The sequence below is a fragment of the Nicotiana tabacum genome, chromosome 10 (genome assembly GCF_000715075.1).
Source record: "Nicotiana tabacum cultivar K326 chromosome 10, ASM71507v2, whole genome shotgun sequence".
In the NCBI taxonomy this organism is placed as follows: domain Eukaryota; kingdom Viridiplantae; phylum Streptophyta; class Magnoliopsida; order Solanales; family Solanaceae; genus Nicotiana; species Nicotiana tabacum.
This window is the reverse complement of record NC_134089.1, coordinates 126826410-126895945: the sequence shown is the minus strand read 5'-3', so window position 1 is coordinate 126895945 and position 69536 is coordinate 126826410. Positions and strand designations below refer to the sequence as shown.

Genomic DNA, 69536 nt, shown 5'->3' with positions numbered 1-69536 from the left:
AAGGAAAATTCAGTTTAGGGTTTAAAACCCTAATGTTGATTAAAGGAAAAATTCATTTTAGAGTTTAAAACCCTAATGCTGATTAAAGGAAAAATTCAGTTTAGGGTTTAAAACCCTAATGCTGATTGCATGGAAAAGCTCAGTTTAGGGTTTAAAACCCTAATGCTGGCTGAATGGAAAAAAGTTCAGTTTAGGGTTTAAAACCCTAATGCTGACTAAAGGAAAAATTCAGTTTAGGGTTTAAAACCCTAATGCTGATTAAAGGAAAAATTCAGTTTAGGGTTTAAAACACTAATGTTGATTGCATGGAAAAGCTCAGTTTAGGGTTTACAACCCTAATGCTGGTTGAATGGAAAAAAGTTCAGTTTAGGGTTTAAAACCCTAATGCTGACTAAAGGAAAAATTCAGTTTAGGGTTTAAAACCCTAATGCTGATTAAAGGAATAATTCAAGTTTAGGGTTTAAAACCCTAATGCTGATTGCATGGAAAAGCTCAGTTTAGGGTTTAAAACCCTAATGCTGGCTGAATGAAAAAAGGTTCAGTTTAGGGTTTAAAACCCTAATGCTGACTAAAGGAAAAATTCAGTTTAGGGTTTAAAACCCTAATGCTGATTAAAGGAAAAATTCAGTTTAGGGTTTAAAACCCTAATGCTGATTGCATGGAAAAGCTCAGTTTAGGGTTTAAAACCCTAATGCTGGCTGAATGGAAAAAAGTTCAGTTTAGGGTTTAAAACCCTAATGCTAACTAAAGGAAAAATTCAGTTTAGGGTTTAAAACCCTAATGCTGACCAAAGGAAAAATTCATTTTAGGGTTTAAAACCCTAATGCTGATTGCATGGAAAAGCTTAGTTTAGGGTTTAAAACCCTAATGCTGGCTGAATGGAAAAAGTTCAGTTTAGGGTTTAAAACCCTAATGCTGACTAAATGAAAAATTCAGTTTAGGGTTTAAAACCCTAATGCTGATTGCATGGAAAAGCTTAGTTTAGGGTTTAAAACCCTAATGCTGGCTGAATGGAAAACGTTCAGTTTAGGGTTTAAAACCCTAATGCTGACTAAAGGAAAATTCAGTTTAGGGTTCAAAACCCTAATGCTGACTGCATGGAAGAGCTCAATTTAGGGTTTAAAACCCTAATGCTGGCTGAATGGAAAAAGTTCAGTTTAGGGTTTAAAACCCTAATGCTGACTAAAGGAAAAATTCAGTTTAGGGTTTAAAACCCTAATGCTGACCAAAGGAAAAATTCAGTTTAGGGTTTAAAACCCTAATGCTGATTGCATGGAAAAGCTCAGTTTAGTGTTTAAAACCCTAATGCTGGCTGAATGGAAAAAGTTCAGTTTAGGGTTTAAAACCCTAATGCTGACTAAAGGAAAATTCCATTTAAGGTTTAAAACCCTAATGCTGACTAAAGGAAAAATTCAGTTTAGGGTTTAAAACCCTAATGCTGATTGCATAGAAAAGCTCAGTTTAGGGTTTAAAACCCTAATGCTGGCTGAAAGGAAAAACTCAGTTTAGGGTTTAAAACCCTAATGCTGACTAAAAGGAAAATTCAGTTTAGGGTTTAAAACCATAATGCTGATTAAAAGGGAAAATTTCAGTATTAGGGTTTAAAACCCTAAAGCGAATTAGATTCTGATGCATGCCCCGTAATGCCTTGAACTGTCTTGGGTTAAACTTTACCATGACCATGTCCCCAACTCTATAGTCTGTGGGACACCGCTTGCGGTTAGCAAACTTCTTCATCTTCTTAGCTGCCTTATCCAAGTAGGACTTAGCAGTGTCGAGCTGCTCTTCCCATCCTTTGGCCATATGATAAGCCCCCAAACTCTTTCCCTCGGACGCGGCTGGTAATGAATGTGGAGTTTGGGGTTGTTGGCCTGTGGCTAGCTCAAATGGTGTCTGCCCCGTGGACTCACTCCGCTGCAAGTTATAAGAGAATTGGGCGATGTCTAGGAGCCTTGTCCAATATTTCTGGCGCGCGCTTACATAATGCCTCAAGTAGTATTCTAGTAAGGCATTGACCCGTTCCGTTTGTCCATCCGTCTATGGGTGGAAACTAGTAGAAAAGTGCAATTCCGTGCCAAGTATGTCGAACAACTCTCTCCAAAAGTTCTCAGTGAAGCGGGGGTCTCGATCACTGATGATATGCCTTGGTAAGCCCCAATATTTTACCACGTTCTTAAAGAATAGCTTGGCGGCTTCCTTAGCTGTGCAACCTGGTGAGGCGGGAATGAAGGTGACATATTTGGAAAATCTATCCACGACCACTATAATAGTACCATAACCTTTAGACTTTGGTATGCAAGTGATAAAGTCCATAGTCACGCTCTCCTATGGACGCTCTGGAACTGGTAGTGGCTCCAAAAGTCCTTCGGGTTATTGTTGTTCAACCTTGTCCTGTTGACAGAAAAGACAAGTCTGCACATAGCACTCTATGTCACCACGCATGTGTGGTCAATAGTAGACTGACTCAACCAGGGCCCTAGTGCGACGTTAACCTGGATGACCAGCCCACATTGTGTCATGACTCTCCCTTATGATTCGTCGTCTAATGTCTCCAAATTTAGGCACGTAGACCCGCCGACCTGTGGTTAAGTAGTAGGCCGTCTTCTATCCAAAACCGTCTCGTCTTGCCTTTGTTGGCTAACTCGATAAGCTGTTTGGCTACTGGATCATACTGCATGCCTTCTTTTATAGCCTCCCGAATGTCCCATCTCGTTGAAGTGATTGCAGCAAGCTCGGCTTTCTGGCTCGAGGCATCAGCTACAACATTACCTTTTCCCGGCTTATACTCCAGCGCATAATCAAACTCGGCCAAGAAAATACTGCCACCTAGCCTGCCTTGGTGTGATCTTCTTCTGTGTCTGGAAGTAGCTAGTAGTCACATTATCAGTCTTGACCACAAACCTCGATCCGAGCAGATAATGTCTCCATGTACGAAGGCAATGCACAATGGCAGTCATTTTTTTCTCTTGTACCGTGTAACGCCGCTCCGTCTCATTTAACTTGCGGCTCCCAAATGCTATGGGATGCTTATCCTGCATCAGGACACCCCCAATGGCGAAGTCTGAGGCATCTGTGTGCACCTCAAATGTTTTGGCAAAGTCAGGTAATGCCAAGACTGGCTCCTATGTTACAGTTGTCTTAAGACATTCAAATTCCTTTTGACAATGCTCCGTCCAAACCCATGGCTTGTTCTTCTTTAACAACTCAGTCAATGGTGCGGCCTTTGCTGAGTATCCATTGATGAACCGACGATAGTAGTTAACAAGGCCAAGGAAGGATCTCAACTCAGTTACCTTTATAGGTGCCTCCCACTCCTGGATAGCACGTACCTTAGCCTCGTCCATGCTTAGCTCTCCATTGCTAATGACATGGCCCAATAAGTGCACCTTTGATTGTGCAAACTCACATTTATCCCTCTTGATGTATAGCTCGTTCTCTCACAAGACTTGGAAAACCTTCCTTAAGTGCTCCATGTACTCCTCCAAGGTGTTGCTATAGATGACTATGTTGTCTAGGTAGATTACCACGAACTGATCAAGGTAGGGATGGAAGATCTTGTTCAAAAGGGTGCAAAATGTGGCTAGTGCATTGGTTAAGCCGAAGGGCATCACCAACCACTCAAAGGCTCCATATCTTGTCATACATGCTGTCTTTGGCTCATCCCCTTCCGCAATGCGAACCTGGTAGTAGCCCTTTCGAAGATCCACCTTGGTAAAGTACTTGGCTTGCCCAAGTCTATCGAACAAGTCAGCAATGAGCGGGATCGGGTACTTATTCTTCACGGTGACCTTATTAAGTGCTCGGTAGTCTATGCACAAACGCAACGATCCATCCTTCTTCTTATGGAACAATACCGGTGCGCCAAAAGGTGCTTTTGATGGGCGAATGTGACCAGCATCTAGCAGCTCCTTCAATTGTTTCCTGAGCTCCTCTAGCTCGGGAAGTGCCATACGATATAAGGCAAATGCAAGTGGCTTAGCCTCTGGCTCCAACTCAATCTGTGATCCACTTCTCGCCTAGGTGGCAGGTGCTTAGGCAACTCCTCGGGCATGACATCTTTGTTTTCCTCAAGAAACTTCTCTATGCAAGGCGACAGTATCTCTTGAAAACTTTTGTTTTCCTCCAGACTTGTGATGGTTGCCACGAACGTCGGGTCCCCCTTCTTGATCCCCTTGACAACCTGCATAGCTGAGAGTTGTGCTTGGCTCTGTCCGTGTGGCATAGTTATTGTAGGTACCATGCAAGCTCCTTCTCGCTCCATAACCAAGAGACGTTGGAGGTAGGGGTCGATTAAAGTATGACAATGTCTAAAGAACTCTTGCCCCAGTATGATGTCAAAGATATCCATAGCGGTTACGGTAAAGTTTGTCATACCTTCCCAAGCTCCCAATTTGACACCAACTCCATTAGCTACCCCACGAGCATTCTGTATCTCGGCATTCACGGTCTTGACGCGAGAGTTGGTTGGAGCAAGCTTCAATTCTAGTCTCTTTGCGGCAGCCTCAGTCACAAAATTATGAGTTGCTCCAGTATCCACCATTGCACGAGCGGGCTTGTTGTTGATGGTAAGATCCACGTACTGATTTCCATTCTTGGTAGGTTGGATAGCTTGCTTCGTGACAGCACCACATAATCCGATCATACCCAACTGTGTGATTCCCGGACTCTCTCCTTATGGCTGCTCCTTCCGCTCACGTACCATGGCACTGAGGCTCTTAAGGTCAAGATAATTCCTGAAGTCATGCGGCCCTCCGCATATATAACATCCCTTCTTCTCGACCTGCGCCTTCTTCTCGGCGTAGCCCTGACGGCCACTCGACTTTTTGAAATCTTGAGTCTTGGAGTATTGTTGTTGTATCTCCTTGCCTTTGCCACGGTCTCCCCCACCTTTGACATTGTTAACCTTTGACTCCTTGCCATTGCCTTTATCGTACTTGTTATGCCTGAAATCCATCAATGATTCGGCCTCCACTATGGCTTGGTCTATATCAGTGACTTGTCGGCGTTGCAACTCCTGCTTAGCCAATTTTGCAACCCATCCATGAAGTGGAACAACAAGTCATCATTGGTCAGGTTGGGGATTTGAAGCATAAGGGTGGTGAACTCTTTGACATAGTTACGTATGCTCCCTGTTTGCTTCAATTCCCTAAGCTTGCGCCTTGCCTCGTACAAGACATTGTTTGGAAAGAACTGTCGCTTGAACTCCGCTTTGAACTGATCCCATGTGCTAATAGTACATAGACCTTTATCCATGTCGACCATCTTCCGTCTCCATCATAGCATGGAAGTCTTTGAGAGGTACAATACCGCAGTGTTGATCTTGGCCTCGTCGTCCCTCACTTTGCCGTGCCTGAAGTAGTTCTCCAAGTGCCAAAGGAAGTTTTCCACTTCTTCTGCATCACGAACACCTTTGAACACCGGGGGTTTGAGAGCCTCGATCTTGGCCTCCCTCGTCACCACAACATTGCTGGATACCTCGGTCATGCCAGCATTGACATGCCCCTCGAGTGACTCTATCTTTGCCTTCATAGCATCGATAGTACTCAAAGCCTCCATGAGTCTGCACTCTAAGGCAGTGATGGTTTGCCTTAGTTCCATATCAGTATGTGTACGTCCCTCCAAGTCATTTTGGATACTCTCAATCTCTTCAAGAGTGTGCCCCTCAAGAACGTTAAGGGTGCCTTCCACCTTCCCTAAGCGTTGGCCAAAGATCTCCACGACGTCCATCCTCGCGTTCATCTTCATCACCCACTCTTACCGAGCGAGACGTCCTCTAGAAGGACCTCCACTTCATCCTCGCTCACCTCAGTGGCAGATGGTTTTTGGGATGTAAGCCCTTCGTTTGACACAACCTCAGGTGGCACCTCCTAGCTCTTGTTGGTGGCATTCCTCTTTTTTGTTACGGCCGCTCTTGCCAGCAACATCCTGGATGACGTTGGCTTGGGTGTTGGCAGCGTTAATTTCTCCGTTGTTCGCCATTCCCTTAGTTGAAACCTTCGCTCTGATACCACGTTGTCACGTCCTTAGTTGTTAACTAAGTACACGTGCGACACTTGACAACTCGCTCACGATCTTGCACAACTTGCTCACGTTCTTGCTATGCCAAGTCAGCTTTACTATACTCAAGATCACTAAGAGAATGGAAGAAAGAACACAAGAGAATTGTTAAAGGAAGCTTTGTATTAGAGAGAACTTGAATTGCTTGCTTGATGAATTGCAAATGAATGACCCCCTTTATATACTAGTCTCCTAGGGGCTAGTGCGTAAATATTAATTATTACACAAGTCCTTGATATTTACAAGATAAGGGTTTTTTCTAGAATTCTCTACAAGCCTATAAGATTCCAAGGATTTTCCTAGAAAATCCATAAGGATCTAGGTTCTTCCTAAGGAAATGTCCTAATACCGACTAGCTGGGGAGAAGTTCATCTTAGGGTTTAAAACCCAAATGCTAATTGCAAGGAAAAGCTCAGTATAAGGTTTAAAACCCTGATGCTGGCTGAAAGGAAAAAGTTCAGTTTAGGGTTTAAAACCCTAATGCTGACTAAAAGAAAATTTAGTTTAGGGTTTAAAACCCTAATGCTGATTGCATGGAAAGCTCAGTTTAGGGTTTAAAACCCTAATGCTGGCTGAATGGAAAAAAGTTCAGTTTAGGGTTTAAAACCCTAATGCTGACTAAAGGAAAAATTCAGTTTAAGGTTTAAAACCCTAATGCTGACTAAAGGAAAAATTCAGTTTAGGGTTTAAAACCCTAATGCTGATTGCATGGAAAAGCTCAGTTTAGGGTTTAAAACCCTAATGCTGGCTGAATGGAAAAAAGTTCAGTTTAGGGTTTAAAACCCTAATGCTGGCTATAGGAAAAATTCAGTTTAGGGTTTAAAACCCTAATGCTGATTAAAGGAAAATTTCATTTTAGGGTTTAAAACCCTAATGCAGACTAAAGGAAAAATTCAGTTTAAGGTTTAAAACCCTAATGCTGATTGCATGGAAAAGCTCAGTTTAGGGTTTAAAACCCTAATGCTGGCTGAATGGAAAAAAGTTCAGTTTAGGGTTTAAAACCCTAATGCTGACTAAATGAAAAATTCAGTTTAGGGTTTAAAACACTAATGCTGATTAAAGGAAAAATTCAGTTTAGGGTTTAAAACACTAATGCTGATTGCATGGAAAAGCTCAGTTTAGGGTTTACAACCCTAATGCTGGTTGAATGGAAAAAAGTTCAATTTAGGGTTTAAAACCCTAATGCTGACTAAAGGAAAAATTCAGTTTAGGGTTTAAAATCCTAATGCTGATTAAAGGAATAATTCAGTTTAGGGTTTAAAACCCTAATGCTGATTGCATGGAAAAGCTCAGTTTAGGGTTTAAAACCCTAATGCTGGCTGAATGGAAAACCCTAATGCTGACTAAAGGAAAAATTCAGTTTAGGGTTTAAAACCCTAATGCTGATTGCATGGAAAAGCTCAGTTTAGGGTTTAAAACCCTAATGCTGGCTGAATGGAAAAAAGTTCAGTTTAGGGTTTAAAACCCTAATGCTGACTAAAGGAAAAATTCAGTTTAGTGTTTAAAACCCTAATGCTGATTAAAGGAAAAATTCAGTTTAGGGTTTAAAACCCTAATGCTGATTGCATGGAAAAGCTCAGTTTAGGGTTTAAAACCCTAATGCTGGCTGAATGGAAAAAAGTTCAGTTTAGGGTTTAAAACCCTAATGCTGACTAAAAGAAAAATTTAGTTTAGGGTTTAAAACCCTAATGCTGATTAAAGGAAAAATTCTGTTTAGAGTTTAAAACCCTAATGCTGATTGCATGGAAAAGCTCAGTTTAGGGTTTAAAACCCTAATGCTGACTGAATGGGAAAGAGTTCAGTTTAGGGTTTAAAACCCTAATGCTGATTAAAGGAAAATTCAGTTTAGGGTTTAAAACCCTAATGCTGACTGCATGGAAGAGCTCAGTTAAGGGTTTACAACCCTAATGTTGGCTGAATGAAAAAAGTTCAGTTTAGGGTTTAAAACCCTAATGCTGACTAACGGGAAAGGTTCAGTTTAGGGTTTAAAACCCTAATGCTAATTAAAGGAAAAATTCAGTTTAGGGTTTAAAACCCTAATGTTGACAAAAGGAAAAATTCAGTTTATGGTTTAAAACCCTAATGCTGATTGCATGGAAAAGCTCAGTTTAGGGTTTAAACCCCTAATGCTGGCTGAATGGAAAAAGTTCAGTTTAGGGTTTAAAACCCTAATGTTGACTAAAGGAAAATTCAGTTTAGGGTTTGAAACCATAATGCTGACTGCATGGAAGAGCTCAGTTTAGGGTTTAAAACCCTAATGCTGGCTGAATGGAAAAAGTTCAGTTTAGGGTTTAAAACCCTAATGCTGACTAAAGGAAAAATTCAGTTTAGGGTTTAAAACCCTAATGCTGACCAAAGGAAAAATTCAGTTTAGGGTTTAAAACCCTAATGCTGATTGCATGGAAAAGCTTAGTTTAGGGTTTAAAACCCTAATGCTGGCTGAATGGAAAAAGTTCAGTTTAGGGTTTAAAACCCTAATGCTGACTAAATGAAAAATTCAGTTTAGGGTTTAAAACCCTAATGCTGATTGCATGGAAAAGCTTAGTTTAGGGTTTAAAACCCTAATGCTGGCTGAATGGAAAACGTTCAGTTTAGGGTTTAAAACCCTAATGCTGACTAAAGGAAAATTCAGTTTAGGGTTTAAAACCCTAATGCTGACTGCATGGAAGAGCTCAATTTAGGGTTTAAAACCCTAATGCTGGCTGAATGGAAAAAGTTCAGTTTAGGGTTTAAAACCCTAATGCTGACTAAAGGAAAAATTCAGTTTAGGGTTTAAAACCCTAATGCTGACCAAAGGAAAAATTCAGTTTAGGGTTTAAAACCCTAATGCTGATTGCATGGAAAAGCTCAGTTTAGTGTTTAAAACCCTAATGCTGGCTGAATGGAAAAAGTTCAGTTTAGGGTTTAAAACCCTAATGCTGACTAAAGGAAAATTCAATTTAGGGTTTAAAACCCTAATGCTGACTAAAGGAAAAATTCAGTTTAGGGTTTAAAACCCTAATGCTGATTGCATAGAAAAGCTCAGTTTAGGGTTTAAAACCCTAATGCTGGCTGAAAGGAAAAACTCAGTTTAGGGTTTAAAACCCTAATGCTGACTAAAAGGAAAATTCAGTTTAGGGTTTAAAACCATAATGCTGATTAAAAGGAAAAATTTCAGCATTAGGGTTTAAAACCCTAAAGCGAATTAGATTCTGATGCATGCCCCGTAATGCCTTGAACTGTCTTGGGTTAAACTTTACCATGACCATGTCCCCAACTCTATAGTCTGTGGGACACCGCTTGCGGTTAGCAAACTTCTTCATCTTCTTAGCTGCCTTATCCAAGTAGGACTTAGCAGTGTCGAGCTGCTCTTCCCATCCTTTGGCCATATGATAAGCCCCCAAACTCTTTCCCTCGGACGCGGCTGGTAATGAATGTGGAGTTTGGGGTTGTTGGCCTGTGGCTAGCTCAAATGGTGTCTGCCCCGTGGACTCACTCCGCTGCAAGTTATAAGAGAATTGGGCGATGTCTAAGAGCCTTGTCCAATATTTCTGGCGCGCGCTTACATAATGCCTCAAGTAGTATTCTAGTAAGGCATTGACCCGTTCCGTTTGTCCATCCGTCTATGGGTGGAAACTAGTAGAAAAGTGCAATTCCGTGCCAAGTATGTCGAACAACTCTCTCCAAAAGTTCTCAGTGAAGCGGGGGTCTCGATCACTGATGATATGCCTTGGTAAGCCCCAATATTTTACCACGTTCTTAAAGAATAGCTTGGCGGCTTCCTTAGCTGTGCAACCTGGTGAGGCGGGAATGAAGGTGACATATTTGGAAAATCTATCCACGACCACTATAATAGTACCATAACCTTTAGACTTTGGGATGCAAGTGATAAAGTCCATAGTCACGCTCTCCCATGGACGCTCTGGAACTGGTAGTGGCTCCAAAAGTCCTTCGGGTTATTGTTGTTCAACCTTGTCCTGTTGACAGAAAAGACAAGTCTGCACATAGCACTCTATGTCACCACGCATGTGTGGTCAATAGTAGACTGACTCAACCAGGGCCCTAGTGCGACGTTAACCTGGATGACCAGCCCACATTGTGTCATGACTCTCCCTTATGATTCGTCGTCTAATGTCTCCAAATTTAGGCACGTAGACCCGCCGACCTGTGGTAAGTAGTAGGCCGTCTTCTATCCAAAACCGTCTCGTCTTGCCTTTGTTGGCTAACTCGATAAGCTGTTTGGCTACTGGATCATACTGCATGCCTTCTTTTATAGCCTCCCGAATGTCCCATCTCGTTGAAGTGATTGCAGCAAGCTCGGCTTTCTGGCTCGAGGCATCAGCTACAACATTACCTTTTCCCGGCTTATACTCCAGCGCATAATCAAACTCGGCCAAGAAATACTGCCACCTAGCCTGCCTTGGTGTGATCTTCTTCTGTGTCTGGAAGTAGCTAGTAGTCACATTATCAGTCTTGACCACAAACCTCGATCCGAGCAGATAATGTCTCCATGTACGAAGGCAATGCACAATGGCAGTCATTTTTTTCTCTTGTACCGTGTAACGCCGCTCCGTCTCATTTAACTTGCGGCTCCCAAATGCTATGGGATGCTTATCCTGCATCAGGACACCCCCAATGGCGAAGTCTGAGGCATCTGTGTGCACCTCAAATGTTTTGGCAAAGTCAGGTAATGCCAAGACTGGCTCCTATGTTACAGTTGTCTTAAGACATTCAAATTCCTTTTGACAATGCTCCGTCCAAACCCATGGCTTGTTCTTCTTTAACAACTCAGTCAATGGTGCGGCCTTTGCTGAGTATCCATTGATGAACCGATGATAGTAGTTAACAAGGCCAAGGAAGGATCTCAACTCAGTTACCTTTATAGGTGCCTCCCACTCCTGGATAGCACGTACCTTAGCCTCGTCCATGCTTAGCTCTCCATTGCTAATGACATGGCCCAATAAGTGCACCTTTGATTGTGCAAACTCACATTTCTCCCTCTTGATGTATATCTCGTTCTCTCACAAGACTTGGAAAACCTTCCTTAAGTGCTCCATGTACTCCTCCAAGGTGTTGCTATAGATGACTATGTTGTCTAGGTAGATTACCACGAACTGATCAAGGTAGGGATGGAAGATCTTGTTCAAAAGGGTGCAAAATGTGGCTAGTGCATTGGTTAAGCCGAAGGGCATCACCAACCACTCAAAGGCTCCATATCTTGTCATACATGCTGTCTTTGGCTCATCCCCTTCCGCAATGCGAACCTGGTAGTAGCCCTTTCGAAGATCCACCTTGGTAAAGTACTTGGCTTGCCCAAGTCTATCGAACAAGTCAGCAATGAGCGGGATCGGGTACTTATTCTTCACGGTGACCTTATTAAGTGCTCGGTAGTCTATGCACAAACGCAACGATCCATCCTTCTTCTTATGGAACAATACCGGTGCGCCAAAAGGTGTTTTTGATGGGCGAATGTGACCAGCATCTAGCAGCTCCTTCAATTGTTTCCTGAGCTCCTCTAGCTCGGGAAGTGCCATACGATATGGGGCAAATGCAAGTGGCTTAGCCTCTGGCTCCAACTCAATCTGTGATCCACTTCTCGCCTAGGTGGCAGGTGCTTAGGCAACTCCTCGGGCATGACATCTTTGTTTTCCTCAAGAAACTTCTCTATGCAAGGCGACAGTATCTCTTGAAAACTTTTGTTTTCCTCCAGACTTGTGATGGTTGCCACGAACGTCGGGTCCCCCTTCTTGATCCCCTTGACAACCTGCATAGCTGAGAGTTGTGCTTGGCTCTGTCCGTGTGGCATAGTTATTGTAGGTACCATGCAAGCTCCTTCTCGCTCCATAACCAAGAGACGTTGGAGGTAGGGGTCGATTAAAGTATGACAATGTCTAAAGAACTCTTGCCCCAGAATGATGTCAAAGATATCCATAGCGGTTACGGTAAAGTTTGTCATACCTTCCCAAGCTCCCAATTTGACACCAACTCCATTAGCTACCCCACGAGCATTCTGTATCTCGGCATTCACGGTCTTGACGCGAGAGTTGGTTGGAGCAAGCTTCAATTCTAGTCTCTTTGCGGCAGCCTCAGTCACAAAATTATGAGTTGCTCCAGTATCCACCATTGCACGAGCGGGCTTGTTGTTGATGGTAAGATCCACGTACTGATTTCCATTCTCGGTAGGTTGGATAGCTTGCTTCGTGACAGCACTACATAATCCGATCATACCCAACTGTGTGATTCCCGGACTCTCTCCTTATGGCTGCTCCTTCCGCTCACGTACCATGGCACTGAGGCTCTTAAGGTCAAGATAATTCCTGAAGTCATGCGGCCCTCCGCATATATAACATCCCTTCTTCTCGACCTGCGCCTTCTTCTCGGCGTAGCCCTGACGGCCACTCGACTTTTTGAAATCTTGAGTCTTGGAGTATTGTTGTTGTATCTCCTTGCCTTTGCCACGGTCTCCCCCACCTTTGACATTGTTAACCTTTGACTCCTTGCCATTGCCTTTATCATACTTGTTATGCCTGAAATCCATCAATGATTCGGCCTCCACTATGGCTTGGTCTATATCAGTGACTTGTCGGCGTTGCAACTCCTGCTTAGCCAATTTTGCAACCCATCCATGAAGTGGAACAACAAGTCATCATTGGTCAGGTTGGGGATTTGAAGCATAAGGGTGGTGAACTCTTTGACATAGTTACGTATGCTCCCTGTTTGCTTCAATTCCCTAAGCTTGCGCCTTGCCTCGTACAAGACATTGTTTGGAAAGAACTGTCGCTTGAACTCCGCTTTGAACTGATCCCATGTGCTAATAGTACATAGACCTTTATCCATGTCGACCATCTTCCGTCTCCATCATAGCATGGAAGTCTTTGAGAGGTACAATACCGCAGTGTTGATCTTGGCCTCGTCGTCCCTCACTTTGCCGTGCCTGAAGTAGTTCTCCAAGTGCCAAAGGAAGTTTTCCACTTCTTCTGCATCACGAACACCTTTGAACACCGGGGGTTTGAGAGCCTCGATCTTGGCCTCCCTCGTCACCACAACATTGCTGGCTACCTCGGTCATGCCAGCATTGACATGCCCCTCGAGTGACTCTATCTTTGCCTTCATAGCATCGATAGTACTCAAAGCCTCCATGAGTCTGCACTCTAAGGCAGTGATGGTTTGCCTTAGTTCCATATCAGTATGTGTACGTCCCTCCAAGTCATTTTGGATACTCTCAATCTCTTCAAGAGTGTGCCCCTCAAGAACGTTAAGGGTGCCTTCCACCTTCCCTAAGCGTTGGCCAAAGATCTCCACGACGTCCATCCTCGCGTTCATCTTCATCACCCACTCTTACCGAGCGAGACGTCCTCTAGAAGGACCTCCACTTCATCCTTCGCTCGCCTCAGTGGCAGATGGTTTTTGGGATGTAAGCCCTTCGTTTGACACAACCTCAGGTGGCACCTCCTAGCTCTTGTTGGTGGCATTCCTCTTTTTTGTTACGGCCGCTCTTGCCAGCAACATCCTGGATGACGTTGGCTTGGGTGTTGGCAGCGTTAATTTCTCTGTTGTTCGCCATTCCCTTAGTTGAAACCTTCGCTCTGATACCACGTTGTCACGTCCTTAGTTGTTAACTAAGTACACGTGCGACACTTGACAACTCGCTCACGATCTTGCACAACTTGCTCACGTTCTTGCTATGCCAAGTCAGCTTTACTATACTCAAGATCACTAAGAGAATGGAAGAAAGAACACAAGAGAATTGTTAAAGGAAGCTTTGTATTAGAGAGAACTTGAATTGCTTGCTTGATGAATTGCAAATGAATGACCCCCTTTATATACTAGTCTCCTAGGGGCTAGTGCGTAAATATTAATTATTACACAAGTCCTTGATATTTACAAGATAAGGGTTTTTTCTAGAATTCTCTACAAGCCTATAAGATTCCAAGGATTTTCCTAGCAAATCCATAAGGATCTAGGTTCTTCCTAAGGAAATGTCCTAATACCGACTAGCTGGGGAGAAGTTCATCTTAGGGTTTAAAACCCAAATGCTAATTGCAAGGAAAAGCTCAGTATAAGGTTTAAAACCCTGATGCTGGCTGAAAGGAAAAAGTTCAGTTTAGGGTTTAAAACCCTAATGCTGACTAAAAGAAAATTTAGTTTAGGGTTTAAAACCCTAATGCTGATTGCATGGAAAGCTCAGTTTAGGGTTTAAAACCCTAATGCTGGCTGAATGGAAAAAAGTTCAGTTTAGGGTTTAAAACCCTAATGCTGACTAAAGGAAAAATTCAGTTTAAGGTTTAAAACCCTAATGCTGACTAAAGGAAAAATTCAGTTTAGGGTTTAAAACCCTAATGCTGATTGCATGGAAAAGCTCAGTTTAGGGTTTAAAACCCTAATGCTGGCTGAATGGAAAAAAGTTCAGTTTAGGGTTTAAAACCCTAATGCTGGCTATAGGAAAAATTCAGTTTAGGGTTTAAAACCCTAATGCTGATTAAAGGAAAAATTCATTTTAGGGTTTAAAACCCTAACGCTGATTAAAGGAAAAATTCAGTTTAGGGTTTAAAACCCTAATGCTGATTGCATGGAAAAGCTCAGTTTAGGGTTTAAAACCCTAATGCTGGCTGAATGGAAAACCCTAATGCTGACTAAAGGAAAAATTCAGTTTAGGGTTTAAAACCCTAATGCTGATTGCATGGAAAAGCTCAGTTTAGGGTTTAAAACCCTAATGCTGGCTGAATGGAAAACCCTAATGCTGACTAAAGGAAAAATTCAGTTTAGGGTTTAAAACCCTAATGCTGATTGCATGGAAAAGCTCAGTTTAGGGTTTAAAACCCTAATGCTGGCTGAATGGAAAAAAGTTCAGTTTAGGGTTTAAAACCCTAATGCTGACTAAAGGAAAAATTCAGTTTAGGGTTTAAAACCCTAATGCTGATTAAAGGAAAAATTCAGTTTAGGGTTTAAAACCCTAATGCTGATTGCATGGAAAAGCTCAGTTTAGGGTTTAAAACCCTAATGCTGGCTGAATGAAAAAAGGTTCAGTTTAGGGTTTAAAATCCTAATGCTGGCTGAATAGAAAAAAGTTCAGTTTAGGGTTTAAAACCCTAATGCTGACTAAAGGAAAAATTCAGTTTAGGGTTTAAAATCCTAATGCTGATTGCATGGAAAAGCTCAGTTTAGGGTTTAAAACCCTAATGCTGGCTGAATGGAAAAAAGTTCAGTTTAGGGTTTAAAACCCTAATGCTGACTAAAGGGAAAATTCAGTTTAGGGTTTAAAACCCTAATGCTGACTAAAGGAAAAATTCAGTTTAGGGTTTAAAACCCTAATGCTGATTGCATGGAAAAGCTCAGTTTAGGGTTTAAAACCCTAATGCTGGCTAAATGGAAAAAAGTTCAGTTTAGGGTTTAAAACCCTAATGCTGACTAAAGGAAAAATTCAGTTTAGGGTTTAAAACCCTAATGCTGACTAAAGGAAAAATTCAGTTTAGGGTTTAAAACCCTAATGCTGATTAAAGGAAAAATTCAGTTTAGGGTTTAAAACCCTAATGCTGATTGCATGGAAAAGCTCAGTTTAGGGTTTAAAACCCTAATGCTGGCTGAATGGAAAAAAGTTCAGTTTAGGGTTTAAAACCCTAATGCTGACTAAATGAAAAATTCAGTTTAGGGTTTAAAACACTAATGCTGATTAAAGGAAAAATTCAGTTTAGGGTTTAAAACACTAATGCTGATTGCATGGAAAAGCTCAGTTTAGGGTTTACAACCCTAATGCTGGTTGAATGGAAAAAAGTTCAATTTAGGGTTTAAAACCCTAATGCTGACTAAAGGAAAAATTCAGTTTAGGGTTTAAAATCCTAATGCTGATTAAAGGAATAATTCAGTTTAGGGTTTAAAACCCTAATGCTGATTACATGGAAAAGCTCAGTTTAGGGTTTAAAACCCTAATGCTGGCTCAATGAAAAAAGGTTCAGTTTAGGGTTTAAAACCCTAATGCTGACTAAAGGAAAAATTCAGTTTAGGGTTTAAAACCCTAATGCTGATTAAAGGAAAAATTCAGTTTAGGGTTTAAAACCCTAATGCTGATTGCATGGAAAAGCTCAGTTTAGGGTTTAAAACCCTAATGCTGGCTGAATGGAAAAAAGTTCAGTTTAGGGTTTAAAACCCTAATGCTGGCTGAATGGAAAAAAGTTCAGTTTAGGGTTTAAAACCCTAATGCTGACTAAAGGAAAAATTCAGTTTAGGGTTTAAAACCCTAATGCTGATTGCATGGAAAAACTCAGTTTAGGGTTTAAAACCCTAATGCTGATTGCATGGAAAAGCTCAGTTTAGGGTTTAAAACCCTAATGCTGGCTGAATGGAAATAAGTTCAGTTTAGGGTTTAAAACCCTAATGCTGACTAAAGGAAAAATTCAGTTTAGGGTTTAAAACCCTAATGCTGATTAAAGGAAAAATTCAGTTTAGGGTTTAAAACCCTAATGCTGATTGCATGGAAAAGCTCAGTTTAGGGTTTAAAACCCTAATGCTGGCTGAATGGAAAAAGTTCAGTTTAGGGTTTAAAACCCTAATGCTGACTAAAGGAAAAATTCAGTTTAGGGTTTAAAACCCTAATGCTGACTGCATGGAAGAGCTCAGTTTAGGGTTTAAAACCCTAATGCTGGCTGAATGGAAAAAGTTCAGTTTAGGGTTTAAAACCCTAATGCTGACTAACGGGAAAGGTTCAGTTTAGGGTTTAAAACCCTAATGCTAATTAAAGGAAAAATTCAGTTTAGGGTTTAAAACCCTAATGCTGACCAAAGGAAAAATTCAGTTTAGGGTTTAAAACCCTAATGCTGATTGCATGGAAAAGCTCAGTTTAGGGTTTAAAACCCTTAATGCTGGCTGAATGGAAAAAGTTCAGTTTAGGGTTTAAAACCCTAATGCTGACTAAAGGAAAATTCAGTTTAGGGTTTAAAACCCTAATGCTGACTGCATGGAAGAGCTCAGTTTAGGGTTTAAAACCCTAATGCTGGCTGAATGGAAAAAGTTCAGATTAGGGTTTAAAACCTTAATGCTGACTAAAGGAAAAATTCAGTTTAGGGTTTAAAACCCTAATGCTGACCAAAGGAAAAATTCAGTTTAGGGTTTAAAACCCTAATGCTGATTGCATGGAAAAGCTTAGTTTAGGGTTTAAAACCCTAATGCTGGCTGAATGGAAAAAGTTCAGTTTAGGGTTTAAAACCCTAATGCTGACTAAATGAAAAATTCAGTTTAGGGTTTAAAACCCTAATGCTGATTGCATGAAAAAGCTTAGTTTAGGGTTTAAAACCCTAATGCTGGCTGAATGGAAAACGTTCAGTTTAGGGTTTAAAACCCTAATGCTGACTAAAGGAAAATTCAGTTTAGGGTTTAAAACCCTAATGCTGACTGCATGGAAGAGCTCAGTTTAGGGTTTAAAACCTTAATGCTGGCTGAATGGAAAAAGTTCAGTTTAGGGTTTAAAACCCTAATGCTGACTAAAGGAAAAATTCAGTTTAGGGTTTAAAACCCTAATGCTGACCAAAGGAAAAATTCAGTTTAGGGTTTAAAACCCTAATGCTGATTGCATGGAAAAGCTTAGTTTAGGGTTTAAAACCCTAATGCTGGCTGAATGGAAAAAGTTCAGTTTAGGGTTTAAAACCCTAATGCTGACTAAATGAAAAATTCAGTTTAGGGTTTAAAACCCTAATGCTGACTAAAGGAAAAATTCAGTTTAGGGTTTAAAACCCTAATGCTGATTGCATGGAAAAGCTCAGTTTAGGGTTTAAAACCCTAATGTTGGCTGAAAGGAAAAACTCAGTTTAGGGTTTAAAACCCTAATGCTGACTAAAAGGAAAATTCAGTTTAGGGTTTAAAACCCTAATGCTGATTAAAAGGAAAAAATTCAGCATTAGGGTTTAAAACCCTAAAGCGAATTAGATTCTGATGCATGCCCCGTAATGCCTTGAACTGTCTTGGGTTAAACTTTACCATGACCATGTCCCCAACTCTATAGTCTGTGGGACACCGCTTGCGGTCAGCAAACTTCTTCATCTTCTTAGCTACCTTATCCAAGTAGGACTTAGCAGTGTCGAGCTGCTCTTCCCATCCTTTGGCCATATGATAAGCCCCCAAACTCTTTCCCTCGGACGTGGCTGGTAATGAATGTGGAGTTTGGGGTTGTTGGCCTGTGGCTAGCTCAAATGGTGTCTGCCCCGTGGACTCACTCCGCTGCAAGTTATAAGAGAATTGGGCGATGTCTAGGAGCCTTGTCCAATATTTCTGGCGCGCGCTTACATAATGCCTCAAGTAGCATTCTAGTAAGGCATTGACCCGTTCCGTTTGTCCATCCGTCTGTGGGTGGAAACTAGTAGAAAAGTGCAATTCCGTGCCAAGTATGTCGAACAACTCTCTCCAAAAGTTCTCAGTGAAGCGGGGGTCTCGATCACTGATGATATGCCTTGGTAAGCCCCAATATTTTACCACGTTCTTAAAGAATAGCTTGGCGGCTTCCTTAGCTGTGCAACTTGGTGAGGCAGGAATGAAGGTGACATATTTGGAAAATCTATCCACGACCACTATAATAGTACCATAACCTTTAGACTTTGGTAGGCAAGTGATAAAGTCCATAGTCACGCTCTCCCATGGACGCTCTGGAACTGGTAGTGGCTCCAAAAGTCCTCCGGGTTATTGTTGTTCAACCTTGTCCTGTTGACAGAAAAGACAAGTCTGCACATAGCACTCTATGTCACCACGCATGTGTGGCCAATAGTAGACTGACTCAACCAGGGCCCTAGTGCGACGTTAACCTGGATGACCAGCCCACATTGTGTCATGACTTTCCCTTATGATTCGTCGTCTAATGTCTCCAAATTTAGGCACGTAGACCCGCCGACCTGTGGTAAGTAGTAGGCCGTCTTCTATCCAAAACCGTCTCGTCTTGCCTTTGTTGGCTAACTCGATAAGCTGTTTGGCTACTGGATCATACTGCATGCCTTCTTTTATAGCCTCCCGAATGTCCCATCTCGTTGAAGTGATTGCAGCAAGCTCGGCTTTCTGGCTCGAGGCATCAGCTACAACATTACCTTTTCCTGGCTTATACTCCAGCGCATAATCAAACTCGGCCAAGAAATTCTGCCACCTAGCCTCAAATGTTTTGGCAAAGTCAGGTAATGTCAAGACTGGCTCCTATGTTACAGTTGTCTTAAGACATTCAAATTCCTTTTGACAATGCTCCGTCCAAACCCATGGCTTGTTCTTCTTTAACAACTCAGTCAATGGTGCGGCCTTTGCTGAGTATCCATTGATGAACCGACGATAGTAGTTAACAAGGCCAAGGAAGGATCTCAACTCAGTTACCTTTATAGGTGCCTCCCACTCCTGGATAGCACGTACCTTAGCCTCGTCCATGCTTAGCTCTCCATTGCTAATGACATGGCCCAATAAGTGCACCTTTGATTGTGCAAACTCACATTTCTCCCTCTTGATGTATAGCTCGTTCTCTCACAAGACTTGGAAAACCTTCCTTAAGTGCTCCATGTACTCCTCCAAGGTGTTGCTATAGATGACTATGTCGTCTAGGTAGATTACCACGAACAGATCAAGGTAGGGATGGAAGATCTTGTTCATAAGGGTGCAAAATGTGTCTAGTGCATTGGTTAAGCCGAAGGGCATCACCAACCACTCAAAGGCTCCATATCTCGTCATACATGCTGTCTTTGGCTCATCCTCTTCCGCAATGCGAACCTGGTAGTAGCCCTTTCGAAGATCCACCTTGGTAAAGTACTTGGCTTGCCCAAGTCTATCGAACAAGTCAGCAATGAGCGGGATCGGGTACTTATTCTTCACGGTGACCTTATTAAGTGCTCGGTAGTCTATGCACAAACGCAACGATCCATCCTTCTTCTTATGGAACAATACTGGTGCGCCAAAAGGTGCTTTTGATGGGCAAATGTGACCAGCATCTAGCAGCTCCTTCAATTGTTTCCTGAGCTCCTCTAGCTCGGGAAGTGCCATACGATATGGGGCAAATGCAAGTGGCTTAGCCCCTAGCTCCAACTCAATCTGTGATCCACCTCTCGCCTAGGTGGCAGGTGCTTAGGCAACTCCTCGGGCATGACATCTTTGTTTTCCTCAAGAAACTTCTCTATGCAAGGCGGCAGTATCTCTTGAAAACTTTTGTTTTCCTCCAGACTTGTGATGGTTGCCACGAACGTCGGGTCCCCCTTCTTGATCCCCTTGACAACCTGCATAGCTGAGAGTTGTGCTTGGCTCTGTCCGTGTGGCATAGTTATTGTAGGTACCATGCAAGCTCCTTCTCGCTCCATAACCAAGAGACGTTGGAGGTAGGGGTCGATTAAAGTATGACAAATGTCTAAAGAACTCTTGCCCCAGTATGATGTCAAAGATATCCATAGCGGTTACGGTAAAGTTTGTCATACCTTCCCAAGCTCCCAATTTGACACCAACTCCATTAGCTACCCCACGAGCATTCTGTATCTCGGCATTCACGGTCTTGACGCGAGAGTTGGTTGGAGCAAGCTTCAATTCTAGTCTCTTTGCGGCAGCCTCAGTCACAAAATTATGAGTTGCTCCAGTATCCACCATTGCACGAGCGGGCATGTTGTTGATGGTGAGATCCACGTACTGATTTCCATTCTCGGTAGGTTGGATAGCTTGCTTCGTGACAGCACTACATAATCCGATCATACCCAACTGTGTGATTCCCGGACTCTCTCCTTATGGCTGCTCCTTCCGCTCACGTACCATGGCACTGAGGCTCTTAAGGTCAAGATAATTCCTGAAGCCATGCGGCCCTCCGCATATATAGCATCCCTTCTTCTCGACCTGCGCCTTCTTCTCGGCGTAGCCCTGACGGCCACTCGACTTTTTGAAATCTTGAGTCTTGGAGTATTGTTGTTGTATCTCCTTGCCTTTGCCACGGTCTCCCCCACCTTTGACATTGTTAACCTTTGACTCCTTGCCATTGCCTTTATCGTACTTGTTATGCCTGAAATCCATCAATGATTCGGCCTCCACTATGGCTTGGTCTATATCAGTGACTTGTCGGCGTTGCAACTCCTGCTTGGCCAATTTTGCAACCCATCCATGAAGTGGAACAACAAGTCATCATTGGTCAGGTTGGGGATTTGAAGCATAAGGGTGGTGAACTCTTTGACATAGTTACGTATGCTCCCTGTTTGCTTCAATTCCCTAAGCTTGCGCCTTGCCTCGTACAAGACATTGTTTGGAAAGAACTGTCGCTTGAACTCCGCTTTGAACTGATCCCATGTGCTAATAGTACATAGACCTTTATCCATGTCGACCATCTTCCGTCTCCATCATAGCATGGAAGTCTTTGAGAGGTACAATACCGCAGTGTTGATCTTGGCCTCGTCGTCCCTCACTTTGCCGTGCCTGAAGTAGTTCTCCAAGTGCCAAAGGAAGTTTTCCACTTCTTCTGCATCACGAACACCTTTGAACACCGGGGGTTTGAGAGCCTCGATCTTGGCCTCCCTCGTCACCACAACATTGCTGGCTACCTCGGTCATGCCAGCATTGACATGCCCCTCGAGTGACTCTATCTTTGCCTTCATAGCATCGATAGTACTCAAAGCCTCCATGAGTCTGCACTCTAAGGCAGTGATGGTTTGCCTTAGTTCCATATCAGTATGTGTACGTCCCTCCAAGTCATTTTGGATACTCTCAATCTCTTCAAGAGTGTGCCCCTCAAGAACGTTAAGGGTGCCTTCCACCTTCCCTAAGCATTGGCCAAAGATCTCCACGACGTCCATCCTCGCGTTCATCTTCATCACCCACTCTTACCGAGCGAGACGTCCTCTAGAAGGACCTCCACTTCATCCTCGCTCGCCTCAGTGGCAGATGGTTTTTGGGATGTAAGCCCTTCGTTTGACACAACCTCAGGTGGCACCTCCTAGCTCTTGTTGGTGGCATTCCTCTTTTTTGTTACGGCCGCTCTTGCCAGCAACATCCTGGATGACGTTGGCTTGGGTGTTGGCAGCGTTAATTTCTCCGTTGTTCGCCATTCCCTTAGTTGAAACCTTCGCTCTGATACCACGTTGTCACGTCCTTAGTTGTTAACTAAGTACACGTGCGACACTTGACAACTCGCTCACGATCTTGCACAACTTGCTCACGTTCTTGCTATGCCAAGTCAGCTTTACTATACTCAAGATCACTAAGAGAATGGAAGAAAGAACACAAGAGAATTGTTAAAGGAAGTTTTGTATTAGAGAGAACTTGAATTGCTTGCTTGATGAATTGCAAATGAATGACCCCCTTTATATACTAGTCTCCTAGGGGCTAGTGCGTAAATATTAATTATTACACAAGTCCTTGATATTTACAAGATAAGGGTTTTTTCTAGAATTCTCTACAAGCCTATAAGATTCCAAGGATTTTCCTAGCAAATCCATAAGGATCTAGGTTCTTCCTAAGGAAATGCTCATACCTCTCTAGAATCATCTCACAAATGCTAGCTTCTTCTTATGTAAGCTTCCACATGACATTAATATATGCCAAATGGCGCCTATGTGACATGATAACATGGCGGATCATCACAATTCCCATCCGTAACTTTAGCAAGCATTTCCATTTCCATTTAATGATGTAGGGAGGTTATTTCTTTATCAAAGTGAGTGGGCCCCACTTCTAGGAATACTTGACCAAAGAATTATCTAATCTTGCCACCTACCTCCAAGACTTGCCTAGTCAATATTGAATCCCTACTTGGTGCAACGTTAATGCTTATCCACCCAAATAATTAACCACCAATTTCTTAATTAACTTAATTACTTAGTTAATCTTCCACTAAAAATTCATAATTACCCAATTATCCATATAATTAAGAATTATCTCAAATTACTTAAAATACTAATCACTTTTAATACATTTTATACACCTTACTATCATGGTCATGTGGTACCTTGTATGACACTAGTCGATAAATACCGGGTATTATAACTCGGACCGTATTTTATCCCAAATTGACAACTTTCAACGAAACTCATCTTCTTTGATATATTTACCCTCTAACCTTCACGACACTTACTTATCACCTGTTATAAATAGCATAAAGCTTATGACCTCAAAAATAATCTCATTCCCGAGTCTACTTAGATTAACTTACGTAGATTAATTCTAATCCAAGTATTAGAATTGTAAGGAACTATATTACTCATTTCCTCGGAAAAAGGGCTCTTAAGAAATTTAAATAGAATAAATCAAAATAAAATAAATCCAAGCCAAGCATTCCCCTAGGGTTTTAGCCCAGAACCCTCTAATCTCATTTCCACAGAAAAATCTTTTCCATTTGGAAACATTCTGAACGATTCTCCCAACCCGATGGCCTTCGCCGCCGCTAGATCCATTTTCCGGTCACCGTACTTGCGCAATGCCGCCTCAAGGATAGCGTCGGAGGCTAAAGCAGCTCGACCTCCATTTCGCAAGGCTTCTAGAACTCCTCTTTCTAATCGCATCTTTAGGTACTCTTTTGTGCTTGCTTTACTAGAAGTTTCTAGAATAATACAATTTTTTTTTTAAAAATTAATCGATCTGACTGAATAAATTACGAATTTGAAGATGTCCTGCTGAGTTGAGCGCTTGCGTGGAGTCACTGCAACCATACCACACTGCTACTGCTTCGGCTTTGATGACTTCCATGCTTACTGACTCTCTCCGTAGTTACAGTTGGCTTTCAGAAGGTAATTTTGTACTCTATTTTTATGTCGCCTCATAACTTTGCTGATTTTCACATGGATTAGGTAGAGCTCTGTTATTGATTAGTTAAATTTCTGTTGGTGCCTTGCTGCATTTAGTTGACCTAATTAGAGCTGATTGTGCAATGTGCGATTTTATTTGTTAAGTGAATCAGCTTTGGAATATGTGTTATTTGAATTACGGCCTCTTTAATTGTGATTTGTCTCATGAAAATGTCTGAGAATTATGCAATGGTTTCGTGTGGAGTTAGTTATTAGCTCATGCAGATCAGAGTATATAGAATCAGTTAACTATAATTTAATTCCAAATCAGTGTTGCGAATTCTTCATTTTCAATCTGCTCAGTTTACAGGATCAATATTGAGTAAATTCATAGTAGTCAGACTATTCTTTTTCTTTGATAATTGAGAAATCCCGAGGCAAGTGGCGCACGGTTTGAAATAATGGGCCTTCCCTCTACCCTTCTCCACTTATATATCAGACTTTTATCAGAAATGGTTCAAACCTGTGACATGTGCAGAACCCACACATCACGTGTTTCGGTCTTACCACTAGACCAAATCTCTCGGGGCCGAACTTATGATCACGCTAGTCATCTTACCACATTTCTCTTTTATTTGGGTTTTGAACTCTGACCATTATTATGCAAGTCATTTTACCAGAATTCACTTTTATTTGGGTTTAGATCGGCCATGCTTTGCGGAACCGCATAGCAGTCACTAAGGAAAATTAATGAAGGCAGAAATTCAAAACGGGGAACTTCTTTTCCCTCTCATGAGGGGGTCAGGGAACAAGGATGTAGTTATCTGATTCGCTGTAGTTACAATGATCAATATTTATGACAAATGGTTCTGAAAGGACAGAATCTATCCATACTTCTGGCTTCAAGTTTTTGATCTTCAGTTCCCTCTATAAATGCTCTTTCAATTTTGTCATTGCTGGGGAAGGGAGTGGTGTTAATTTGAGAGCAGCACAGATATACGGATATCTCCCTGTCATAATTAGCTAAAAGTGTCAATCTAGTAATTAGCTGAAGGTGTTCGTATGATAGTTTTAAGTTTTAGTCCAGGAGGAATTGTAGCTCTCTTATTCATCGAAACATCCAGTACTGGGTGAATCCTTCATGATTTCAAGATTGTTGAAACTATGATCTAGTTGACTACTACCTCTGCTGGTAACAACCTTTAGTCTCGGCCATGATTCAACTTAAACTAGACTTGAAGTCATTCTTTTCCACCCGAATAAATTAGCCAAATGAGATGGAGTGTCCTACCATGTAATAACATCATTGGATATACTTTCTCCTCTTGATCTCTATCTAGTTCTCTTTTCCTTTCTTTTTTATAAACCTCCATTTGGTGAGATTTTGTAGTTTCCATATATCCATTTTTTGAATATTTGTCTGACCAACGAGTTTTTATTTTTTGATATAGGTATCTAGCAAGACCTATAGGACCCTCGTTTGATGTCCTTCCCCTCATTTACGATTTTGGTAAGTCAATTAAGTTTTTCTCTTTAGTGTCTTGGACATATCCGAATTTTAACAGGGACCTTCTAATTTATAGTTTTGAAATATGAAATTTTTTGGAAAAGAAATTTTGACTACAGAGCATGATATATGGAACCTCCTTTTTCCTCCTGATACAGTGGAGAAAATACCCTTGAAACAATTTCATTGCCCTGAAAGAGTTTAGTGATCTCAAAGGCAGCATTATGCTAAGTAATTGCCATTAGTCTCTTGCATTCTCTTCATTTGAGTGTTGCCCATATATTTCCCAATTCCTATTTCTATCACTTTGATTGAGTGCTGGATGCTTCATTCTTCCTGTTGTAGGCGTTGACAAGACTAGATGAAGAAGGAGAAGCTTAGAGGACTGATTTGGGTTCATTTATATTTGGAAGCTTTCAGTTTAGAAATTGCTACTTGCATAAAATTTGTTGAGTACTTCTGCTGGATTAGAAATAAACTATGATGGTTGTTAGGGGTGTATAATGACCGCATATTCTGTAGATTTTTGCTGATGAATATCCCATCACAAAAAGATTTGGCTGATGATTATTTGCACTGAGATATTTATTTCATATTCTTGTGCATTTCTGGCTCTTGTTCATGGATGCCCCTCACAAAAGTATTAATTGGATTTAATAACTTGACAAGCACTATCATGTTTTCTTTGTTTGGATGCCTCGGTAGATATTGTTAAATCAGGATGTTTTCCTAGACTACACTTGATAGAATTGGTGCTTACTATTTATCTTTATTCAATCAGCTCAAAATGAAGATGTGTGATGATTTTCGGAGAGCTGGAGCTAAATTTACGTTTGTACTTTCTCACAATGCGGTGCTAAGTAAAGAGGTTATAATGAGTCACCAAAGAGCGCGGCTGGATTTTTTTAATTGTTAAACTTAGAAGTGCTAGATAGACCTTATCGTTTTCGAATACTATAAACATCCGTGTCTTGGAGATCAACACTTGTAGTAATAATTTGATACAGAATTACATTGCTGATGTGTGCCTCTCTTTATATATCTTTGTTATTGATGGTAATTGTCCCTTTCTCGTTGTAACTTTGCTATTGATGTTTCTAAAGTAGTTGAGCTTTACTGTAACACTAACTTCTTGTTAATCAATCAGTTTGCGATAATGACACATGATCGGTTACCTGTCCTCAGGGGGTTGAAGCTACGCTATCATTCAGACTTGCCATTGAAGTAGCTATTTGCAAGGTTTATTTGTCATCTTAATTGGGTCTCGAGTCGTTGTAAATAAATTTTCAGCCAATTTTGTGGCTAAAAGTTGTGCTTCCATCACAACAGTCGCGTTGTTTTCTCACTCAGTAATAAATGTTTGATCGTTGAATTATTATGTGGATATGAGGATTTAACGATTAGCTCAGGGAGTCGTACAACATTGGCATTATGCATATTGCAATTCTAAAAGTTTGTTAATAACCCACATCGTTCTAATTCAACCACAGCTGAAATCAACAATAATAGGATTACGAAGAGAAGCAGTTGGTGGAGGAAAATTTTAGAAATGTATTACGTAACTTACATTTATAACGAGTACCTACTAAACACTGAAACGAAGTTTGATACATTTGGTGGTGGTTTTGCTGCACAACAGTCAGCTTCTTTTATATTGTGTTAGGTAGCATCGGTTATGGTAATACAAAATACGAAATACAAAGGCATCAACTGTCAATCTTAGGAACTGGTTTTTACCTCTTACAACACAGGAAATGACTGGAAAGTAAAAACCCCACGCTATAACCAAGTGAATAAAGCAACACTATAATATGAGGTTGATGGCAATAGATCATGAGTTACGAAGTACTGGCACTATTGCTCATTAATTCCATGTGATTGAAGAGATGCATAGCAATAATTTCAGATTTGAAGCAATTTTCTGGCTGTAACTTCAATCTTTCATTTCTAAAGAGCTGTCTACTCTTCTACGTTCACCAGCTCATACTCGACCAAAGAGAGGTTGTTCTCCTCGTTAACACCAAAATCAGCTGGTTCAGCAACCTCAACACGACCCCATTTGTCTACTGCAAGTCGCATTGAACCCTTGAACATGTCTATCTTTGCATTACGCAGAATCACAGTGGCATCGGGCTTCATCATATCAACTGCATGTGAAAGGAAATAGGTGAATATCCAAAGCATACAACTAACGGTCCCTATTCACCGGAACAAAAGGAAAGTACTCTCATTCAGGCACAAAATCACATAGAACAGTTCAAAGAATGACAAACTCCAATAGCTAATAGATCTGCATATTTTGCCAGAAACCTCAATTATACACAAATAAAATATCACTTGCAGTCAAATATGCAAGCCAAATATATCAATAGCATAGACCAATGTCACGTCCTTAGTTGTTAACTAAGTACACGTGCGGCACTTGACAACTCGCTCACGATCTTGCACAACTTGCTCACGTTCTTGCTTTGTCAAGTCAGTCTTACTACACTGAAGATCGCTAAGAGAATGGAAGAAAGAACACAAGAGAATTGTTAAAAGAAGCTTTGTATTAGAGAGAACTTGAATTGTTTGCTTGATTGATGAATTACAAATGAATGCCCCCTATTTATACTAATCACCTAGGGGCTAGTATGTAAATAATAATTGTTCTACAAGTCCTTCTGTATTTACAAATAAGTCCTACTCTAGAATATTCTACATAGCTAGAATCTTCTAAGGACTTTCCTAACAATTCTATAGGGTTCTAGGGTCTTCCTAAGAAAACCTCTATATTTCTCTACAACCTTCCTACACGTGCATAAATATCTAGAACATTTCCAAGAAAATTCTCCATAGTTCTACAATATTCCACCAAGATCTAGTCCCTAACGTATGTAACCATTCCATATGGCAAAAATATATGCCAAGTGGCACCTATGTGGCATGATGGTGTGGCGGGTCATGACACTCTCCCCCACCCAATTTTGTGCCACCCTCGGCATAAAGCATCGACACATATGCGCGCACCTCGCCTTGGCGTCGCCAAAGATCTTTGTCCATTAGCCATGATGCCCTATGAAGCGGTTCTCCTTCACATTTCACAAGGTACTGGCTACCTTTCTTCTTACGCCGTTTATACTTTGGACAGCTAGCAATGATGGCCTCCATCCTCCGCCCATCGGATGCCCCTCCTTGCTCTTGGCCTGAATCTTAGGGCTGACTCAACCAAGTCTAGCAGCTTCTCAAGCATCGAGTCCATGCTTCCACTCCCTATTTGGCTGCCCTCCGTGGTCCAGCCTTATTGGCAAACTTGAACCCTCTGCTTGGTGCATCGTCTGAGTCCGATAGCATGCCATCACTTTATAACTCGCCATCCTCTTCAACTATGTCCGTCCAACTTTTCTTGCTGCCACCATGCTCCATTTGCATGGTGCCAAGATAGGCTTTGGAATCCCCTACTTTCGGCTTAGATTCCAAGCTCATCCCTCAAATACAGGCGGTTCCCCCTGTGTCGTCCTTATGTGCTTGAGCAAAGTACGCTATCATTGCTGCAAGTTTCCCCATTCACTTGACCGATGTGATTCTTCACAGAAGTAGCACCCTCCTTTAGGCACGTACTCCATACCATTTTTCGGCCCCTTGTCATTTCTCTTGGACCACTGTCCGTTATGGGATGACCCCTTGCCATTACCCTTGTATACCTCGGCTATACATTTCCCGTTGTCCTCATCATGATCTCCCTCATCCCTCTCGGCGTTGCCTGCTTTGGATTTGGCAGACTCCATCTTGAAGTCAACAAGAGACTGGGCTACTCCGATGGCCCCGTTCACGTTGGCTATTTGATGTCTTCTTAACTTATGCTTTGCCCAATTTTGCAACCCATCCATAAAGTAGAAGAGGAAATCTTCCTCGGACAATGACGAGATTTGCAGCATTAAGGTAGTGAACTCGCGTACAAACTCCCGAATTGTGGCCTCTGTCGGAGCTCCCTTAGCTTCCGCCAGTCTGCCACCTCGCGTGCAGCCCGTGCACCACCATTTTGCTTTCGCTTAGGGACCTTCGCGTTGATCCCTTCTGCAAGTACCAAGCCCTTGGTAATTCCGGCCATGGTTCCCTACAAAACTTCCTTCTAGCAATCTCTTGTATTCTTTCTAACATAACCTTTGCTCTGATACCACGTTGTCACGTCCTTAGTTGTTAACTAAGTACACGTGCGACACTTGACAACTCGCTCACAATCTTGCACAACTTGCTCACGTTCTTGCTTTGTCAAGTCAGCCTTACTACACTCAAGATCGCTAAGAAAATGGAAGAAAGAACACAAGAGAATTGTTAAAGGAAGCTTTGTATTAGAGAGAACTTGAATTGTTTGCTTGATTGATGAATTACAAATGAATGCCCCCTATTTATACTAATCACCTAGGGGCTAGTATGTAAATAATAATTGTTCTACAAGTCCTTCCGTATTTACAAATAAGTCCTTCTCTAGAATATTCTACATAGCTAGAATCTTCTAAGGACTTTCCTAACAATTCTATAGGGTTCTAGGGTCTTCCTAAGGAAACCTCTATATTTCTCTAGAACCTTCCTACAAGTGCATAAATATCTAGAACATTTCCAAGGAAATATTCCACCAAGATCTAGTCCCTAACGTATGTAACCATTCCATATGGCAAAAATATATGTCAAGTGGCACCTATGTGGCATGATGGTGTGGCGGGTCATGACACCAAGCAGTATTTCTCCATGAAAAGAAAATGTTCCAGTATTTTAAGTATTTTCTATCTTAAAAGAGAGTTGTTAATATAGCTAATACGTTGACAAAGGGGGGATAGCCTAATGGAAGGGACCTTAACCTCCAACAAAGAGGTTGGGGGAGTCGCAACAGGATCAAAGAGGGAAAAGGCCACTGCTGACTCCTGAGCAAGGGGGTTCTTGGCTGGGGTAAGATTAAACTGTTTCAGCTCTGTTCAAACCAAACCAATACGTTATTTACTAAAGGCTAGAAGGATAGTCAAACGAGTTCAGATAAAGAAATGCATTCCTATCCATTAAACGGAAAGCTCAACAAAGGGAGGGAGGTGCATATTAATCATAGAGAAAGTGGACTTTCCATATAGGGGAATGGAAATGCTTTAAAGTAGATGTTCTCATTCCACCTCATAGCTTCCTATCAAGATGAGCTGAACAGGTCAATAAAGCACAATGTTTCCGAACATATAAAATCACAGCATCCTCTTCATCTAATCATGATACTCTATGAAAATTAGGGGTGGCAAAATGGTTAAAACAAAACAGTTAACCACCCATATTATCCACTAAAAATGGGTTGGATAATGAACTTTTTAAAAACGGGTCAAATATGGATAAGAGCCATATTATCCATTTAGAAAATGGATAACCAATGAATCTAACTTTTACATTTGTAAAGCCTCAAATTGGGGGTTCCTCAAGTTAGGGAGGCTAAAAATTCTCCCAAAAGTGATCATATAAAAGAAGTCATGGTTACCCATATTATCCGCCAGTTAACCCATTTTTTATCCATATTAAATATGGGTCGGGTCGGATAATTGATCCGTTTTTTTATTACCCATTTTCGACACGAACCATATCCGACCCGACCCGACCCGCCCGTTTGCCACTCCTAATGAAAACGTACAGATAAAAAACGAGCTTATTCTTTAGAGGTCCAGAAAGAAATCGGGATTAGGACACAAGCTAGATTTCCCAATTACAGAATCCTCAGCTCATTATAAACAAGACACCAGATTGACATGTTTAATCAATACTGAAAAATCCTTCATAACATGCAAATGCACATCTTCGTCATTCGATTTCTCTAAATTGTTCAAATCCTTCAAAAATATATTAAAGAGACAAAGTTTCATTTCCAGGTATGCTCAAACAATCATAACCTCCATTTCTCTTACTGTTTGCCGTGTAAGTTACCATTACACTAGTCACTAAATAGGTGCACCAAACCGACAATTTTTTAAATTAAGATCAACTAAAAACGTAAGCTAACAATTACTAATATAAAGCAAAATTCCATTTCCGGAAATGAGAGATTATTTTGTACATACCCTGTTCATTACGGGCGGTGAAGAGGATGGAACCGGTATCATCACCGACAAGGCACTCGGCGAGACGAGCCGGACCACGAGGATTTAGCGACGCCGATGATCTGCCGCCTCGATTGGCGCCGCCAGTGGCTTTGACGGTATTCGATTGAACAACCTTAACCGTCAAGTTGTGTCCATGTGTCCCTGGCTTTAAGCTATCCACTTTCACAAAAACTGGCTTCTTCTTCTCCGTAGTAGCTGCCGTACTCGGTGCCGCCGCTGTTGCCATTTTTGATACGAAAGCAAAAATCCTTAAACCCTAATTTCAGAATTTCTGGAATAAGAACAAAACGGTGGTGTATGAAGAAAAACAAACGATTTTTAGGGTCTTTGAAGTGGGCCTGTTCTGTTGACTTGGTTCCACGTCGTAGCGTAAAAAAATTAATTAATTATTGGACAATAGTAGACGGGAAAATGATTGGTACGGAAATAATGCCAAAAAATGATTTAGGTAAGGAGGATGTATTGCACTACTGCTTGCTGTCAAAATACTGCTTGCTGCTTGCTGTCAAAATATATGTAAGTACTCCCTTCCGTCCACTTTAATTAATTTTTTTTGGCTCTTTTCATATATATTAAGAAATTTACCTTTTAGCATCAATTAATAATAAAATCGACCATATTAACATTAATTTACTCACTGAAAATATAACAAACTACTCCTAAGTTCTTTACTCCAAGAACAACTTTGGAAAGAAAAAGTTAATTCTTTTTTTATATCTGAAAAAATCAAATATTGTGGACCACCCAATATTTGAAAAGGCAAAAAAATCACTTAAAACGGACAGGAGGGTTTATAACTAGTCACTGAGCATATTAGATATTTGTGCTAAATAAAAAGTACACTTCCATGTCCCAACTTATAGGGTTTTATTTAAATTAAGCACCGAGGTTAATTAAAAATATTGATTGAAAATAATTTGTAAATATGTGTGACTATAAACTATTTCATAAATTGTAAACCGAAAATTTTAAAGTAAAATTATTTCTTAATATAGTAAAGTGTCACTTTTTTGTGGATAGACTAAAAAGAAAAGTGAGCCTTATAAAATTAGGATAGATGGAGTATTAATTAGTTGGGGTTAATTGAATACAATAAAGATTTGAAATTACGAAACACCTCTAGATTACAAATAGTAAGTAGGAGTTACACAAAATAACAGTTTCGAGTTCTGTTTCTGGTATCAAATCAAAGACACTATTCTAGGTTGTTCAAGCTTTTATACTATATACTATAACACCTGATAAAAGTAGATCGGTATCAAAAAATTTCAATGAATATCGAAATCATTTACATTCAAAACATGCGAATGAAATTCGTTGTTATTAATCCTCCGTTTTGGTTTTTTCTTCTTTCCAAATTTCACTAGTCCTAAAACAGGTTTGGTTGCCACTCTACCTTCATAAGGTAGGGGTAAAGTATGCGTACAATTTACCTCCCCACATCCTACTTGTGCGATTTCATTGTTTTTTTTTTTTTTTTTTGTTAAAACAGGTTTGGTCAGAGGCGTGTGTGCCCTCTCTCTCTCCCTCTCTTTTTTCTTTTTACCTTTTCCTTTTCATAACATTCTATCACCATTTCCTTTTCATAACATGTCACTATGTCAGTATAACTTTACCTTGAATCATTTAAATTATATGGGGAATCATTACCTTGAACTTTTGGGGTGTGTTGGACGTCAAAAATGGTGACAGTGAAGAGAAGGGTCAAGGGTGTGTGGCGAGAATCAAACTTTATACCTCTAAGGTTCAATTGTAAAGTTCTTCAAGAGGAGAGCTAAATAAATGCAATAGTTTAGCAAGTTGTATTAAAGCCACAAGTTGTCATTCGTTCACGGGGAGGATCGCCCTCCCAATTCGAAGTTTGGAAGTTTCAACCTTGTTGACTATGACATCAGTTGCGAATATAAATAGACTCTGTGACTATGGCAAGGCAGTATGATCTGCTCTCTCGTGACCCTCCGTTACTGACGGGGAGCAGAGAAGAGCAGAGAGGGGATGAGAAGACAACAGTCACAACACAATGGAGTAATCTACTTAAAGCTAGAGTGCATCCAAAAACTGAGAAGAGTGGTCAACCAATGTCACTAATAGAGCACTTTCTCCAATGTGCGCAAATCTTGTGTATTCCCTTCAAAAAGTAAATAAGTAAAATAGTGGAAAAATAAAGAACTTATTTCCAGGAGAACAGTAGAGCTCTTCTTCCTTGGCTTTGATTGGATATACAAAAAACCAGGAAATGCAACAATATTTTCTTCCTCCTAGATAGAATGGGAAATAACAAGAGGAGTTATTGTTAGTAGCTTAGCACTCCCTAGTATTAGCAGTGATTCATTGACATATTATGCCCCCTTTTTGACAGGTTGTTTCCAACACAACCAATGCCTGCTGCTGCTCCTCTTCTTCCACTTCGACCTCTTCTTCTTCGACCACTTCTTCTTCGACCTTTGCCTCTACATGTTGTCTACAGTATCTGAATATTACTAGACATATAAATGCTGCCAAGGACCAAAAAATAAACTTTTAGTTCAGTCTGAAATCTAAATCCAATGTAACTACATTTTTGTTAGAAGATGCTTAGGCTTAGAGAAAAGATCAATCAAATACAACAATATTGAATGAATTGGTTCGCGAATAACCTGTGAAGATTCGTGTTCTGACAGTGGTCAGGTTCCAAAATGCAGTCAATACTGATGCAGCTATCATTTTCTTGTGAGAGCAAGCTCCCCATGTCTCCATCATCCAACATTTCATATAGTTGGCTGCTTCAACATAATATGCACTTTTATTCAATTAGACACAAAAAGTTGAAGCAACCATCATTAGGAAATAATCATTCATAATACCGAAGCACGTATTTACCTTTATTAGATATCTGAGAAGAATAACAAGAGTATAGTTTTGGGGCAGTAAAACTGATGAAAAACCCTGTCAAGATTGAACACGCCCACGAGTATTTAGTGTCAATTATATTGAGATTTTCTTGATATAATGTAATACCAATAATGTCTGTTTAGGAGAATTGAGTGATCTTACCAATAGCACAGAGCCTCCATACAGTTATCAAATGGCCATATTCAGCTCCAATTAGCAGGACTGGGACTAACTAAAACCATAGGTACATTTCAACAATCAATTACAACTATTTATGAGAGATAAGCTAGTACTAAAATGGAATCTTATGAACTTGAGAGTAGGAGAATAAAATAACATACTTTGAGGGTCATAGCAGGTTCTCCTGAAAAAAGCTCTCGTGTTTTCGAAATTGCAAGATTTGCAGCTGGAAGTATCAATCTTCCCATTCTCAAAATGTCATCTTCAGTCAGCTGAAATTCACTCTTTACTTCTGAACCATCTCTGGATTTTAGTATTTTAATGAACCATTCAGAACAATAGTGCATTATTCAGAAGCATATACATAACTTACTAGTTGTAAAGAATTTAAATTTTTACCTTTGGCGAATGGAATGTGAGAAGAATGAAACAACTAAAAACAGTAATCCCAATTGAGACATGATAGAAAAAATGCTGAAATCAAGAATAAACAAAAAAAATGTCAAATGGAAATCTCTTCTTATTAAAAATAAAAAGTGGGATATAAATAAGAGAAGGAAATATACCTAAAAGTAACTCCTTTTGCAAAACAAGAAGATAAGAAACAGAGAGACCCTAAACCAAACCAGAGGCTTGACCTTGCCACATCCCTCCACATCACCAAATCACTTAACAGCAGCTCAATTCTGTTTATTAAATCACTCCCTTCTCCTTCTTTTGCTTCTATTAACCAAAAAAAAAAACCATTAAGCACAAGAAATGAATTATGGGGTTAAAAAGTAAAGATTAGAATAATCTGAGACATACTAGTTGAATTTGAAGGAACCAAGCTAAGTTTATCTTTCTTGGATTTACCACTATTCCTCTTCTTTCTTGGTTTAACCACTTCCTCAACTAAACCCAAATCTCTATCTTCTCTCATTTCTTGCTCTAACCTTCTTCTTGATCTTCGATTATTGCGTGGCGAAGCACCAACTGCTGAATTTCTACTCCTTCGTCTTCTACGAACCCCATTAGGCTCAACAGCATCATCAGCCAATTCAAGCTTATCAGCAAGACGAGTCCTGGATTTTCGAAGAGGAGAAGGAGAAGGCGAAAGAAGTAGCAGCTCGTGAAGCGGGAGATTATTACTATAAGGAGGCTTATTAGGTGACATAGTTGGAGAAGCTAGTAATCTCGGTGAAGGGACTATTTCAAGAGAGATTCTTGGTGTAAGGGATTCGTTTTCTTCATCATATCGGCGGAGTTTTGAGAGTCTTGATGCTGGATTTGTTCGGCTTCGTGGCTGGGATCGATGAGATGGAGGAGTTGTATCCATTGTTGAAGCTTGAGAATTATCAAATAATACAAATTTTTGCAGTATTTTTGTTGGTTCTTTGATTGGCAGGGGAGGAGGGTATGAACAAGATTCTGGTGCGATTTGAATAAGATGTAAGGAGGAAAGAGCCGTTGGAGGAGACATTTATCTTTTTCGGCATTTGATTATTTTAGCGGCGGAATTTGGGCCCGTTGGGCTTTTGATTCTGAGTCCTAACGGTAAGAATTGGGAGGCAAGTCCGTTTGTTAGCTTTTGACCTTTGTGGGCTTTTGGTGAGGTTCCAACTGTTGTGTTTGGTATTTTATTTCTTTTTCTTTGTTTATTTTGATATTTTTAAGGTTTTCATTTCCAAAGCCAGTTAATGGGAACATTGTATTCAGGTTCGCTCCCAATTGATCAATCAACTAGTTAGTGTCGCTAGCCTAAATTATTTGCTTGTGTACTATTATTATTTTTTCCGGTCTATTTTAATTAATTTTTTGGCTGTTTTCACACATATTAAAGAATTTATATTTTAACATTAATTAACAATAAAATTAACTATACTAACATTTATTTTATTTTTTTAATTCGTTCATTGAAAATTTAATATATATTCTAATTCTCTTTACTCCAAAGACAACTTTAGAAAAAGAAATTAATTATGTCACGAATTTGGTGGTGACTATTCACTTAGGACCTAATTATAAAATACCAGATAGTATAGAAGGGTAACACTTTAGCCACTAAGTTAGATAATTACTATTTTCAGTCCTAGGAAGGGCTAGCTAGTAAATCAAGGACATATGTCCATTACTACTATTAGTGGTTATCTTTTGGGTCCAGCATTTGACATACGTCCCCTCTGCTATTTTCCTATATTCGTAGTCTGTCGTTGGCAGAGGAGATTTTGAATATTGAAATCTAAGTTTATTTCCTATTTGTTTGTTTTTCTTTTTTGCTCTTTGAGATCTCTTCAATCCAAAACTCGTAGCTAATGCTATATTTGGTATAAGAGCAGTATTCTTGGCACTGATGGTGGACAAACAACGTGCCGGCGGCGCCGGAGGTTCCTCCAACCCAGAACTCCAGATGCAAACTTTTATGGAAGCATCCAACCGGAGACTGGAATCTATTGAGGATATGCAGAAAAAGATGAATGATGAAACACAAAGAAGGATGAATACGATGACGACGGAGCTAAACCAGCGTGAGGAGCCTCGCAGCTCAGGGAGGTCTTATTTGGCTTCATTAGGAGGAACGCCGGTGGAGAGCAACCAAGTCACCGTTCTGGCTCTACGCCCACGACTCCGGCCAAACCGGTGTCCCCAGGTACCAGCCAAATCTTACCCCTTCTACTCGTTACAACACCCGAAGCTCGTACCTCATTACCCTCTCATCCCTAAATGAAACAATGTCCTTGGGGTTGATGAACCCATTTTTCTTTCACGCTCTTCACTCATACCCCCTCCACCCACAATAACTTTTTCTCGTCCAGTCAACACTTCCATCAGCCAGTTCGTTTCCTTATCCTATGTCCAAACCACACTGTCCTAATCTATTGTTAATACCTCCACCTCATTTGGAACGTTTGGGTCCACTTCAGCTCGAACACATCCACAGTCCTATTTTCCTGCTTACACCACCCTCCTAATTTACCAGTTTACACTACCTTGGCACACATGAGACCACAACCCTTATCCCCAGGCCATTATTCACAAGCTCATTATTCCCAGCCCATACCTGTAGAATATTACTTTAATAGTCATTTTACTCGACCTATCCCAACCACCCATTTTTCTCCATACCACAACTCATACCCCTCCACTAGCCAGCCCATCCGTATGCCTAAAGCTAAACTAGCTTTCCCAGAGTTTGATGGAATTAATCCTCGAGGGTGGATTAGAAGATGTGATAATTTCTTTGCATTGTACAAGGTCCCAGAGGATTAAAAGACTTATGTGGCCATCAACATTAGAGACCAGATTGACCGTTGGTTTGATTCATATTAGTTCGATAATGGGCGACAAGTCTCTTTGGCCAAATTCTGTGCGGACATTTGCCTAAGATATGGCCAAGCCCAACCCTTGGACGTGGTTATTGAATTTAATAGGCTTCGATCCTCCTTAGCCCTCTTTTGAGCTAGTGGCGCAGACACGATTGGAGTCAGTAGATCAAATCTTGAGAGAGACAACTTCAACAAGATTCTAAGGGGCAGTTTGGCCAAGGCACAAAATAGGATGAAGCAACACGCTGATTCCAAGAGAAGTGACAGGAATTTCGAAGTTGGAGATATGGTATTTTTGAAATTACAACCCTACTATCAAACATCAGTGGCAATCCGACGGAATTTGAAATTGGCAGCTAAGTTCTATGGGCCGTTTGAAGTGGTCCGCAAAATTGGCAAGGTTGCTTATGGGCTCAAGCTTCCTTTAGGATAAAAAATACACCCCGTCTTTCATGTGTCTCAATTAAAGAAGGCAGTGGAAAATCATGTGCAGCTATCGAAAGAGCCACCAATTTGCATCGATGATGGTCAAGTTTTGACTGAGCCAGTAGCCATCCTAGACCGCATAATCGTGAGGGGCAATAAAGCTACTACCCAGGTCCTAGTTCAGTGGGCAAATCTTTCAAAGAATGAGGCAACATGGGAAGATTACACCTTCTTCATATCCCAATTTCCAGATTTTGATCAGTAATGCAGAAGAAAGGACAAGAGAGGGATGGAATGTCACGAATTGGTCGTAACTATTCACTTAGGGCCTAATTATAAAATACCAGATAGTATAAAAGGGTGACACTTTAGCCCCTAAGTTAGATAATTACTATTTTCAGTCCTAGGAACGGCTAGCTAGTAAATGAAGGATATGTGTCCATTAGTACTATTAGTGGTTATCTTTTGGTCCAGCATTTCCTATATTTGTAGTCTGTCATTGACAGAGGAGGTATTGAATATTGAAATCTAAGTTTGTTTCCTATTTGTTTGTTTTTCTTTTTTGTTCATTGAGCTTATTCAATCCAAAACTCGTAGCTAACGCTACAAATTCCTTTTTAATATCCGAAAAAATCAAATATTATGAACCATTAAAAAAGAAACCAAAAAATCAATTAAAATGGACCGGAGGGAGTAACTAATTTCATATTCATTCCTAGAAACCTGTGTCCAACTTGGTACATCTTCCATTCTCCAAGTAGTATTATCTTTGCCAGCTTGAGAGTTGCACAGTTTTTTTATATCTTCAAAGCAATAGGAAATTGCAACTCTGAAAAAGAATTCGTTGCACAGTGGCTCTAGTATGTTTTAACTTTTAACGCCTTTTCCTTACTTAAAGACTGTTTCACAATAAATCTGCAATTGATAGCATAATTTCTAGCTTCTTGTATGCCTCAACAGAAAGCTTTTATCCTCTCAAGTCCATCTTCAAGATTAGACGGCTCACACTTATTATACTTGAATACAGTAACATGAGCATATAGCCAGCCATGAAGTTGGGGATGCAGCCCAGCTTGACATTGTAGTATTATCTATGACAACCTAAGAGAACCAGACATTATAGTATCATATTACATTTCTTTCGATGATTGACCTAGAGGCTATGGGCAGCTTCACGTCACCACATTTCACTCGCTCATCAGATGAAATCTGCTTGCTTTTTCTCAATTGCATGCCTTTGGCAGAATGCTTTTATCCCCTAAAGACCATCATCGACCTATGATGGCTTAACTGCAACAGTTATTAGGAGCCAATTATCAAGTCCCATAGCAACATCTGCAACTATTATTGTTTGGTTTTTGGCAGACTTGGAAACAATTTGTCTATGTGACACAGAAAAGGCTTATTTTTGTTTCGTATTTCTGGAACAAAAGGCTTTGATCCTGCCAAGGCCTTCCTCAAGAGCTGAAATTTCCACAGCAAAAGTTACTCTTACCCAATTCTTCAATCCAAGTGCTTCCCCTACAATACGTTAATATTTATGAACATGCAAAGATCCTCCTGCCTGAAGTTCTACATCTTTAATGTTGTCAACCATGCAACGGAACAACTTACCAGGTAGAACTATTACAGATTCCTCTCTGGCAAGCTTTGTGCAGAATTCCGTATCATTGGCGATGCCTTCCAGAAGTGACATGTTTAGTTTTGCCTGATAGAGATGGAGCAAAATAGACTATTCAGAATCTTTATCCAACAAAATCCTGAAATATAAGTATATTTTGACAAAGGTGTTTATAGCGATACCATAAGAAACATGGATCCTTGTGGCTTGTATGGAATAAAGCATGGAGTCTCCGTTAGACCAGTATAGCAAATGTCTGCTGCTTTTCTAAGTAGGTTTATGGTATTAGAGTAGAAATCTTCAGGTGTTTCATCCAGAATACGAGTAATAGCACCCTCAAGAATGAAAAGGAACAAGGTTAGATACTTAAATTTAGTTTCATTTGTTCGAAAGATAATCCAAATAGCACAAAAATACCTTTATGAAAGATAATGTGCAGGAGAAATTCGGACTCATTTCAATACAAATCTAATGATTTCTACTTTTAAACACAGACAGTTCTACTAAGATTTGAATGGAATCACAAGAAACACTATACATGGTAACTCAGAAATATGGAAAAAAAATATTCGTCCATGAAAAGGAATTTTATTGATGTCACATGGAAAAACAGAAGAGGGCATGTTATAATTTGGACGACGATGCAACAATCATTCATCAATTACTGATAATCCCAAGCAGCCGACGATATGCATTCCTATTGATACAAAAACTTTAGGCACGCATCATGACACGCATGTTTCGACGATCATGCTCCTTGTTATCAACTTATTTAAAAAAAAAATGTAACCAGACTAGTTTGCAGCTCTGAGTAGAACTTTAACAGCAAATAAAAAGCAACCAGACTAGTTTTCCATGCTTTTAAGGCGATACCGTTTTGCTTGGTTTAACATTTCATATAGTTGCACACTATACCAAACCTTTCAAATAAATGCTTGTATAATGTACCATAGTGAGTGTAGAAGGGTCAGCAGAGATTTCAAGGCAACTTTTGATGGACTCCACAACCTGAGATCAGAAGAAGAAAAGTAAGGTTCTTATTTCTGCATATAGATTTCTGGATGTGTTGAGTGTAAATATAACACCCTTACGAGCAAGCAGAATTGCTACTAATGGGGCCAACTGTAAGTTAATTTATGCAAAGCCTTAATATGTCGTTTAGGGTGTAAACGACATGTATGACTGGAAAATCAATCTTTGTTATTTTTTCCCTTATGCATACTTTTCCTTAACAAAAGAAAGAAAAATGTAAAACTTGATTTTTTTCATCAGAATTTCCTTGTGTTTTTCGCTTTACAGAGAGAGAGAGAGAGAGAGAGAGAAAGAGAACCCCATGTTTTTGAAGGATGCCATTGCGATCACACATCACGATCCAACCAACTCGCCAACCAGGAACCATCCATCTCTTTGATATGGAGCCAATTGTCAGAATAGGCACAATTTCTCCAAAGACTCCCATCGGCACAAATGAATTACTACCAAACACTAGATGACCATAGGCTTCATCTGATATTACTAGCATTCCAAGCCTTTTTGCAGCTTCTGCAATCTGTTACTCCCATTTAAGAAACCAACAATTAATGAGCAAACCTCAATCAACAACGACAACAACAACAAGCCCAATTTAATCTCATAAGTGGGGTCTGGGGAGGGTAGTGTATACACAGACCTTACCCCTACCCTATAAAGGTAGAAAGGTTGTTTCCGATAGACCCTCGGCTCAAAGAATAGTAAAAATAAAGCAACAAGCAATAAACCTCAATCAACACTTTAAACAAAATAAGCACAGTCTAATGCAACAACGAAATGACCTTCTTTAAATGTTCATGCTTGTACACATTCCCACACGGGTTACCAGGGTTTATAACAACCATGGCAACAGTACGATCATTGGCTAGAGCTTCAAGCCCATTGATGTCAACCTCCCAATCCTGCTCAGAGAGAAGATCATAGTACCGAAATTCGATACGGCTAAATGTGGAAAGAGCTTCATATGTTGGATACCCTGGTCTAGGAAGCAAAATATTAGCACCAGGTACAGCAAGAGCTGTAATTAGGACTTCTATTGCTTGCTTAGCCCCAGCTGTGACGTGAACATCATACGGTGACAATTCGTACGGATAATCACGAGACAGAAATTCTGCAATTGACCTGGTAAATATTTGAAACATCAACATTACTAAAGACTAGTTCTTGGCCTACTGCAGTACAATTACATTTTGAAAAAGAATTTAAGTTCTATCTATTGATGTGGGGAATCTTAGTAACTCGGTTGGTTTGGTACCTAAACTTTCACCTTGTTGGTGAGGGTTCGATTTCGCATCTTGCATTATTCCTTTTCCCAATTTCACACCCCTACCCCCAATGTAATTTAAAAAAAAATCTACTAATGTTGTAACAAGATCAGGTCATCTGTAAGATAATTATAAGTAAATTTATGTGATGAGTATTAAACAGTAACCAGGTAAAAGTGATACTGCACTAATTATGATGCTATAAGGGGTCAAAAAAATCTTTAGACTGTGAGGGCAGCCCGGTTTACTAAGCTCTTGCTATGCCCGAACCGAACCACAAGGATCTATTGTATGCAGTTTTAAATTTACGAGTTATAATCTATCCCAAAAAAGGTCAGAACTTTAATTAAAATAAACTCCCAGTAGAAGATAAAGTTAGGAGAAAGAAAAGGGAGAAATCTGAGAAGAGTTTTAGAGTTACCTCCTGGCTTGAAGAGTAGTAGAATTTGGGGCATAGCCATTGTATTTACCAGATTGAAGTGCATCAACAAGAGCGTCCTCTGATACCTTCGTTGTTCGAAAACTTGGAAAACCACTGGGATCGCCATGGCTAAGAGGGATTACAGTTCTTGTATCACTTTTATTAATGTTTTCATTCAAAGTGTTGAGATAACTTCTGATAGTGCAAGCTGATGCTTTCTTTGCATCTTCTTTTCCTTGAAAATTCCACCTCGAGTTTGAGAGAAGTTCCATTTCCACTTACTATGTAATATCCCTATGGTTTTGAGTAAGATTATTCAAGTTTGAGATACAGAGACTGTTTGGATGGGCTTAAAAGCTCTGTCTTTTTAACTTTTAGTAGTGTTTGACAACTAAAAAAAAGGGCTTAAAAAAATTAAAATCTGCTTAAAAAAAGCCTAAACTAATAAGTTGGGTAAGCCCAACTTTTTCTAAATTGGCTTAAAAGCTAGATATTTTTGACCAAGTATATTACATTCTTATCCCTTATTATTATTTTTAATCCCAAAATTACCCCTTAGTAAAAAAAACACTAAAACATACTATTTTTCTTAATCCCGAAATTATCGCTCAATAAAAAAAACCCTAAAACATACAGTCTCTTTTTCTTTTGTCCATTCTTGTTGCAGCGTATGCGTTCTTCTTCCTCTGCGTTCTTCTTCCTCTTCTTCCATAACTCTCCCCAACTTCAACTCCAATTTGAAAGCCTCTTCACAGTAAGTAATCTTCCTGTTGAATTTCAATTCCTAGTGTGTTTTCAAAGTTTTGGATTAATTCCAATTCCATTGGAGATTAGGGCTAATAGATATGCCCAAAATAATTTTTTTTTTTTAAAATCTCTGATGTGCTTACAAAAATTACAATATCTCCCTTTTTATACAGTTAAATGTGTTCTTATCTAAATTAGTTAATCAGAAATTATCAGACATATACTCCACAAGAAAAGAAGAGAAGTTAGTGCATAAATATCTAGTCGCATAAAAGGAGTTAGCCAATCCAATGGAGCAACTGCTTTACAAACTCCAGCGCAACTGCTTTACCTTAATAGGAGTAAAGATGTATTTTTTTCAATCCTGTAAGTAAAGGGGTCCCCAAGAATTTATGTTAGTAAATGTAGAGTTATTCTACCTGCTATTTTTCTGTGATAAAAATGGATACTAGTTCAGTATTTGTATTGTAATTTTTCAAAAATTTTCCAATATATGTAATTCAAGTCAAGAAAAGTAATCTTCTGCTTATAAGTTTGTCCATAGCAAGGGTAAGAGATAACTATGATCCTAATAATGAGACTAAAGCTGAAAAAGAAAACTTACTTTTGTACCTCATAATTAAACTGTACATTGGGTGTCAAATGTACTGCTTTACCTTAAAATACAAAGTTCTGTAAAGATTGTATTTATATTAGAAGGTGAAAACTAGAGAATGTTTGTGTAATTAAATCCTTTATTTCTATTTGCATATTATACTTTGTATATTATACTTTTTTTGCATATTATACTTTGTATAGAATCAACTTTGTCGGACCTGAATATTTTTTTTGGGCCATATTAAAGCTTGGTCACAATATGCCATACCAAGGAGTTAGTGTGAGCAACTTCAGTCTTAGCAACTTCAGCCTTGGCTTCTTTCTCTTTTAGGCTGTCAAACACAAGGCTCTCTTTATGCAACTTCAGTCTTAGCTTCTTCGTTGTTCTGCTTTCTTCAGATTATTTACATTCAATAATGCCGGACAATGCTAAATGGGACGATGATACACATATTATATTTCTTGAGTTGTGTGAGCAAGAGGTTAGAAAAGGAAATAGACCAAACACTTACTTAAATAAAGATGGGTGGAAAAGTATTGTTGACGAGTTCTGTAAGAAGACGGGAAAAGACTATGATAAAAAAATGAAAAATCATTGGGATTACATGAAAGGAGAATGAACACTTTTTAAGCAGTTGATGAGAGGGGAGACGGAGTTAGGATGAGATGCCACGAAAAATACGATTATGGCAGATGATGATTGGTGGGATCGAAAAATTAAGGTACATCTCTCACTTTATCATATATGTAATTCTTATTTTTGTCATTGTTAATTTTATCAGTTTGATTAAAGTAGATTTTATTTTCTCTTTTTACAGGAGAATGCAAAATATAAGAAATTTAGGAACAAAGATCTTTCGCTCATATGATTTTGCTACGATGCACTGTTTGCGATGTTGTTACCATAGGAGAAAGAGCACGTGCAACAAATCAAGAACAATTATCGGGCATAGGACTTAATCTTGACGAAGAAGGAATAAATGTCATTGGTGATTATGACAAAGAACACTTTACTCATCTTAATAATGAAATGAGCGATGATCTACAGAATATAAATTTTGTTATGTTTCCAGAGCCATCACTAAAAAGACAAAAATCAACTGATGGTGTTAGCACTAGAAGTCAAGTAAGAAAAAGTAAGAAAAGAACAGCTGCAACATTAATAAAAGAAGATATACACTCTCTCATAGAGTTTATGTCTAGCAAAAGCACTGCTACATCTCCTACAGTTGATGAAACATCCATCGAGAAGTGTATTGGCACGTTGGAACAAATTCCTGATATTCTAGCTGGGAGTGAAATTTACAGTTTTACTATGAATATGTTCCGCAAAAAAAAATAACCGACAGATATTTTTGGGGATGCCTACTAATGAAGCTCGCAAGAATTGGTTGGAGTTTAACTATCAGTTATACCTCAAGAAAAATGAATAGTGTATCGTTGTGATTGAGTATTTCTATTATTCCGTGTTTGAATATTATGATTGTATATGTAGACGTTATTATGATTTTATGTGTAAAATTTATATTGCTTCTTGTTTAGACATTGGGATTGTATCACTAAACTCTTATTAAATTAAAACTTATGTTTGTGGTAAACTTTATGTTTGAAAGCGTTGGTTCTATTGTTAAGCTTATATTGTTAAACTTCTGTTTGGTTCTGTTTGTGGTAAGCTTATATTACTTCTATTGTTAAGCTTTGGTAAACTTTTTGTTTGAAGGACTCTTCAGTACATAAAGAAGAATTGAAGAAAGCATATGTTTGAAAGCCTCTTCAGTACTATTTAGAAAAGCATATTGCTAAACTTTATGTTTTCATTTTCAGTAACATGGAGAGTTCGAACTCTAGTGACATAGTAGATCCTTATCCAAGTTATTCGTCAGACGATGAAAGATGAAGAAGAACTGGATGAGATACAGAGGGAGCAAGATGAGATGGAATGGACGGTCTTATGTCAAATTGCAGGTAAATTGATTTTGATGTATTACGAGAAATACCTATGCAAGGAACCTTGTCGTACATCTAGTCGCTCTGAAAATGTATTTATTCAAGAGATATTAAGAGGAAACGAGACTCGTTGTTATGAAAATTTTCGATTGAGGAATTCGGTATTTGTTGATCTATCGAATGATTTAACTGAAAAGTATGGGCTTAAACCCACACGTGGAATGTCTATACACGAGATGTTAGGCATGTTCTTGAGGACTTGTGCACATGGAGCTGGAAATCGATTGATACAGGAAATCTTTCAACATTTGGGAGCAACAATTCATAGACATTTTCATAGTGTCTTAAAGGCCGTTTGTGAGCTTGCAAGAGATATAATTAGACCACATCAAAATTATAATGATGGTGCAGGAGCTTACAAGCCATGTAATGGTCAATATCTCCCTTTCTTTAGAATAAGCAATATTTTTACATAATTATTTTTTTATTAAACTTATAAGTTAACTTTTATAAGTAATACTAACTTAAGTTGAATTTATACTTATAAATGTATGTAGGATTGTATTGGAGCACTTGATGGCACACATGTCAAAGCAAGATTATCGCAAGGTCAAGAGATACCATATATTGGACGTAAAGGTTATCCGACTCAAAATATTCTTGCTGTCGTAGATTTTAATATGTGTTTTACATTTGCATGGGCTGAGTGGGAAGGAGAAGTGCACGTTAGTCGTATATTTGGTGAAGCCCTTCGTAGACCGGATAACTTTCCACGTCCAATTGAAAATAAGTATTATCTTGTTGATGCAGGATATCCTCACATGAAGGGATATATGGCTCCATACAAAGGAGATAATGTGAGATATCACCTAGCACAATTCCGCCGCGGTGCAACAAGACAATTGCGAGAACCAAGAGGGCGAATTGAAAAATTTAACTATTTGCATTCTTCTTGTAGAAATATTGTAGAGCGCACATTTGGGGTTTGGAAAGCAAGATGGTCTATGTTGCGAGACATGCCTTTTTATCACATTGACACTCAAAGAGATATCGTACTTGCTACTATGGCCATTCATAACTATATTAGAAAGAAATGCAATATGGATGATGCATTCCGAGCAGCTGAGAATGAGAGATATGTTCCATTTGTTGATCCTGATGTTGGTACATCTTTGAGAGCTAATAACAATATAAATGCGGAAAATGTGGAAGAGCAAAGTGATCTTGTATGGATGGGTCTTCACAATTTGATTGCTAATGAAATTTGTGAAGCTTGATACTTGTAGTTGTATGTATCTTTTAAAACACTAATATTTATTATTTTACATTCCAATTGAGAAAGGTTATTTTGTTTCGTTCTCTTGAAATATGCATATACTGACCTAACTTTTTATATAATTTGAGAAATCAGTGTATAACTTCAATTTGATTAGCTTGATGTATAAAATGGCTTTTTAAGTTTGTGATTGACTTCTGTCGCAGCACTTTCTGAGCCAAGAGAAGGAAAAAAAAGCAATTGATCAATTAGATTCTCATACAGATATATACAAAGCAAAAACTATTCTTTTTATTTTCTTGGAAAACAAATAAAAAAACTATCTTAACTAATTATTTAAATTAAAATATGAATTATTTCTTGTTTGCATTACTTATGAATCAAATATATTGTAGTAATCAGCTCCTTTTATAATGTTAACAACTTTAAGAATATTTCTGTCTTTTTAACAGAAAAAGTTCTTACCAGCACTTGTTTACCAAATACTTCAACAGTTTTTTTTTAAGTTTCAGCACTTTTATCCAAACAGGTAACTGCTTATTTATAAAACAAGTTTCAGCACTTAAAAGCTGCTCTTAAGCACTACTTTTTTTCAGCTAATCCAAACGGGCTCATAGCCTAAAGATATATTTGTGACCAAAGTCAACGCAACCGTTCGAAAGAATTTTTTTTTATTTCAACCATATTGTCAGTTTACATCATCTATTTTTTTGGACTATAGAACAGATCTCATAAGTACAACCACATAAAACACTATATAACTATTGTTGCTTAGAAAAATCCTAACACTATATAGACTCTAGCTGTCATATGTACCTTGGATTACATGTAGGATAACTATTGAATGACTGCAGAATAGATGACCATTTAGGCTTCTTTTGTCCAGCAATATGCACTTGAAGAGCAATTTCCTTTGATCTGTCTTTGGCTTCTCTGCTCAGCTGTTGAAATCTTCTATCATTTCGCTCCATCCAGATGTTGTATATTACTGCTGCAAATACCACTCCTAGCAGTGCCTTTCTTGGATTCCTATTGTTTACATTGGCAATTAGCCATTGCAATTCTGTTTCTCAGTTACCAGTTGTTCTTTGGTACTCTAGCCATCTTAATATTCCTTTCCATAGACTCTGTGAGTATGAACATTCGAAGTACAAGTGGTCATGTGTCTCTTCAATATCTCTTCCACACAATGTGCATGACTGATCTACTTGAACTCCCCATTTGGCTAATTTGTCAACTGTAGCCAATCTTCTATGCATTGCCATCCATAAAATGTACTTATGTTTTGGTAGCATTCCAGTTACCATAACTAGTGTTTTCCAGTGGACTTTGGGATACTGTGGAGTAGTATGAAGGTAAGCCTTCCTGATACTGAACTTCCCATTCTGAGTGCAGGTTTGAATTCTTGTGAAATCATTAGCGCACCACTCTCTTGCTGCAAACAGTTTCCTTACTAGCCTGCTAGTTTGCCTAGGAATCTCCATAGTAGTAATGTCTTTCTTCTTCATGTAATGACAGTGAATCCACTTGATCCAGAGTTTGTCTTTCTTAGACATTATGGCCCAAAGAAGCTTAGTCAAGGCAGCTTTATTCCATCTCTCATAATCGATAATGTTTAAACCTCCAGCAGTTTCTGGTTTACACAAAGTCTCCCATGCTATAGGAGCCCTATGACTAGTGACTACCAGTCCATAGGTAATTCCTGCATATACCATTTACCAGTTTAATAACTTTTTTTGGAATAAAAAATACTTGAGCCCAGTAAGTCTGTATTTCAAACAATACATTCTTGATGAGTTGTAGTCTTCCAGTATAGGATAAAAACTTGGATGTCCAGCTTCTGATTCTGTCCACTATCCTCTCCACTAATGGCATGCATTATGCTATAGTAATTTTCCTTATGGACAGAGGTACTCCCAAATATTTGAATGGAAAACTGCCTTCTGCTAGGTGAAGCTCTGCTAGCATTTTTTTCTTTGAATTCCCTGGGAACACCTGCTATGTACAGTGAGCTTTTTTCCAAATTTGCTTGAAGGCCTGAGACTTTGAGAATTGATCAAACACTTCCATCAACATCTTCATTGAAACCTCATCAGCTCTGCAACACATCAAGAAACCTCATCTGCAAAGCAGATGTGTATTACTTGTAGTCTGGTGCAAAGTCAACTTAACCGTTCGTTAACTCCTAACTACTGAACTGAACTGAACTGTGAGTCAGTATTACTCAGATTAGGTAAGCGCGTGTCTTTCACTTTTGACAACCCAACTGCCCATATTTGAGGCTAATACTTGATACTACCTCCGATTCACTTTAATTAGTTTTTTGATTTTTTTTTGTGATTCACAATATTTAGTTTTTTTTTAATTTTTACTTTAATTAGTTTTTTGATCTGTTTTTGTGATTCACAATATTTTTTTTTTAATTTTTAAAGTTGCTCTTGGAGTAAAAAGCCTGAAAGTATTTATCATATTTTTAATAAACAAACTAAAATTAATATGGTCAATTTTATTGTTAATTATTACTAAAGATGAATTTCTTAATATATGTAAAAATAATTAAAAAATCAATTAAAGTGAATGCAGGATCAGAGGACGGTTTAGAGCGTTTGATACCTTATTGTTAATTAGGTTCAATTCAATATGTTTAGCCGGTTTTAAGATTTTTTTTAACAGAAAAGACTATTGGGTTATGCAGGATTCGCAACTACGCCATATATGAGACAATGAAACCCCATATGTTTGGCATATTCGTAAGTAAATCTGGTGTACCAAGTCTATCGGATACATAATCTTCTGTTTATCTATATCTATCTATATACTATAACTATATTAAAAATACGAAGGCCCTTAGCGAAATATCGTTCGTCTTTTTTATCCTTTTAAAATATAGTTCACATTGGACAAAATAGTCATTAGATTATTTTCCTAATATTTTGGAATAATCATTTAATTATTTTCCTAATATGTAGGAGTATTTATTTAATTTTTTCTATAATAATTAGGAGGACTCATTTAATTATTTTCCTAATATTTAGGTTTTTAATTTTTAATTATTGAAAGTATTTATCATATTTTTAATAAACAAACTAAAATTAATATGGTCAATTTTATTGTTAATTAATACTAAAGATGAATTTCTTAATATATGTAAAAATAATTAAAAAAATCAATTAAAGTGAATGCAGGATCAGAGGACGGTTTAGAGCGTCTGATACCTTATTGTTAATTAGGTTCAATTCAATATGTTTAGCCGGTTTTAAGATTTTTTTTTAACAGAAAAGACTATTGGGTTATGCAGGATTCACAACTACGCCATATATGAGACAATGAGACCCCATATGTTTGGCATATTCGTAAGTAAATCTGGTGTACCAAGTCTATCGGATACATAATCTTCTGTTTATCTATATCTATCTATATACTATAACTATATTAAAAATACGCAGGCCCTTAGCGAAATATCGTTCGTCTTTTTTATCCTTTTAAAATATAGTTCACATTGGACAAAATAATCATTAGATTATTTTCCTAATATTTTGGAATAATCATTTAATTATTTTCCTAATATATAGGAGTATTTATTTAATTTTTTCTATAATAATTAGGAGTACTCATTTAATTATTTTCCTAATATTTAGGAGTTTAATTTTTTAATTCTAGAATTCTTGCACTTTTCAATCCAAATTAGGATGTTTCGGCCACTTTTTAAGTGTTTGTTTTCTTAATAAAGTTGTTTGCCTTTAACTCCATATAAAAGAGAAAAATCATTAAAAAAATCATAAAAAGAAAAATTGAAAGGAAACATGTGAAAAATCTCGTGTATGTCAATGACGGAATTTTGTTCTTATTTTCAACTTTTGTATCATTCACTTATTTATTTTAGTGTTTGTACAATTCGTATAGTATTAGAAAATATCCAATTAAGAATTTAAATAATTTTTGTGATTTATTGACTTCAAAATATTAAATATCAATAATAATAAAACTAGGATTGAAATAGCTCTTAAAATAGTATCTGTATATATGTGATACAAGAGTAAATGTTATTCCTTTTTTTATAACTAAAAGTAATAACAATAATTATGAATTAATAAATACATATAGAATATATAAATAATGTATTTGATATTATATATTATTTTCTAGAAGCATAATGTATGATTAGGTGAATGGCAAATAAAATAAACAAATTACAAAGATTATAATTGTGTGATTCCACGAAGTCGTTTGTTGAACAAGTTTTATCCCAAAAAGATCTAATAATTTACTATAAATTAAAATATTTTTTAATATTTAAGACTTTCAATTACCTAAATTTTTTATTAACATTTTCTATTTGAATTATGTAGGATTCCTGTATCTATCGATATTAAAAGCACGAAGGTTTTCATCTAATTTTATTTTATAATTTAGGGCACATTAATATAATATTTAAGTAATTTTATATTCATTGGCATGGATGCGCGTGACTAGTTATCTAATAAAGATGTACTAGATATAACTAGTTAAGCAAAGACAATGACTACTAAAGGGAAGCACGAATAGCAGGAGTTGGCAATGCGAGCACATTAATATTTCGATTAACAGTAAGGTGCATAATCTGGAGCTGGAGTTTGGAGATCCTCCTCAGAATGATATTGTCTATAGTACTTACTACCAGATACCATTCCGAATAACATATTACATTCCTCTGATGATTCAAGGAAATTGTTGAAAATCTAACTTATTTATGAGCTATCTTACATCATACAAGATCCAACGACTAGTTGAAGATTTCATTACTGATTCTTGGATTGAATCTAAGACTACCCTTAATGCAGAGATATCAAGATTCCCTCTAAGAGTAGCTTATTGTTTTTTGGCATGCCTTTGATAGAAAGCATTTAGTCTCTTCAGTCCATCTTCCAGAGATGAAGGCTCACATACAAAGGTTATCCTGAGCCAATTCTTGAGTCCCACAGCAACACCTGCACCACATCTTATTATCAGATGTCTATACGACATAGCATCCTGCCAATTTGAGTGCAAATTCATGCAACTTATCTCACGTTCATATAATATGGTGATTTCGGTTTGTACTGCAGGAACTTTCTATATTGGACCAAATTAAAGGCTTGTTTGGTAAAACAAAAAAATCAAATGACATTACTACCAATGAATACGAAAGCTCTACGACTAAAAGCATATGAGAAACCAAGAAAGAGACATTTTATAAAACATGTCTACTGTCTTTGACAGAGTTTGGTGCTTTAAAAGAGTTGCCTGTTCTTTTACCTGGTAAAATTATCAAAGACTCCTCCTTAGCCAGCTTGAGACAGAAGTCAAAATCATCTTCAATGTCTGCTAGAAGGTTCAAATGAAGTTTGACCTAAGAGGAGAAAAAGACCTCCATTAGATATTAATTATATCTTCAAATCCCAATCTAACCGCTAATTAAGCTTCCACTTTCGCTTACCATCACAAACATAGATCCTTGAGGTTTACTTGGGCAAGTGATGCAAGGTATATCCTTGATTCTGTCGTAACAGATGTCTGCAATTTCTCTTAGCATATTTACTATTTTAAAGAAGAAATCATCTTTTGTATTCTGAATGATCTGAGGAATTGCTCCCTGTCAAAATAGGAACTATTAGGGGTGGGAGGGGGTGGAGAAGAACAAAAGAAACCAGATACCTCAATAAGAAATGTGGAAAATACATCTATACTAATAAGTTCTTAAATATCTATTCCATTTGCTTATAAACATAAAAACGTGAAATGTGTAAAATAATACAAAGAGCTGTTAGACCAAAACAAACTTCATTCCTTTAGAATCTCCATTTCATATTTCAGGTGGAAAAATACAGCAAGTGTGTGGCTAAAAGGAATAACAGGCATTTGATTTTCAAAAGAAGGCAAGCACACGCGAGTATATAATGAGAGCGAGTATATAATGAGAAAACCTGAATAAAAGTTGCAGGGTCAGAAGATATATTGAGAAACCCCGTGATGGAGTCTATGACCTGCAAATAAGAAAACACAAAGTGATAATATGCAGATATTGTTCGTGATAAAAACAATCTTATCCTCTCTCGATCAAAGATCTTATAAGATAAGTGGAATAAAGCCCCCTATAACATACTTCTACATTTCATTATACCCTAATCTACTTTTGATGGAACTAAATATAAAGTGCACTTCAATACCGATATTTGGCTTTAAAAGTGGAAGCTAGAATTACTTTTTCCAGAGAAATAAACCATCTTTCAAAGGAGAGTAAGTACCCCATGTTTTTTTAGTATGCCATTTGGATCGTTCGTAACAAGCCAACCAAGTCGCCAACCAGGAACAATCCACCTCTTTGATATGGATCCAAGTGTAATAACAGGTGCAATCGATCCAAAGATTCCCATAGGCACAAATGGTTTACTTCCAAAAGTGAGATGATCATAAACTTCATCAGCAATAACTAAAATTCCAAGCTTCCTTGCCATCTCTGCCACCTGAAGAAAATTAACCACTTCGTTACAATCATAATGACCCAAAGTATCAATATATTACCAAAGAAAAGGATATGCATACATACCTCCTTCAAGTGTTGGTATGTGTAGACATTGCCGCAAGGATTCCCAGGATTAATAATGACAATAGCCACACTATTTTCATCTGCCAAAGACTCAACTGCATTAAGGTCCACCTCCCACTCACTTTCTGGGAGAAGATCAAAGTGACGCATTTCAAGATTGCTAAAAACAGCCCGTGCTTCATAATAAGGAAAACCAGGCCTTGGAAGTAGAATATTTGCATTTGGGCGTGCAAGAACATTCAAAATTACTTCAATTGCTTGAGTACATCCAATTGTCAGGTAAACATCATCAGGGGACAGCTTGTTTGGAAGATCTTGAGATAAGTATTCTGCTACAGCCCTTTTCAGAGAAAAAAGAATTTAATGAATTTTTCTGAATTTGAAGAAAATCAATGATGTTTCCATGAATCTGTCAGTCATGTTCCTTTGGTTTGTTCAAAGAATGCTGATAGTTTTCTTGCTTAGGGGTAAATGTTTAAGTGGACTAGCTCCATACTTGCTTCATAGTCTTGTATGCCAACAATGTAGAACATAGCAAGACTAATGTCTACAACCAATACATAGAGTTACTGTTGCGCGAGTGCAAGAACTATATGACAGAGGTGGAAGGCTCTCTGTAGAAAGAGACTGTGGACCAGCCAAGGACGGAGCTAGCAAGAGGGAAGGGGGTTCAATTGAATCCCCTTTGTTGAAAAATTGTGCTGCACAAATCGGGAAAATTGATTTATTTTTTTTGGGTTATACATAAACGGTTGAATTCCTTTTACATAGAATGAGGTTCAGAAGTTGCTATAAGTCGCTCGTTCAAATCTCAACTACGATATTCTAGTATTTTTTTTTATCCCCTTATATAAATTACTGGCTCCACTAGGACCAACAAAAATATGAAAGGAAATGCCATATAATGGACCACTTACATTGTAGTTTACTACGAGGGATAAGGTGAGATAAGATGTTGGATTAAATTTATACCGTGCCAGTTAAATATATACCGCCAACCAAACATGGTATAGATTTAATCCTAGACTTAATCCATAATATCCCATCTTATCCCATTAAACTTGGGATTATTTTATCCCACCTCCCATATGGTATAAGTTAGTCCTGAGATTATCATTGCGGGATATTAAAAGCATGTATCGACCGACCTAGCGGAAAAAAAGCACCTAATAATACAAAATAAAAAGTTACATTCAATTTCTATGAACATTAGCTAAAAAGAGTAGTACAATCAGCTAACACATCAAGGTCAACAACAAAAATGATAAAGTCAACATGCGGAGAAATGATATAATGGCAAACAAATTATTAATTCAAGTAAAGAAAATAGTACTTACTTTCTAGCAGGAAGAATGCCGACGGTGGATGAATAACCGTTGAACTTAGCAGAGCGAACGGAATCAGAAATAGCGTCTACGGCAACGGGAGTGGTCCGAAAGCAGGGGAAAGCAGAAGGATCGCCGTGGCCGAGAGGGATAACGGGTCGGATATCAGACGGGTCAAGGTTCTGCATTAACTTGTTAAGAACCCCTCTTATGGAAACACCAGACGCAGCCAACAATTTCTCGTTCTCTTTAAAATTCCATCTTGTTTTTTCACCGTTCACCTCCATGCTTGACACTCTCCTTTTCTACCTCCTTTCCCCTCTGAATTATGAATGTTAGCAGATATCGAGAGGAGTGGAAGGAGAAAAGTAAGAGAGAAATGGAGATGGATCTCTACTGCAAGATAGATATAAAGCCAACCTATAGAAAAGAGGTTTTGTGAGAAAATGACTAAACATGGTTTCCGCTTGTTTGGATTTGTTGTTGCATGTCCTATTTTTTTTTTTTTTTTTTTTAAACGGGTGTCCGGTACCAAGGATTCATGCTGTGTGTAGGGCCCATTCGGACGAAAAACACTCCATACCAAGGATGTTTGTATGCCCCAGACTCACCCGAGACTTATCCTTTCAAATGTAGTGCCAAACTATATAAAAGAGGTTTTGTGAGAAAATGACCAAATATCGTTATTTTTGGTTTATTTTGGTACTCCTTCCCATCCAAGTTAATTGATTTTTTGGTTTTTTTAGTGATCCATAATATTTAATTTTTTTTAAATAGGAATTAACTTCTTTTTTTTTTTTAAATTACCTTTGAAATAAAGAGTCTAGGGGTATTTATTATATTCCTAATGAACAAATTAAGGTTAATATCAATTTTATTGTTAATTAATACTAAAAGATAGATTCCTTAATATGTGTGAAAATGATCAAAAAATTAATTAAAGTGGACCTGAGGGAATATTTGATGCAGTATTTTAGGTTGCTTTTTTTTTTCTTGCAGAGCTTTTTAGGTTCACTTCCTATTATTTTAGTATTCAATGCAATTTTTAATGTTGCAATTTTTTTTTAGCTTCAACAAAACTTTTTTAATATTTTGGCTATTTCTTTTCAAAAATCTTGTTTAAATCTAAAACTATCAGTTTGTTAAATCTTTTTAAAAAACAATATGATAACTTTTGAAAAATCTAAAAAATCAAAACCGATAATAGTAAAAAAATAGTCCTCTAACCCCACACGTAACCTACAATGGTGGGGGCATCAAGATGCTGTCTTGTTCTGTAGTTCAGTGGAATCTCGCAGTATTAGTTGCGGACCCACTGAAAAATATCGTAGAGTTGAAGTATCCGAAAATGCTGTTGAAAAATAATATTAATATTTCAAAATAATACTCCAATAAGCATCTTTGAGTTTCTAACGTAAGGATACATTTGTAACTGAATTTTGGAATAACTATTAAATAGCCTTAATGGCTTATTACTCTAGTGTTGGCCTATTAATGTAACGTTTCTAACGTTACTTTTTGAAAAGTTAAATCTGACATTTGAATGGATTAAATTGTTTTATAAGCTTATTACACTGACAGTTATAAATTTTCAAAACCTCTGCCAACATATCTTATAGTAGTAGTTATAGGGTACGCGCGTCCCGCTAGTACCTATATGAATGAAGATTAACCTTTTAAAATAATACAAAATAGTATATTCACAACATATAATTATGATATGAAATAAAAATTTAAAAAAATTACAAATTCTTAAAAATAATAAATATTAATATTTAGGACTTGATATTAGTCTACATATCAATGAAAATAAACTTTTTAAATAATTTAATTAATATTTAAAATTTGCGATTGAGTTATAAAATAAAAATTAACAAAAAATAAGTTCCTAAACTAACAAATGTTGATCATGTTAGGAATTTGGATCACTCTAGTGATTTTTCATCTAGTTTGCTCCCATTACTTAATTTTGTCAAATAAGAGGCCAAATATAACAAACACGCCTGCCTCCCAACCATCCATTGGGCCTTCAAAGAAGAAATTACTCTGCTGCGAACATAATCTAGAGAACCTCTCCACCCCGGCATCGCTAACGTCATGGTCTTGGCGTGAAAATCCTAAATAACATGACAAGGAGACAACCAATCCATACCTAAAATTACGTCGAGATCAACAATACTAAACAATAAGAGATCAAATCTAGTCTCCAATCCCCCAATAGTCACCACACACGACCGATATACGCGGTCCACAATAATAGTATCGTCCACCGGCATAGATACATTAAAAGGTGAAACTAAGGACTCGCGGAGCATATCCAGACAACGTGTAAAGTATGACGAGACATACGAATATGTGGAACAAGGGTCAAATAATATAGAAGCATCTTTGTGGCATACTAAGACAATACCTGTGATCACTGTGTCTGAAGCAATGGCATCTGATCTGACTGCCACCTGATCGACCTCCCCTTCTAAGGCGACCTCTTGCTGTCGGTGGCCCACCCCGTGCTGGCTGGGCGAGTGGTGAAATAACTAATGCAAGAGCCGCAGCCTGACTCCTCTGTTGAACTAGACCTCCCGAAAGGCGGGGACAATGTCTCTTCACATGACTCAACTCTCCACACTCATAGCAACCTTTCTCAGACAATGGCGACAAGTACTGAGGCGGACCTCGAGAACCAGAATAACTACCAGAAGAACTTTGTACAGATGAACCCTAAACTGATGGTGCACGAGATGAACTCTAAGCTAAAAATGCACTGAGAGATGACTGAACCGGTCGAGCACTGTATGAACCATGGCAAGCTGATGCACCAGGGTGAACTGGACGAGCCATTTAAGCGGGCCTATAAGGTCAACCCCTGCTGTGATAGGTGTTCCCCCCAGAAGGAACACCGCTGGAATTACCCGTACCACGAGGCCTCTAGCTCCCTCTCCTCACGCTGCTGAATATGGACCATCTCTAGCTGTCGAGCACTATCAACTACCTTGTCAAACTTAGCACCTATTACATTTCCCAGAGCCATAATGAAAAACTACTGGTTAAGGCCATTATTGAGCCTCCTAATCCTCTCCATCTTAGTGGGTACCAACCAAACTGCATGACGAGCCAATTCTGAAAACCTTATCTTGTACTGGGTCACAGATAGGTCAACCTGATGTAGCTGCTCGAACTGCCTATGCAGCTCCTCCCTGCGGCTCTGTGGCACAAACTTCTCCAAGAATAATACGAAGAACTCATGCCATGAAAGTGGTGCTGCACTAACTTGCCTGCTCTTCCCATAAGTATCCCACCACCTGAAGGTTGCCTCAATCAGCTGAAAAGTAGTAAATAAGACCCCATTGGTCTCTAGAATACCCGATGTCTGAAGAATCCGCTGGCATCTATCCAAGAAATCCCGAGCATTCTCTAACTCAGCCCACTGAATAATACAGGCTTGAGCCTCTCAAACCTCTCTAGTCTCTTCTGCTCCTCCTCATTCATAATAGGACCCACCTGGGCCTGAGCAACTATAACCGGCTGGACTGGTAGTACCCCAGTATCTGAAGTCCCTGCACTATCTTCTCTTGAGTACGGGCGACGGGAGTATGAGTACCTCCCCCGGCCTGAGAAGTGGCTGGTGTGGTCTGAGCTGAAACTGCCTGAACAAGGCCAGTGCATACAATTAATAACTGGTCCAAAACCTTCTGAAGACTTGGAATCACAATAGACACAGCTGGTGCCTAAGCTGGTCCCACCTGCTCAACTATATCTAGAATCTACTCCTGAGCTGGAGAAACTGGTAGATCTACAGGTCTGCTCTAGCTGCTGTACTAGCTGCACCTCGGCCTCTACCGCGGCTCCGACCTCTACCATAGCCCCGGCCTCTCGTGGCCCTAGCTGGTTATACTGGTGGCTGACCTCTGATCCGGTAGCACGTGTTCTCACCATCTGTGAGAGAATAGAATAGAAAAAGTTTAGTTTCCGGAATCAACAAATTCGCACGACAAAAATACAAGAATGTGAAATTTTCCTAAGGGTTCGGTAGCCTCTCAAAAATAAGTACATATGTCTCCGTACCGATCCGCAAGACTCTACTAAACCTGCTCATGACTCGTGAGACCTATGTAACCTAGGCTCTGATACCAACTTGTCACGACCTTAAATCTCACATGTCGTGATGATGCCTATAATACTAGGCAAGCCGACAACCTCAATAAATCACAAAATTCTTTTAAATTTATAAACAAAATAAATAAATTTAAGAGAGAATCTTATAAATACTGATACAAAATACTGTGTCTCTATACAATACACTCCCAAAACTCGGTGTCACTAAGTACATGAGCATCTGAATGAAATCATAGTCTGACTGATAAATATTGTCTATAAATATATAACAATACAAATAACTGAAAGGAAAGAGAGTCAAGGTCTGCGGATGCCCAAGCAGCTACCTCGATAGTTTCCAACAGATAAATCTCTAAAATCTAGTAGCCACCGTATCCGGAAGTACCTCGATCTGCATGCGAAGTGCAGATTGTAGTATGTACAACCGACCCAATGTACTCAATAAGTAACAACACTAACCTTTGGGCTGAAAGTAGTAATGAGCTCAACAGGTACAGTGCAATATAGAAATAACAGTAATGAAGTGTAGGCATGCTTTCAGGTTTAACAGTTAAACTCAATACAAGAAAAATAGACCAAATTCGAATGATATGAGAAATATGACATCTCTATTTCTACATGCCAATATACATGTTGTATGTGATACACTACAATGAAAGCCTCACGTACTCACACTCTTAGAGTACTCAACCGCTTAATACTTTGTGGGGCAGATCCAGCCCTCAATATAAATAGAAACTGACAATCAGTCACTTAGTACTGTATAGGGCCAATCTAGTCCAGGGAAGATCCATCCCTAAATATAAATGTCCAGGGCAACTCCATGCCCAGGGAAAACCATCCCCAAATATAAATGTCTAGGGCAACTTCTTGCCCAGGGAAATCCATCCCAAATATAAATGTCTATGGCAACTCCATGGCCAGACAAATCCATCCCAAATATAAATATCAACTGCGCTAAAACTGTGGGGGGTGCAGACTCAGTAGGGGCTTCTTCAGCCCAAGAGCCAATCCATGCATAAATCAATAAAACATGCTGCGTCGTGCAGCCCGGCCCCATAAACATCACTCACAATCAGGCCTTCGGTCTCACTAAGTCATTAACCTCTCCAGTCTCTGTGGCTCAAAATGACAGGAAAATTAGCACGACATGATGATGATGTATCAATGAATGGAACAGAGACTGAGATATGATATGCAATGATATATGTGATTGAGTACAAAATTGTAAATTTAAACAAGTAATTCAACAGCAACACGACCTCTATGTGTCCCAAAAATATCGGCACATAGCCTAAACATGATCTTTAACATGAGTCTCAGCTCGATTTATCTAACACGTGGAGGTATGTGGATAATGACATGATTATTTGATTATGCAACTCCACGGAATCAATTAAGTTGCAATTTCTATGGTGCACGCCCACACGCCCATCACCTAGCATGTGCATCACCTCCAAACCAATTACATAACACGTAATTCAGGAATTTATACCCTCAAAACCAAGTAGAAGTGTTACTTACCTAAACCGTGCAATTCTCTATTCCAATAAGCTCTTGCCTCGCGAATTGGCCTCCGAACGCCTCAAATCTAGTCACAATTAATTCGATATAGTCAACACAAATTATAGAAATCAATTCCATATGAAAATACTAAATTTCCCAATAAAATCCAAAAAATCAACTCAAAAGTTAACAGTGAGGCCATCATCTCAGAACCCGACAAAAGTTACAAAATACGAATGCTCATTCAACCACGAGTCCAACCATACCAAATTTATCAAATTCTGACATCAACTCAACCTTCAAATCCTAAATTTTTATTTTCAAATCTCTAGGCCCAAACTGTTGAATTACACCTCAAAATCACGTAATCTAGTCGGAATATTCAATGATAATTCAATATTATTGACAAAAAATGATCACAAGTGACTTACCTCAAGAATTCCAGTGAAATATCTCTGAAAAATTGCCCCAAACCGTGTTTGAAAGTCTAAAAAATGAGTTGTAAACCCTCTGTTTTGTATTCTGCCCAGTACTTTCGCACCTGCAGCCAAATTCATCGCTTCTGCGTGACCTCTTCTGCGGTCAATTATTCCGCACCTGCGGAGCTCACTGAGCCTCATCTCCTTTCGCTTTCGCGGTCCAAAATCTACTTTTGCGGAGTCGCATTTGCGACAATTCCTTCGCTTCTACGAAACCAACTCCCCTTCCTTTTTTCGCTTCTGCGCCCTTTGCTTCGCACCTACGACATCGCAGGTGCGGGCAATTCTTCGCACCTGCGAGCACTGCCCCTCTTCACGCCTGGCCGCTTCTGCTATGTCTGGTGCCCACATGCGGCTTTGCACCTGGGATCAAAACCTCCGCAGGTGCGAGCACACCAGAGGCAATATTTCCAACAATTGTTTTAAATCCGAATTTGATCCGTTAACCATCTGGAATCCACATGAGGCCCTCCAGACCTCAACCAAATATACCAACACGTCTAATAACATGATAAGAGACCTCAACCAAATATACCAACAAGTCCTATAATATGATACGAACTTAGTCGATGCCTCAAATTACATTAAACAAAGCTAAAAACACGCATCCCAATTCAAGCATAATGAAAACTAGGATTTTCCTCATTCGGTGCAGAAGCCTATCAAATCAAGTCCGATTGACCTCAGATTTTGCATACAAGTCATAAATGACATAACAGACCTATTAAAATTTTTAGAACTGAAATCCGAGCCCGTTAACCACAAAGTCAATTCTCGGTCAAACTTCCAAATTCTAAAACGTCTAATTTTCCAACTTTCGCCTTTTCAATCCAAATTTGACTACGGACATCCAAATAATTATCCGGACACACTTCCAAGTTCAACCATACAAAGCTATTGGAACCATCAAATTTTATTCCGGAGTCATTTACACATAAGTCATTATTCGGTCAATTATGTCAACTTAAGCTTTTAAATCTTGGAACTAAGTGTCCCAATTTATTCCGAAACCTCCCCGACAAGTCACATATTCACAATTGAGCATAAAATAATGAGTAGATGGGGAAACAGGGCTGCAATATTCAAAATGACTGGTCGGGTCGTTACAGGTTGGTTCTCGAATCTTTCGTAGGTCAAACGTTCCCTCAAAATCGTATTTTTATTGTATTTATACCATGTAGGAACAAGCTCGGACGAAACTACCCTTTCCTAGCCGAACTAGGAGATCACTCTGAAATTTTTGCACATCCGCGCTGCACCGCGCCATGCAGCTCACTTGTGAGGAAATCCAGAGAGCTCGCACTTTGCCTGTCAGACCCATTTTTGCACTGCGGCGCCCCATGCAACGCGGCTATGCCTTTTCTCAGAGTGAAGTCTCTCATCCACCTTTTGGCATCCATACTTGGTGATTGACCCCTAAACGTGATTCCGACTTAATTTTTTGGGCTTCTACTCAAACTTCAAAGCTCCAACTTGTTCGATTTAGCTCCAAATACCTTAATAGCTTGAAATTATTCCTATAACGCATAAAATACGTAATAAGTGTAATTCACTATCATTTAAGCTCAAACACACGTAAAATGTAGTAATTAGAGTGCAATACTAAGGCTAAAACACGGGTTCTAGTCTACCATCAACACCCCACACTTAGACCATTGCTTGTCCTCGAGCAATCAGACTATAATTTACACAGGGACGCCCTTTTCATCAAAAAACCTCCCTAACACACCATGCCAAGAATATTTAAAATAGACTAAGGACCATGTCATAACATTCTAATCTCAAGACTCGACTCAAAAGCACCACACATTTTTCACAACTTGTTCACTTATTCTAAGATAGAGGTCAAAGACTTTATCTCACCTTCACAAGTTACACTCCCCCACACAAACAATAGAGAGTAATTCCACACATAATAATATTCAAGAACAAATAGGAACTCAAGATAGAAAGAATTCACTCACTCTTAGAAATAAAATTCATGCGCCACAGAGAATGTACCATAAGCTTGTCCGTAGTGTAATACTCTACTAATTGCGCTTATTCAGTCAAAGATCAAGTATGACTTTATTTTGGTTGAAATGTAGGCTGCGGGACGGGTATGATACATATAGATATAGTGGCTACATCTCCCTGAGCACTTTAATACATATATAATTTCACAATTTAAATCCCACACTTGTGTTGGACCAAACTCCAACCTTCATATCATATTAAGACCAAGCTCCCAATTTCTTTAAGCACAGAAAAATCAAGATTTACCACTAGCAAGGAATAAATTTCTTTATAACATATACACACCAACATTTTTTGTTTTTCTAGATTCTGATTTTTTTTCAATTCCCTACAACTGGCTCTTACAACAATTTTCTTTCAGACAATGCACTTTCTCCTTTTTTATAGTTCCACTCAAAAACCCAACCTTACCTCCACTTAGCTTTCAACAAGATCATAAATATATCAAGTACTCAAGAGAGGTAAATGGTTCAAACAGATAGTCAACTCAACCAAATGGGTCAGGCTTGTAGTGTGGTTGCCAAAGAAAATAGGATTACATGCTCAAAAGGGTTAACTAGGATACACAATAATTAGGCGAGTCACAGAGATATAATTGGCTCAACAAAGAATTGCCTATATCATTTTCTAGACTGAACAAGACTACTATTTCGCTTTGCAAATACACCGAGCAAGTTCTAAACATCAACTGACATGCACATAATATCAACAAAATCTCACCCACGTTGGCACATAACTCACTCATGATCGGATCTATCCTGAGTCTCTAGTCAAAGCAGTTAAGCAAAGTCACAATCACACAATCTGAGATACTTGTTTATGAGTCAAGAACTAAGCCTAGGCATCACAACTAAGGCACACACCACTCTCAAAGTATATGAAGTTAAGGAAAATTACTTCAACTTAGCACTATGACTCAATATCCTTTATTCCTATAAAACAAAAAAAACTAAATATACCCGGTTCAAGTAAATTCCTTGAAAAAGAACCGCGGCACGAAGAAAAACCAAGAGGGAATTACTACCCTACCTAAGTTAGTAAAATAAAATAAAATAAAATAAAAGACATATTTTTTGATTTTCAATTTTTTTTTTTATATTTTTCTCGTTCGACTTCAAATCCCTCAAGAGGCCAGTCGATGGAATCTATCATCGGGAAGTGTCGAAACTAAACAATTAATTATTAACTATTGCAAGCTGATAGAATTTAGAGTTATGATTACAGACCATATTGTCTAAGAAATCAAGAAACAAATCAAACAAAACCAACTAGCAAATAGAGAACAAGTACAAATACATTCAAATGGGAGCACCCCACCCCACATTTAAGAAATTTTATTGTACCCAATGTAAAATAGTAAAACAAGAGTGAAAAGCTAACTCCGTGAGGCCCGTGGCTTACTCCTCATCAACAACCTCAAAGGTGCGCAGGTACTCTTCATCATCGGAGGGAATAGAGTTTGCGTCCTCATCCGGTGGCATCTGTGCTCCATCGGCCAAGCCTAACAATTGCTGAGTGACCGCAGAGAGGGGTTGGTCCTACTACAGCTCTGTCAAGTCAACCTCCCCCCAAGCAGCGTGAATGAGCATATCAGCAAACATCAGCTGCAGTGTCTCCTCAACACGAATAAATCTCTGATCTACAGAAACAACAACAACGGGGGGGGGGGGGGAGGGGGGTCTATCATAGCTGTGACATCAAAAGGCTTAAAAGGCTACAGAACTGGAATCATCCGATCATAATGGTACTCCTCCTCCACATGGTGTGTCCGCAGAAGTCGCGTGATCATGCTAGGGAAATACATGTTGTGGGCCCTAAGTGGTTGTACTTGAGACATGTGCTCAAGAATAATCTTACTTAGATCGAGCTTTATCCGTGTCAAGTTAGCATAAATAAGACACACCTTCAACCGTGAGACGTCAGTGTCGTTATGGGTAGGCATGATCTTTCCATTAATCAACCGGAGAATGACTCTGGCTGGACGCTGGAAATTGAACTTCTTCATGTCTTTGTGGAACTCATTAGCATCTCGCATCCATGTGGCAAGAGACCCCATGCCACACAACTAGCGTCTAATATCAGGATAGGGGGCCGACGCAGCAACCTGAGGAACAACTTATGCGAGTGCTCCGTGAATCCCATGATTTGATTTATTACTCGGGAAGAAAAAGGAATCATCTTGCCTCTTACCTCCACTTCGTACTAATCTAAACTGGCCTCAGGTTGCCAGTTAGCATAGAATTCCTTAACCATGTTCATGTTCACTGACTCACCGGGACAGAACGAGCTTTCAGAACCCAGGTATCTGATGTTGTTGTAAATCCCCCAAGTACTTCCTGGATAGCTTCCCATCATCAATATCAACTGCCGGGTCAGGATTCACTGCCAGAACAAAGGTCCGCTACCATATCCTAGCATAAGCTGGCACAGCCCGAATGCCATACTTGTAGCACGGTACTACATCCACATCGGGATCAATGTGCTCCGTTTCCTTCTCCACTAGGTCGGGGGGAAGTGACCACCTACCTCCTCGACGGCTACTAGAGGCAACCTCTGAGGTACCTACATTAGAACGTTTTCTAGGACGGCGAGACATTATACCTACACAAGACGAACAATATTAGCCACAACATTTAAAACAAAAACAAGACCAAACGGGGTAACCACCCCACACTTATGTTATTGGCAAGTTCACAAGTATAATGTATATCAGGGGCTCAGACTACCCCATTGAAAGCATGCCACACGTATTCAACATCCCTTCCAACCACCAACATAATAGTACAACAACATAACTACAGACTATACTAATGTAAAATACAAAATGAAGAAGCTAAACCAGTAACTAAGAAAAGAAAAATAAGAAGTTATACTAATTCACTACTAACAAAATTTAGAAGTTATAATGCAACTCTACACAAGCACATAACATGAATCAGATATCCCAATTAGCACCAAGCAACATGTTAGCATGGGGTGGTCAATCGATTAGCACTCGGGGCTAAAACGTTAAGGTTTTACAACATACGAACATGACCTCCCACCCACACTTATCATCTAGCATCACATTATATCATAACCATTATCCTCCAATTAAGCTACAATGTCACCTTCTATGTCATTGAGGCATTTAATCAAGCACATGGTACTCATCAAGTTCAATACATACTTTCAACTTCAATTAGTCTAAAATCATTACACAAACATACCAATTAACATCCCAACAACAATCATAACACCACCGCAATGTAACAATGGCACAAAGTGCTCCAAATTTGCACAAACTTTCCTCTAATTTTTGGCCATATAGGCACCTCCACCCTACTTCACCATAAAATTATTCCAACACCACCAAATATACTAAAAATCCACCACAAGCATAAGAACAATGAAAATCCTCACAAAAGCAAGTGCAATTTCGGCCAAGTTAGAAAAAAAATTAGCTAAAAGATGAGCAAAAATAAACTACCTAGGGTTAGGCTGAACTAAACTAAAACTAACTAAATACTAAAAGAAAGAGAAGAGGTGAGAGGAGGAACTTACCTTGATGAGTGATGAATGTGGGTGGAAGATATTTGAAGAAGAAAAACAATGGAAGTTTTTGGGGGAGAGTTAGAGAGAAGAGACTTGTGTGACAGAGAATGGGAGATAGGGGAAAACAGGTTTGTGTTTAGGGAAAGGGGATCTGGGCGTTTTGTTTCTTTTTAAAAAATTTAGATTTTCTTTTAAATATTACTAGCCGCAATTTTGCACTACCGTGTCGCTACGCGTGCGCCCCATATGGCGCGATAGTGGGGTTTTCAGATAGTCATTTCTGACAGATTTTGTCTTTTGGACTAGCACGGCGCCCCACACGGCGTGCTAGGCCACTTTTCTCAGAGCTCCAATTTTTTTCACTTTTTAGCCTACGGGTCGTACCCCAACTCTATTATTTACTTATTTTGTGTCTGATACATGCTCATACCTATTCAAGCAATTATCAAAACTCCTAAACTCTTATAATCCTAAACTACAAATATCTAACAAGAAAAAGGGTTAGAAATAGTTCTGAGTTATAGTCGTCAACTTGACACCGTCACTTAGGATCATTTGATCACGATACTAGAGGATTGCTTGTCAAATCCTTCAACAAGGTACGGTTTCAACCTATGTCCATTCACCTTAAAGCTGTCATTTCCTTCTTCATCCTATATTTCAATGGCGCCATACGGTGAGACGTATTTCACCACATACGAACCTGTCTATCTTGACTTGAATTTTCGAGAGAACAACCTAAGTCTACTATTATATAGTAAGACCTTGTCCCCTTCATGAAACTTCTTTGGATTAATCAGACGATCATGCCACCTTTTTTGTATTTTCCTTGAAAATTCACGCATTTTCATATGCGTCCAATCTACATTTCTCCAATTCGTTCATCTGTGCCAACTTGTGTTTACCTGCAAGACTAAGATCAAGATTAAGCATCTTAATTGCCCAATAAGCTTTATGTTCTATCTCAACAAGTAGGTGATACGATTTTCCATACACTAGTTTGAATGGTGAAGTCCCTATGGTTATTTTTGAACGTAGTTTTATATGCCCATAGAGCTTCATCCAACTTTACAGACCATTCCTTACGAGAAACACTAATTTTCTTTTCAAGAATTCATTTAAGTTCATGGTTATCCACTTCAACTTGCCCACTAGTTTGGGCATGGTACGAGGTTCCTGTTTTATGTGTGACCCCATACTTACAACAATGCAGCAAACTGCTTGTTCACAAAGTGCGACCCATTGTCACTGATAATCACTTGAGGTGTCCCAAAGCGAATAAAGATGTTCTTCCGTAAGAACTCACACACCACCCGAGCATCATTGGTCCTAGTAGGTATTTCTTCGACCCATTTAGAGACGTAGTTAACAACTACTAGTATATACTCATATGAATAAGACAATGGGAATGGGCCCATGAAGTCAATGCCCCAAACGTCAAAAATTTCACATACTAGAATGGAGTTTAGTGGCATCTCATCCCTCTTGCTAATGTTACTTGCCCTTTGACACTTGCCATATGCAACTATATACATTCGTGCATCTTTGTACAAAATAGGACAATAGAAATCGACTTTCATGACCTTTGCTGTAGTGCGATTTCCACCATAGTGTCCTCCAACTGCTCCATTATGGCAATGAGAAAGAATGCTTGCCATCTCTCCTTCAGGCACACACCTTCGAATAACACCATATGCACAGAGTTTAAACAAGAAAGGGTCATTCCAAAAGTAACTTTTTACCTCACCTTGAAGCTTCTTTCTTTGATCACGAAAGAGGTCACGAGGCAACCATCCACTAGCCAAAAAGTTGGATATGTCAGCATACCAAGGTGCCTTTCAAAGATGCAGTAATGGAGAAAATTTGCTCATCAGGGTCCCTTACTTCAACTGTTTCAACTAGAGGTCTCTCAAGTCTAGATAGATGATCAGTGACTTGATTTTTTGTGCCTTCCTATCTTTGATCTCTAAGTTAAACTCTTGGAGCAACAACACCCACCGCATCAAATGTAGCTTGGACTCCTTCTTACTCAACATGTATTTCAAAGCTGAGTGATCAGTATGTACAATCACTTTATGTCACGCCCGAACTCGGGGAGCACGACCGGTGTTCAACCAATATAACCCGGCCAAGCAAGCCTGTACAATACCTTTTACCCAAACTTACTCATGAATAACGATAAAATCCAATTCATTAATTAGACAGCAAGGTGGACCATGTAAACAACAATATCAATTCATTATCAGCAGTTACATCATTTATAAGTTTCAAAATACATACTCTTTCATAGTTTGATGTGGAACGTGGGATACAATTACAACATTAATAGTTTGACTTTCCCCACACCAATATACCACCCAGTCTACATAGCCTCTAACAGATACAAAAGAGTGCAGTGATAGTGCCGATAACAAGGCCCCGGCTATGCCTCAAAACATAGTACGAAAGGGCAAAATATATACAACCCCGAAGTGAAGTGGGGCTCACCAAGTCAGCTGGGAAAAGGGTGTACCGCTATCAACGACCAAAACTGCCGATTGTGGAACCACCTACATCCATTAAAGATGTAACGCCCCCCGGCAAAAGGGATGTTAGTACGTATGGAATAGTACTATTATGAATAACTAAATAACCTCTCAATAGAACGAGTGATAACACAAGGAAACGCAATCATACAATCAATGGGAGTCTTAAACAATACCCAAAACATTAAGTTAGGAACAAGGCAAGTTTTCAAATAGTTTCCATATTTTAGGTTGGGAGATCTTAGCACCGATATAGATATGATATACCACTGTGTATTTTGCACGGAGTTCAATCACGTCCCGATCGGCTAGGCCATCTTACCCAAGACATCAACCACAATCACATTCACTATCTCAATCTCAGTCATTATCCTAGTCACATTTTCAAGCACAATCACCACTATGTGTGCGGCATGGCATTCGATCACAACCCGACCAGTGG

At 38.9% G+C, this 69536-nt stretch overlaps 7 protein-coding genes across 17 annotated transcripts; 2 read left to right on the top strand and 5 right to left on the bottom strand.

Moving 5' to 3' along the window:
* The first annotated feature begins 23255 nt into the window (after window positions 1-23255).
* LOC107825318 (protein NUCLEAR FUSION DEFECTIVE 6, mitochondrial) lies at window positions 23256-26617 on the top strand. 7 transcript variants are annotated; one of them, XR_001657039.2, is made up of 4 exons: window positions 23257-23516; window positions 23614-23735; window positions 25184-25242; window positions 26425-26617. XR_001657039.2 is itself a non-coding variant. In XM_016652163.2 (3 exons), exons 1-3 carry the CDS (start codon window positions 23377-23379, stop codon window positions 26038-26040), a joined length of 282 nt encoding a protein of 93 aa, XP_016507649.1. In that variant the 5' UTR covers window positions 23256-23376; the 3' UTR covers window positions 26041-26296. The 7 variants fall into 7 exon arrangements, 2 of the variants coding, with proteins under 2 accessions (XP_016507649.1, XP_016507650.1); XR_001657040.2 differs by having other exon boundaries at window positions 26387-26617; XR_001657038.2 differs by lacking the exon at window positions 26425-26617 and adding an exon at window positions 26021-26296.
* Window positions 26618-26770: 153 nt separating this feature from the next.
* On the bottom strand, window positions 26771-31699 carry LOC107804311 (uncharacterized protein At4g28440-like). Its single transcript, XM_075223276.1, has 2 exons — window positions 31305-31699; window positions 26771-27386 (listed from the first exon to the last, which is right to left on the bottom strand). Exons 1-2 carry the CDS (start codon window positions 31570-31572, stop codon window positions 27199-27201), a joined length of 456 nt encoding a protein of 151 aa, XP_075079377.1. The 5' UTR covers window positions 31573-31699; the 3' UTR covers window positions 26771-27198.
* Window positions 31700-33456: 1757 nt separating this feature from the next.
* Window positions 33457-35920, bottom strand: LOC107804310 (reticulon-like protein B17). Of its 2 annotated transcripts, none has more exons than XM_016628181.2 (8): window positions 35253-35920; window positions 34964-35120; window positions 34797-34871; window positions 34559-34700; window positions 34380-34449; window positions 34206-34271; window positions 33983-34105; window positions 33457-33841 (listed from the first exon to the last, which is right to left on the bottom strand). In XM_016628181.2, the coding sequence occupies exons 1-8, from the start codon at window positions 35857-35859 to the stop codon at window positions 33675-33677; spliced, it is 1407 nt and encodes a 468-aa protein (XP_016483667.1). In that variant the 5' UTR covers window positions 35860-35920; the 3' UTR covers window positions 33457-33674. The 2 variants fall into 2 exon arrangements, with proteins under 2 accessions (XP_016483667.1, XP_016483666.1); XM_016628180.2 differs by having other exon boundaries at window positions 35205-35913.
* Window positions 35921-38992: 3072 nt separating this feature from the next.
* On the bottom strand, window positions 38993-42741 carry LOC107804312 (tyrosine aminotransferase). The gene is made up of 7 exons (XM_016628183.2): window positions 42465-42741; window positions 41561-41900; window positions 41080-41298; window positions 40698-40757; window positions 39932-40084; window positions 39743-39836; window positions 38993-39649 (listed from the first exon to the last, which is right to left on the bottom strand). Exons 1-7 carry the CDS (start codon window positions 42734-42736, stop codon window positions 39531-39533), a joined length of 1257 nt encoding a protein of 418 aa, XP_016483669.1. The 5' UTR covers window positions 42737-42741; the 3' UTR covers window positions 38993-39530.
* Window positions 42742-43087: 346 nt separating this feature from the next.
* On the top strand, window positions 43088-47075 carry LOC107804313 (uncharacterized). 4 transcript variants are annotated; one of them, XM_016628185.2, is made up of 4 exons: window positions 43097-43218; window positions 45633-46181; window positions 46313-46394; window positions 46566-47074. In XM_016628185.2, the coding sequence occupies exons 2-4, from the start codon at window positions 46155-46157 to the stop codon at window positions 47030-47032; spliced, it is 576 nt and encodes a 191-aa protein (XP_016483671.1). In that variant the 5' UTR covers window positions 43097-43218; window positions 45633-46154; the 3' UTR covers window positions 47033-47074. The 4 variants fall into 4 exon arrangements, 2 of the variants coding, with proteins under 2 accessions (XP_016483671.1, XP_075079376.1); XR_001652239.2 differs by lacking the exons at window positions 45633-46181; window positions 46313-46394; window positions 46566-47074 and adding exons at window positions 44208-44530; window positions 44627-45320 and having other exon boundaries at window positions 43088-43218; XR_001652238.2 differs by lacking the exons at window positions 45633-46181; window positions 46313-46394; window positions 46566-47074 and adding exons at window positions 44056-44530; window positions 44627-45320 and having other exon boundaries at window positions 43094-43218.
* Window positions 47076-47404: 329 nt separating this feature from the next.
* On the bottom strand, window positions 47405-48746 carry LOC142165365 (uncharacterized). The gene is made up of 3 exons (XM_075223936.1): window positions 48184-48746; window positions 47848-48060; window positions 47405-47468 (listed from the first exon to the last, which is right to left on the bottom strand). Exons 1-3 carry the CDS (start codon window positions 48744-48746, stop codon window positions 47405-47407), a joined length of 840 nt encoding a protein of 279 aa, XP_075080037.1.
* A 2836-nt stretch (window positions 48747-51582) lies between these two features.
* On the bottom strand, window positions 51583-55541 carry LOC107804314 (tyrosine aminotransferase). The gene is made up of 7 exons (XM_016628186.2): window positions 54934-55541; window positions 53597-53936; window positions 53295-53513; window positions 52974-53033; window positions 52487-52642; window positions 52306-52399; window positions 51583-51998 (listed from the first exon to the last, which is right to left on the bottom strand). The coding sequence occupies exons 1-7, from the start codon at window positions 55206-55208 to the stop codon at window positions 51880-51882; spliced, it is 1263 nt and encodes a 420-aa protein (XP_016483672.1). The 5' UTR covers window positions 55209-55541; the 3' UTR covers window positions 51583-51879.
* Between the last annotated feature and the right edge of the window lie 13995 nt (window positions 55542-69536).

Coding starts and splice junctions, on each gene's coding strand:
- LOC107825318 (XM_016652163.2), top strand. CDS start 23,377: ATGGCCTTCGCCGCCGCTAGATCCATTTTCCGGTCACCGTACTTGCGC. Junction 23,517..23,613: donor CTTTCTAATCGCATCTTTAG/GTACTCTTTTGT, acceptor ACGAATTTGAAG/ATGTCCTGCTGAGTTGAGCG. Junction 23,736..26,020: donor TTACAGTTGGCTTTCAGAAG/GTAATTTTGTAC, acceptor TTATTCAATCAG/CTCAAAATGAAGATGTGTGA.
- LOC107804311 (XM_075223276.1), bottom strand. CDS start 31,572: ATGGCAACAGCGGCGGCACCGAGTACGGCAGCTACTACGGAGAAGAAG. Junction 27,387..31,304: donor CACCGCCCGTAATGAACAGG/GTATGTACAAAA, acceptor TTTCACATGCAG/TTGATATGATGAAGCCCGAT.
- LOC107804310 (XM_016628180.2), bottom strand. CDS start 35,859: ATGTCTCCTCCAACGGCTCTTTCCTCCTTACATCTTATTCAAATCGCA. Junction 34,701..34,796: donor TCACATTCCATTCGCCAAAG/GTAAAAATTTAA, acceptor ACTAAAATCCAG/AGATGGTTCAGAAGTAAAGA. Junction 34,272..34,379: donor ATGGAGGCTCTGTGCTATTG/GTAAGATCACTC, acceptor CAATCTTGACAG/GGTTTTTCATCAGTTTTACT.
- LOC107804312 (XM_016628183.2), bottom strand. CDS start 42,736: ATGGAACTTCTCTCAAACTCGAGGTGGAATTTTCAAGGAAAAGAAGAT. Junction 41,299..41,560: donor AGCATGAACATTTAAAGAAG/GTCATTTCGTTG, acceptor TGGGAGTAACAG/ATTGCAGAAGCTGCAAAAAG. Junction 40,085..40,697: donor ACCCTTCTACACTCACTATG/GTACATTATACA, acceptor TTCATTCTTGAG/GGTGCTATTACTCGTATTCT.
- LOC107804313 (XM_075223275.1), top strand. CDS start 46,155: ATGATGGTGCAGGAGCTTACAAGCCAT. Junction 46,182..46,312: donor TGCAGGAGCTTACAAGCCAT/GTAATGGTCAAT, acceptor AAATGTATGTAG/GATTGTATTGGAGCACTTGA.
- LOC142165365 (XM_075223936.1), bottom strand. CDS start 48,746: ATGGTATATGCAGGAATTACCTATGGACTGGTAGTCACTAGTCATAGG. Junction 48,061..48,183: donor GAAGAGACACATGACCACTT/GTACTTCGAATG, acceptor TGTAAACAATAG/GAATCCAAGAAAGGCACTGC. Junction 47,469..47,847: donor TATCCTACATGTAATCCAAG/GTACATATGACA, acceptor TTAAAAAGACAG/AAATATTCTTAAAGTTGTTA.
- LOC107804314 (XM_016628186.2), bottom strand. CDS start 55,208: ATGGAGGTGAACGGTGAAAAAACAAGATGGAATTTTAAAGAGAACGAG. Junction 53,034..53,294: donor GCATACTAAAAAAACATGGG/GTACTTACTCTC, acceptor TCTTATTTGCAG/GTCATAGACTCCATCACGGG. Junction 52,643..52,973: donor ACCCTGCAACTTTTATTCAG/GTTTTCTCATTA, acceptor CTATTTTGACAG/GGAGCAATTCCTCAGATCAT.